General features: G+C 44.2%; 1 protein-coding gene and 1 long non-coding RNA gene across 4 annotated transcripts; one reads left to right on the top strand and one right to left on the bottom strand.

Annotated features, from left to right (window-relative positions):
• Window positions 1-34,957: 34,957 nt before the first annotated feature.
• On the bottom strand, window positions 34,958-53,482 carry LOC120989292. Its single transcript, XR_005776248.1, has 3 exons — window positions 52,850-53,482; window positions 35,185-35,190; window positions 34,958-34,968 (listed from the first exon to the last, which is right to left on the bottom strand). It is a non-coding gene; the product is annotated as an uncharacterized LOC120989292 (long non-coding RNA).
• HEMGN (hemogen) lies at window positions 35,274-71,358 on the top strand. 3 transcript variants are annotated; one of them, XM_040417294.1, is made up of 6 exons: window positions 35,332-35,463; window positions 42,556-42,609; window positions 47,809-47,899; window positions 50,671-51,011; window positions 52,691-52,868; window positions 71,347-71,358. In XM_040417294.1, exons 3-5 carry the CDS (start codon window positions 47,841-47,843, stop codon window positions 52,804-52,806), a joined length of 516 nt encoding a protein of 171 aa, XP_040273228.1. In that variant the 5' UTR covers window positions 35,332-35,463; window positions 42,556-42,609; window positions 47,809-47,840; the 3' UTR covers window positions 52,807-52,868; window positions 71,347-71,358. The 3 variants fall into 3 exon arrangements, with proteins under 3 accessions (XP_040273225.1, XP_040273226.1, XP_040273228.1); XM_040417291.1 differs by lacking the exon at window positions 42,556-42,609 and having other exon boundaries at window positions 35,274-35,463; XM_040417292.1 differs by lacking the exon at window positions 42,556-42,609 and having other exon boundaries at window positions 35,281-35,463; window positions 47,809-47,887.
• Window positions 71,359-72,089: the final 731 nt, after the last annotated feature.

Raw genomic sequence — 72,089 nt, 5'->3', positions numbered from 1 at the left:
ATGGCTTAAACAGAAGAAAATAAGCCTTCTGGAGTGGCCCAGTCAGAGTCCTGACCTCAACCCGATTGAGATGCTGTGGCATGACCTCAAGAAAGCGATTCACACCAGACATCCCAAGAATATTGCTGAACTGAAACAGTTCTGTAAAGAGGAATGGTAAAGAATTACTCCTGACCGCTGTGTACGCCTGATCTGCAACTACAGGAAACGTTTGATTGAAGTTATTGCTGCCAAAGGAGGTTCAACCAGTTATTAAATCCAAGGGTTCACATACTTTTTCCACCTGCACTGTGAATGTTTACATGGTGTGTTCAATAAAAACATGGTAACATTTAATTCTTTGTGTGTTATTTTGTTTAAGCAGACTGTGATTGTCTATTGTTGTGACTTAGATGAAGATCAGATCACATTTTATGACTAATTTGTGCAGAAATCTATATTATTCCAAAGGGTTCACATACTTTTTCTTGCAACTGTATATAAGCTAACTAACTATCTATCTAATGTAATGACACAGCAAAGCACAGAGCACAGCAATGACCCTGAACTGCAAAAAGCTGAAAATGGCTGCTGGGGAGGTTCTTATATAGTAAAGACGTAGGCAATGGGCTAGGGATGTTGCTAAACTCAGACAAAGACATTGCAGCCTTTTCATTGGCCCACAAGCAAGAAGCAGGAAGGGATCATGGGTTCAGATGAAAAAAAATCTAGAATATTCACGAATACGAATATATAGCACTATATTCTAAATCTTCGCGAATTCTCGAAGTGGCGATATTCACATTTTTTTCGGCCCCATTGGGTCGGCATGCGGCTGAAATGCATGTGAACTCTTAACCTGGGTGGCAGACACCTATGATAGAAGTTTAAATATCCTGCATCTAGTATTGGTTTTGAATCAGTTACTCTTGGATGCTGGTTCCAGTGTCGAACTGGCCCACCAGAGTACCAGAGAATCCTCTGGTGGGCCCAGCTTCTGATTACATATTCAGTAATTTGCCACTAGGATCTATATATTTGAATCAAAATCTTTACTATTAGACTTTATTGTTGACATGGGGTTTGGGCCCTAATAATAATTCCCTCTGGTGGGTCCAAGGCACCCCAGTCTGATCCTGGCTGGTTCTTCTATGTTTTGGCTTGTTATACATTTAGTGCTCTATTTATTCACAAACGCTTAGGTAGCAATGTACAATTAATGTTAAAGGGAGTCTGTCACCAAACTTTGACAATATAAACTGCTTACATGGCACTAAAGCACAACTACACAAGATTCCAATGGTATCTTTGTTGTATTCTATATGCAAATGAGGGCTCACAAATGCCCAGGGGTGGGGTTCTTGTTGTAGGTGCCCAGGGTGCTCTGCCTTTTTTTCATATTACCCCTCCCCAGCCTCTTGCTAGTCCTACTGTTTCATTATCCCAAGTACTAGCCAAGATACAGCGCGTGCGCAGTTCACAGTAGGCCCGGGCAGGCGCACTGGGATGGGGATATACTTGCCTCTCTCTCGCTCGGCTTGCCTCTTCCTGCTTGCTTCCGGTTCACCCCCTCATAGCTGGTTTTGCGCATTTTGCCGGCGCATGCGCACAACATGAAGCGATGCCACTGCCCACAATGGGCATTGCAGTGCCCATGCCCGGGCCGGCGGTGAACTGCACAAGCGCAGAATCGCGGCCGGTACTTGGGATGATGAAACGGCCTTACAGGGCGGGACCAGCAAGAGGATGGGGAGGCGTAATATGGCAAAAGAAGGCAGAGCAACCTGGGCACCTACACCACGAACCCTGCCCCTGGGCACTTGTGAGCCCTCATTTGCATTTAGATAAAAACTAAGTTTTTTTTAACTGGTGAAATTCAGACGAATACAACAAAGGTACCATTGGAATCTTGTGTAGTTGTACTAGAGCACCATGTAAGCAGTTTATATTGTCAAATTTTGGTGACAGACTCCCTTTAAGAGTTTTCTTCTAGCAACTTATACATTTCACTTTGCCAGTGTGGCACATAGGTCTGCTAAAACCTGATAAATGTAGAATGACTGTGCTAGAAATTAAAGCACATGACTAAGAGTAGTGAAACTGATAACAAGTTCTCAATCCACCATGGCTTTTCTGGAGACCGTTGATGCAAAGTCAGCGCAACTTTATCTGTAACTAGAGAGAAATTACCATTTTAACACCTAAAATACAATTTAATGTTTAGAATCTATAACTACAGAATAAGTTATTACTAAGGGTACTTTCACAGTAGCGTTTTACTTTTCCGATATATAGTTCCGTCCTAGGGGCTCAATACCGGAAAATAACTGATCAGTTTTATCCCCATGCATTCTGAATGGAGAGCATTCCGTTCAGGATGCATCAGGATGTCTTCAGTTCAGTCATTTTGACTGTTCAGGATGGAGATAATACTGAACACTTGCCTGAATGCCGGCGTTTTTTTTCTCCATAGGAATGTATTAGTGACGGATCCGGCATTAAAAATACCGCAATGCCGGATTCGTCCTTCCAGTCTGCGCATGCGCAGACCTTTAAAAATTTGAAAAAAAAATAGAAACGGATCTGTTTGTCTGTTTGACAAATGGACAGACGGATCCATTCTTGCAATGCATTTGTGAGACGGATCCGCATCCCGATCCGTCTACAAATGCTGTCTGTTTGCATGCAGATTGCCGGGTCCGCCAGGCAGTTCCGGCGACGGAACTGCTTGCCAGATCACTCTGCCGCAAGTGTGAAAGTACCCCAAGATATAATTTTGTGCACTCATACCTTCTGCTTAATATATTGCTTTGCAGGGACGTAACTACCATAGCGGCAGACCAAGAGGGGCCCAGGATCATCCCCTTTTCTACTGGGGGTGAAAACTTGGTCAGGACTCTACTCTCTAAAGAAACCGCTTTTAGCAAATGAGGCAGTGGAAAAATGGTCCAATGGTCAATGAAAGGGGTTTAGGCAGAAACCCTTTTGTCCTGTGTGGGGGGTCTGGTTAGATCCATGCTATGGGGCCCTTACTTCTCTATGTACGCCACTGTTGCTTTGTATTTGACTTTACAGTTTGAATACCAGAAGGATTTAAGTTTGTATAGTGTATTCGGTGTATTTGTTAAAGAGGTGTGCTGTTTTTAAAGATTACATTAATTTATGTAGAGAATAGGATTTTCTAATATACAACTAGTTAAAATTTTGCTTGCAGATCTTTATTATATCCATACAGTAGCCTCTTCATAAAAAAATTTGTACAGCCTATTTTATTCCTGTAAAATGCATCCATAGGAGAGGACTGGATAGGACTAAAAATGTCATCACTCGTGTCTTTTATGTTGCTGTGCATACTATTTGCTCCTGAGGAAGAGGGTGTTTTCTGTAAACCCCCCGAAACGTGTCGAGCCTTGATTTCCATAAAGGGAATCTTCCAGAAGTACCGTTCGTGGTTTCTCTGGTTATTCCTGTGATTCTATATCACGACGGGCGTGCCGATCACATACGTGACGCAAAGGAAGGGAAAAGGGAAGGCCCTGTCCAAGGGAGAGGGAAAGGTGGTGACCCCTAACTCACCTTGAGGCTGGCACCTGACTGCCCTGACGTCCCTAGACGGGTTTCTCACCTGTACGCCGATCACGTGCCTAAACCCTGGCTTTCCCTAAGATGAGCCCTAAGTAGTGAATAGGGCGGTGGGGACACTAGTCCTCACCACTAACACTAAAGGAAAACACCAAGGAGAGAACAGACAATACAGACAAAACATATAATCCCAGGTGGGCGACAACAGCAGAAAATAAAAGCCCAACAGGGATCCGGAGGGTAACGCTCTGGAACGACAACCAAGAATCACAGCTACACAGCTCAGTATAGAAGTCTAGGCAGGAAGCTCTATATCTGGCAGCCAGAGAAGTGGGAGGGAGAATATAAGGAGGTTGGGAGTGTCTCAAGGTTTTGGTTGGTACGCTCAGTCTGTCCATTCGACTGCGGATGGAAAGCTGAGGAAAAGGACAAGTGTACCCCCAAATGGGAACAAAAAGCTTTCCAAAACTTAGAAATAACCATATTACTTACCGGTAATTTCCTTTTCATGAATCCTCCATGATGGCATACCATGAGAGATGACCCGCTGTCACGGCCATGGCTATAAACGTGACTCCTGAACCGCATGCGGTTGTCAGCGGGTTTTCTTTGGTGTTCAATCACAGGTGAGGGCTGTGGTATTTGCCTCACCTGTGGTTGCCGCTGGCAACAGTGTGTATGTGGCAGCGTAGCATGCTGAGCTGTGCCATTGCAGCTCGCTACGTTGTGCATGCGGTTTTGAGTTATGTGTGTATGTGTGCACTTCCTTTTTATGTTTGTGTGCACTGACATCTTCCCTTCACTGTGGTTGCCCGTGGCAACGTTTGGTTGTATGTGTACATGTGGTGGCAGTGTCCCGGCCTTCGGGCTGACTCCCAGGACACTCTTGCCACCCATGTCGTTGCCTGCGGCAACAGCCACAGTGTGTTTGTAGTTTTGACACTTCCCCTTAAGTTATGTTTTCCCTTTTGTGGTATTGGAAGGGTTAACTCCCTTTCTGTGTGTCTGAGTCACGGGGTGTGTCTGATTGTTGGGTGTGGCCTCTTGGCCCTATAAAGCCTCAGTTGTAGGCAGTAGCCAGAGAGGGTGTTTCAGCCATGCTGGCTGTAGACATCCTCCTGGTTACTTACCAACTGCCAGTGGGGGCCAACCTTCTGGTCATAAGCTTTTATATGTCCTTTGGTGTCTGAAGATGTGTTTGCTTTATGTTGTTTTATTGCACCTGTGGTCCTGGGTTCCCGTGTGTTGTATGTTTGTGTGCTGAGTCCTGCTGTCTGTGGGCAGTACACCCACATGGGTTCCAGGCTTGGTTGTCTGTGGCAGGTCAGTGTGATGTTTGTGGCAAGTACCTGCCACTGCCACAGGTTGCACTTGTTCTCCCTTCCTTGCAGCTTGGCCAGTTAGACTCCTGTTCCTCCGTATCCAGAAGGAACAGGATGTCTTACTCTGACTCCTAGCCTAGGGACCGGCGGAGGGCGAGTAGGGATCCGAGGTTCCTGCGCATGGGTCCTCCTACCTTCAAGGTCGGCCCATGCAGGTAGGAGTTAGGGTCAGGTTAGGGACGCTGTTAGGAGGTGACCTGCTCCCTAATCCTGTTCGTCCTGGTCAAGCAGCGACCATCTTCCTTCTGGCACACGGCTGAGGGTTTCCCCCATCCTCAGCCGTGACAGTATGACCAGAAAGGCTCCTCACCTGGTCTTTCCCTCGAAAGAGGGTAAAGCATGCACCGCTATCTGCGGATGGGGTGCATGCGCGTTCTCCGGAGGGAGAGCGTTATGGGGCTTTCACCATTTACGGCGCGGTGAGTGGCATTCCCCGCCATTCCTTGCTCACCGTGTCCGTGTTGGTGTCCCCTTTTGTTTGTCTTTCCCCTTCCCCCCCCCATTGTTTTCTAAGCCTCACCAACCTTCCCCTTTTTTGTTGGGAGGGGCTTTGAGGGGTGGGAGTATGTTCCCTCGAAAGAGGGTGTAGCATGTACCGCCGTCTGCGAAGGGGTACATGCGCGCTCTTCGGAGTGGAGAGCGTTCTGGGGGTTTCGCCTCTGACGGCGCGGTGAGTGGCGTTTCTCCGCCTTCCCTTCACCGTTGCCTCGTTTGGCGTCCCCCTGTTTTTATAGCACTAGGGTGTTTGTTTGGTGTGCGAGTTGCACACCTTCGAAAGAGGGTGCAGCATGCAGTGCCATACCCTTGTGGCCTGCATGCGCGTTCTCCGGAGGGAGAGCGTTCCTGGGGGTTCTCCGTTAACGGCACGGTTGGTGGCTTATTCCCCGCCACCTTACCTTCCGTGTCCGTGTTGGGGATCCCTCGTCCCTCTCCATGTTCCCATCTCTGGTCGTCTGCTGGCACCACTCCGTAAGTGGTCCGGCTGCGTGCTGGTTAGGAGTGTCTGCTGGCAGCGACTGGAGTGGGGACGTGAGTGGAGAGTCCCCTCGTCCACTCTCAGTGGTTCCATTTCCGTGTCGCTGGTGCGGGCTGCAGGCCTTGTCGGACTGGCTGTGTTGTGTGCTGGGAGAGGATGCAGCTGACAGCGACTTTCTGGGAACCATGTCCTGAGAGTGGACGTCCCCTTCTCTCATCCCCTTGTGTGAGTCCCTCACGTGTCTTTTTTTTGGTGGGGGGGCTTTGAGGGGTGGGAGTGTCACGGCCATGGCTATGACCGTGACTCCTGAACCGCATGCGGTTGTCAGCGGTTTTCTTTGGTGTTCAATCACAGGTGAGGGCTGTGGTATTTGCCTCACCTGTGGTTGCCGCTGGCAACAGTGTGTATGTGGCAGCGTAGCATGCTGAGCTGTGCCATTGCAGCTCGCTACGTTGTGCATGCGGTTTTGAGTTATGTGTGTATGTGTGCACTTCCTTTTTATGTTTGTGTGCACTGACATCTTCCCTTCACTGTGGTTGCCCGTGGCAACGTTTGGTTGTATGTGTACATGTGGTGGCAGTGTCCCGGCCTTCGGGCTGACTCCCAGGACACGCTTGCCACCCATGTCGTTGCCTGCGGCAACAGCCACAGTGTGTTTGTAGTTTTGACACTTCCCCTTAAGTTATGTTTTCCCTTTTGTGGTATTGGAAGGGTTAACTCCCTTTCTGTGTGTCTGAGTCACGGGGTGTGTCTGATTGTTGGGTGTGGCCTCTTGGCCCTATAAAGCCTCAGTTGTAGGCAGTAGCCAGAGAGGGTGTTTCAGCCATGCTGGCTGTAGACATCCTCCTGGTTACTTACCAACTGCCAGTGGGGGCCAACCTTCTGGTCATAAGCTTTTATATGTCCTTTGGTGTCTGAAGATGTGTTTGCTTTATGTTGTTTTATTGCACCTGTGGTCCTGGGTTCCCGTGTGTTGTATGTTTGTGTGCTGAGTCCTGCTGTCTGTGGGCAGTACACCCACATGGGTTCCAGGCTTGGTTGTCTGTGGCAGGTCAGTGTGATGTTTGTGGCAAGTACCTGCCACTGCCACAGGTTGCACTTGTTCTCCCTTCCTTGCAGCTTGGCCAGTTAGACTCCTGTTCCTCCGTATCCAGAAGGAACAGGATGTCTTACTCTGACTCCTAGCCTAGGGACCGGCGGAGGGCGAGTAGGGATCCGAGGTTCCTGCGCATGGGTCCTCCTACCTTCAAGGTCGGCCCATGCAGGTAGGAGTTAGGGTCAGGTTAGGGACGCTGTTAGGAGGTGACCTGCTCCCTAATCCTGTTCGTCCTGGTCAAGCAGCGACCATCTTCCTTCTGGCACACGGCTGAGGGTTTCCCCCATCCTCAGCCGTGACACCCGCCTCCAACCAGGTAGGGACAGGAAGTATAAAATAGACCCTCCTCCAGCATATCCTTAGTGTCTTCTGGATCGACAGCCTAGAGAATCTATTCTTCCAATATAACGTGTATATATATATATATATATATATATATATATATTTATTTATTTTTCACACACACATACCTAAGACCTACTTTTTATAACAGTTTTTGTCTTTTTATCTTTTTTTTTTTTTTTTTTTTGGGGGGGGAAATCCCTGCCGTCATGGAGGATTCATGTAAAGGAAATTTTAGTAATATGGTTTTTCCCTTTCATCCTCCATGACGGCATACCATGAGATATATCAGATCAATATTATCCTAGGTAGGGACGATGGCTTCTAAAACTCTCCTACCGAAGGAAAGCTCCTGGTTTGACCGAGTGTCCACCCTATAATGTTTTATAAAGTTGTGAGGGTTGGACCATGTTGCTGCCCTACAGATCTGTTCTATTGAGACTTTTCTGCCCATGAAGTGGAAATCGATCTTGTGGAGTGAGCTTTGAAATTTTTTGGTGGAGAAGCCCTCATAGAATTGTAAGTTTCTAGTATTGCAGACTTAATCCATCTGGCTAAGGAGTCTTTTGTGGCTCTATGGCCTTTACATTTTCCCTGGAACTGTACAAACAAGTAATCTGATTTTCTGAAAACCTTTGTGGCCTCCAAGTAGACTGAGATGGCTCTGCACACATCCAGTTTGTGAAATTTTTCTTCACCTTCAGTTTTTGGATTGGGACAAAAGGAAGGAATCACAATCTCTTCCTGTCTATGAAAATTTGTAACCACTTTAGGAAGGAAGGAAGCATCCAACCTAAACACCATTCTGTCTGGAAATATCATGAGAAACGGCTCCACTATCTTCAGTGCCTGGATCTCACATATCCTGCGAGCTGATGTGATGGCCACTAAAAACAAGACTTTTAGTGTGATATATTTTAAGGACACATCTGACAATGGTTCAAAGGGTGCTATCGTTAACCCTGAAAGGACCAGATTAAGATCCCAAGGAGAGACATAAGGTCTAATAAAGGGTTTCAATCTATCCGCTCCTTTCAAAAACCTGATAATGCAAGGGTGGTCCGCGATTTTAATATCAAAGACCGAGCTCAGTGCTGATACGTGCACCCTTAAAGTATTAGGACGTAAACCAGATTGTAGGAATCCTAATACCGTCTGAATGGAAAAAATCTGGCATGAATTTCTATATCGAGAACACCAAGCACAAAATTTTGACCAGACTCTGGAATAAATCTTTGAGGTCACCACCTTCCTGCTAGCTGCCATTGTATTTATTATATCATCTGAAAGACCCTTGGCTTTTAAAGTTAACCTTTCAGATTCCAGGCAGCCAGGTGTAGCTTTTCTACCCGGGGGTGACAGATTGGACCTTGGACTAGCAGGTTCTTTGTCCAGGGAAGAATCCATGGACTCCCTAATGACAGAACTTTCAGCAGAGGCAACCATGATTTTTTCGGCCATAGTGGGGCTATCAGTATTACATGAGCCCTTTCTTGTCTGATCTTCCTCAATACTCTGGGAATTAACGCTAGGGGATGAAATGCATACGCCAGGCGGAAATCCCACTTTTGTGCTAGTGCATCTACCCCTATGTTCCCGTCGAACGGATTTAAAGAGAACTTCTCGAGTTTTGTATTTTGTGCTGTGGCAAAAAGGTCTACTTGCGGAATCCCCCACATTGAGGTTATTTGTGAAAAGACCTGTTTCTCCAGACTCCACTCTTTTTTAGGGGAACCCGACTTAAGAAGTCTGCTTTTACATTTAAAGATCCCTTGAGATGTACTTCTGATAGGGAATTTACGTGATTTTCTGCCCACAACTTGTTTTTTTCCGCCAATAGGCCCAGACTCTCGCTCCTTGTTCCTCCCTGATGATTTAGGTAGGCTACTACCGTTGTATTGTCGGATCTTATTTATATATCCTTCCCTATCATCTCCTGAGACAGAGCTTTTAATGCTTCCCAAACTGCCCAGAGTTCCCTCTGGTTTGAGGATTGACTCATCTGATCCATGGACTACCGTCCTTGGCAGGTATGGAGGGAGCAGTAAGCTCCCCACCCCCACAGACTTGCGTCGGTGGTGATTGTCTGAATCTGATCAGGAAACCACTCTACTCCTTCTCTTAGGTGGTCCGGGTTTAACCACCACTGGAGGGAGTTTTTTTACCCAAGGAGGAATAGGAATTATTTGATCTAAGGCCTCTTGACTTCTGTTCCAACATCCGAGTAACCACTGCTGCAAGGTGCGAGTGTGGAATTGGGCCCATTTCACTGCAGGGATGCACAATGTTAGGGAGCCTAACAGTCTCATGCTTTCCCTGACAGAACAACTTTCCATTTCTGAGAATCTTGACACTCTTTTTATTGTTTCTGATACTTTCTCGGCCAGGAGAAATGTCTTTTGAAGTATGGAGTCTAGACATACGCCTAAAAAAACTAGTCTTTGTGAAGGGGAGAGTTTTGACTTTTCCCAGTTCACGATCCACCCTAATTGGGACAGAATCTGACATGTTTTCGATATATTTAACTCTAGATCCTTCTCCGAGTTCCCTACTACAAGAAGGTCGTCTAAGTAGGGTATTATTAAGATATTTCTTCTTCTTAAATGTGCCATGACCTCTGTCATCACCTTCGTGAACACTCTCGGCGCGGAGGTGATTCCAAAGGGAAGAACCTGAAATTGAAAGTGACACAACCTTTTTCCCAGAAATACTGCAAACCGCAGATACCTCTGGGCTTCTTTGCATATTGGTACATGGTAATATGCGTCTCTTAGATCTATAGATGCTAAGAAATCGCCTTTCCTCAGTAAGTTTATGGTTAACCTTAGGGTTTCCATCTTGAACCTTTCGTATCTTATGAATTTGTTCAGTTTTTTTAGATTTAGGATCAACCGGAACTTCCCGCTGGGTTTTTTCACCAAAAACACTGTTGAGTAGTATCCCCTCTCTTGTTGAGAATAGGGTACCGGAATAATGGCTCTTTGGGACAGAAGATCCCGGACACCTTACTCGAGAGATTCCTGAAGGAGGGGTGTCCTTTGGATGGGTGTTACCCTGAAAAAAATTTCTGGGGGAAGAAAACGGAATGAAATATCTAGACCTTCTGCTATGATGTTTAACACCCATGTATTTTGGGTGATATTTTCCCAGTTTTCTAGAAAATTTTTTAGCCTCCCCCCCCCACTTGAATCTTGGCGTCATTGCTTAGAAGCTTCCGTATTTTTGGGGGTGAACATGAAACCTCTGTTCCTTCCCATATTTTGATTTTTCCCTTTTGACCACTGTCCTCCTCTATCTGTTCTTTTAGACTGAAACAAACCCCTTTTCTTTGCTTTAGAAAACGGAAATTTACTTTTGTTTGATTCCTTTGGAAAGGATTTTTTTAAATCTGCTGCTTTCTCTAATATAGATTCCAAGTCCTGTCCAAACATTAAACTGCCATGAAAGGGCAAATTACATAATTTTATTTTAGATGCAACATCCCCCGTCCAGGATTTTAACCATAGGGCACTCCTTGCTACTACTGATAGACTAGAAGTTCTGGCGGCTATCCTAACTGACTCCGCTGTTGCATCAGAGAAAAAGTCTACTGCTTTTAATGAAAGGGGAAAGGAATCCTCTAGGGTATCATAAGGTCTCCCTTCCTTAAGAAGGACTTCCAACTGCGGTAACCACTTTTTTTAGAGACCTTGACACTGAAGTTGCAGCTAAATTAGGTTTAAATATGGCCGTAGCGGGGCGTGGCCTGTGAGCGCATGGAGTAAGACTCACCGTTCACTGCTCCTGCTAGTATCCTGCTCTGTTACACTGGTAGCACACTTAGACTGCTTGGAAATACATTACCTGGTGAGAGGAAAGTGTCCGGTGACTGCTGTGTCGCGATTGGGAACCTGGAAATGCCGAGAAAATCGCCTACCTCCTCTGATCAGGAGGACGGTTCCATGGATGGCGACGATCCGGTCTCGGCCGGTCAGCCTCTGCCCAAACCTGCAGGCCCTGCAAATGCTTCAGTGGGCCCTCGTGCCGAATCTGCAAGGGAACCCACCCTGAAAGATATAATGGCTGCCGTGGCAAGTTGCAACAGTACCCTGAAAGTGCTCACAGTACAAGTTGGCAGCCTGCGATCTGATGTGTCTATAATTAGACATGACTTGCACAAGATTTCTGAGCGCACCTCTGAATTGGAAAAGAGGGTGTCCTCATTGGAAGACGTAATTCAGCCTTTGCAAATCGCGTCTAAGACAAATGTGAAAGATATTGCTGCCTTATATGCCAAAGCGGATGACCTAGACAACAGGTCGCGGAGGAATAACCTGCGAATTGTGGGAATGCCAGAGAAGACGGAGGGGGCTAATGCTACTGAATTTGTGGAGAAATGGTTGTTCCAGTTATTCCATGAGAAGGGCCTATCTTCCCTGTATGCGGTTGAGCGGGCGCACAGAGTGCCTACGCGGCCGCTCCCGCCAGGCAGGCCTCCTCGCCCCATACTGGCGAAGATTTTGCATTTTAAAGATCGGGACACTATCCTGCGTCAGTCAAGGGACAATGATGAGATGGACCTGAACGGGGTCAAGGTGTCCATTTTTCCAGATTATTCAAATGAGGTGCAGCGGAGGAGGAGCAGATTTATCGACATCAAGAAAAGGCTTAAAGGGCTACAGGTTCCATATGCCATGCTGTTCCCGGCTAAATTGCGAGTGGTGGCATTGGGATCCACCAGATTTTTGAGGATCCAGATGAAGCGGGACAGTGGCTGGACGTCCACGAGCGGCAACTGAGAAGTAGAGCCCTGGACACTTGAAGGAATTAGTTTGCCGTTTGTGTTTATTCTTTATACATGGGATTACACCCTAATGTCACTTTAATGTTACACCAGTTAAGAAGTGCATTATGTGTTGCTACCGCATGGTAGATCCTGAGGCGGGAGTAGGAGGTTGGGGGGATTGAAATGTGATTCCCAGTTGTGGAGAGGATTCTCTACCTGAGGGAGAGTATTGGAATCAGTAATGATTATTGTTTATCAATGGGCAAGGTGCTTACGGATTGCCCTGTTTTAGAGTTGGATGTTGGTGAGGGGGGGGTTGGGAAATTGTTTACAGTAACCTGATTAATGGGGAGGGGGAGGGTGGGGGGGGGGTTAGGGAGACAGATCTGAGATGGGAAAGGGGCATGAACTCTGAGTGGGTGATGTTTGAGTGGGGTGTGAGATTCAGATATGTCACAATATTTCACCATGACACAGGTGATTAAAGTGTTGAGCTGGAATGTGAGAGGTATGACAGATGCACGGAAACGACAGTGTATATTTCAATATTTGGGACGGTTTCAGCCAGCCATATGTTGCCTCCAGGAAACGCATTCAAAATGATAATGTGCAGTGGCTGAACAAGAACTGGGTGGGTCATGTGGTACATGCAATCCATTTCTCTCATTCCAGGGGTGTAAGTGTGATAGTGCATAAAAGTATTAGATATGAACATATGCAGCAATGTGTGGATGCTGAGGGCAGGTATGTATGTGTTGTGTGCAAGATTGATGGGATCCAGGTGGTGTTGGTGTCAGTGTATGTGCCTTCACCGTTTGCTTCTCCCTTGATACAGGATATTATGACCTTTGTGGCGTACTTCCCTGGACTGCCGTGGCTACTAGTGGGGGACTTCAATTGCACATTGAATGACTCCTTAGATAGATGTTGGGTAGAAGGAGCCAGTGGATCACCGGGGAGTGTAGCTCTAAAGAATATTATGAATGAAACCGGTGTATTTGATATATGGAGAATGCGCAACGTGGATGGGCGGGTGTTTTCATGTTGATCTGCTACACATCATTCATTATCGCGCATAGATCTAGCTTTTGTTAATGATGTTATGCTACCACTGATAAGGGATGTCATCTATCACCCTCGGTCGTTGTCTGACCATTCCTTGGTGCAGATTGACGTGTGCCTGGGCGTGCTTAGACAGGGACCGAGGTTGTGGAAATGTAACCCACATTGGCTAAATGTGCTTGGTGACCTATCCGGGGTTTCTCTGGAGGTCAGGGAGTACTTTACTATCAATGGAGGGACGGCCTCAATACACGGAGTCTGGGATGCCATGAAAGCGTTTTTGAGGGGTGTACTGATTAAAGAAATTAGTAAGCATAAATCTAAATCCAGAGAGGCAGATGTTAAAGCTCATGTACAAGTAGCAGAGGCCGAGAGGATGTTTAGTAGATCCCCTACCCTGGCTAATAGTGAGGCGCTGGCGGTAGCTCAGGAACAGTTGAGGTGTCACTTATTACAGGCCGCAGAGAGGAAACGTAGTTTTTACCGCCAAAGAACCTTTGAGGAGGGGAAGAAAGTAGGTCATCTGCTGTCAGTTGTTTCTCAGGCACAGAGGGGCTCCTCCTGCATACAGGAACTAAGAGATGGAACTGGGAATAGTAGCCAGGACACAAAAGGGATATTAGATATTCTAAAAGGTTTTTATGTGTCTCTATATGCTTCCACTGTCTCTAGCTCTGAGGAGGCCTTGTCCGCCTTTTTGGCGGAGGCACAGCTATCAGTGTTATCAGATGAAGATAGAGAGAGATTAGAAGAGCCAATCTCACTTGAGGAGCTGGAGGCCGCTCTTGGGGAGATGGCGAATGGTAAGGCTCCGGGGGCAGACGGTCTACCAGTAGAGGTATATAAAAAGTTACAGGGGGTACTTCTCCCCGAGTTACTCAAGGTCCTTGAATATTCTATGGAGACGGGTTCGCTACCACATTCTATGCAGGAAGCAATCATTGTAGTTATTCCTAAGCCTGGGAAGGATCCCAATTTTCCCGATTCTTATAGACCAATTTCGCTCTTAACAGCAGATGTGAAGCTCCTGGCGAAGGTGCTGGCGAACAGGTTGTCCAGAGTGATTCTGACTATTGTGCACCCGGATCAAACGGGCTTTATGCCTGGGAAATTGACTGCTATAAATATCCGCAGACTGTATGCTAGCCTGAATGTCCCAGCTGATAATGGAGGGGATAGGGCCTTACTCGCGCTAGACGCCGCCAAGGCGTTTCGACAGTGTTGAATGGAACTACCTATGGGGAACCTTGAGAGTTATGGGCTTTGGTACACGGTTCATTCAGTGGGTGAAGGTGTTGTACTCGAGCCCCAAGGCAAGAATTAGAGCTAATGGGGGGCTGTCAGATAGCTTTGCTTTGGCCAGAGGCACCATACAGGGGTGCCCATTGTCGCCCTTGTTGTTTGCTCTAGCAATTGAGCCACTTGCGGCCCTTATTCGCCTGTCACCTCATATTGTGGGGTTTAGATATGGTGAGATGCAAAATAAAGTGGCTATGTATTTTGATGACACTATGTTATTCTTGGGTGACACTGGGAGCTCTCTGGATGCAGCCATGGCTCTAATAGATAGATTTGGAGGCTTCTCTGGGCCCTGCATAAATTGGCAGAAGTCTGCTTTGATGCCGGTAGATGGACAGGCCCTTTCAGGTGTGCAAGTCAATAGTTTGGTACCCTGGGTAGGGAAATTTAAATATTTAGTGCTGTATATAACACCTAGATTGCTGGATTTTGAAGAACTTAATTTAACCCCCTTGCTAAATACTTTTAGGCTGAAGGTAAGGACATGGTGTAGACTCTTTTTATCGGTAGTGGGTAGAGTAAATCTTTTAAAAATGGTAATGATGCCCCAGTTGCTTTACGTATTGAATAATGCCCCTGTGTGGATTCCTTTGGATAGGTTTAAAAAAATACATTCGATGTTTAGAGATCTTATTTGGAAATACGGCCAAGCTAGGATTAAACTGGAGACGCTGCAATACCCCAAGTCTGAAGGAGGTTTGGCTGTTCCCAATGCCTGGATCTATTTCTTAGCCTTCCAGTGTCAGCACTTTAAGGGCTGGATTAATTTCCAGCTGCCGGATGTGACAGGAAAGATACTGCAACACTGGTTGGGCAGCTGGGATCTTATGGGTATTCTGGAGGGATCAGGAATGCATGTGGGGAGAGAAAGGGTACTGCTTATAGAACTTATGAAAAAAGTTTGGGCGAAGGTGAAATTGATTAGGGGTGTAGGTGGTGTTGGTGAGCTTTCCCCAGTCTGGAACAATAACTTGCTGCCAGAATTCATATCTCTGTCAGGACTCCGGAATTGGGAATCTCACGGAGTAATGAGGATAGGTCAATTGACTGAGACTAATGTATTTAAATTGTTTCAGGGTTTGCAGCAGGAATTTAATATTCCCAAAGTTTGGTTTTATCAGTATTTGCAATTGAGGCACGCCTATGATGTCACGATGAAGAAAGGTTGCATTATAGCAAAAATGGATGTGGTTCACAAACTGGTTCTCCCGATTGCAGGGAAGAGAGGTTTGATATCGCAGGTATATACTCTTTTACTAGATACATTTTTGGTAGGGTTCCCACTTACAAGGATGAGGAAATGGGAGAATGATCTGGGGGACATCTCTAAAGATCAGTGGGAAGATATACTGGAGGTAGTTCCCAGAGTGTCTGTAAGTGAACAGGGCAAGCTGTCACAATTATTCATCATCCACAGAGTATATAAAATTCCGGTATTTTTACGGAAAGTTGGTGTTAGAACTGACGACAAATGTCCAAAGTGTATGGAGGAAGGTGCAGATCTGCTTCATATGCTTTGGTCTTGTCCGGTGATAAGCAGTTTCTGGGATGATGTGTTGACATTGCTTAATCGTAATCTGGAGCTGAGGTTGCAGAAGGATCCCAAGGTTTGTGTGCTGGGATATGTGAAGGGTATTAGAGGGGGAGAGTCTGTTAAGGTGGCAGTAGGGAGGCTGCTGTATGTGGCTAGGAAGTTGGTGGCTCAGAGGTGGATCCAGGGGAGTCCGCCAACATTGGAGGAATTTGTGAGAAAGGTGTATGATATGTTGACTTTAGAAAGGGGGGTGTTTGTTAGGAGAGGATGTCCTCAGAAGTTTGAGAAGTTGTGGAATGAATGGTTGTCTCATACTCATGTTGTAATATAAGATGCTTTTGAGATATTCACGCTCTGATTAGGGGGGGAGGGGGGTTAGGTTGTTTGGGAGGGGGAGGGGGGGGGGGGGGGGGGGTTGGGGCTGAGAGAAAGGTCTGAAGTAGTCAAGTAAATGTGCAATTGCTTTTTCCTATATGCATATATTGTACAATGATTGGTGGAGATATACTCATTATATTGTTATATGCTATTGTTTTATCCCAATTTTGCATTTGTGATTTGAAAAAATGAAGACATATACTGTCATGTAATAAGTCAATTTTATTTGAACAATAAAAACGATTTGATTGAAAAAAGAAATATGGCCGTAGCAGCCTCCCAGACTTTCTTTAGAGTGGAATCGACTTTCTTATCCATGGGATCTTTTAATGATCCCATATCTTCAAAGGGAAGAGAATTGGATCCCTTAACCAATTTTGAAAGGAAAACGTCGACTTTAGGGCAAGAAGTTAACACCGTTTCATCCTCCTCCTTAAAGGGGAATCTACGTCTCATGGTTCTCGAAATAAAATTTTTCCTATCAGGAGATTTCCATTCTTTTTTAATCATATCTAACATATTTTTATGAACTGGAAAGACCCATTTTTTCCTGTGCTCGAGTCCCCCATACATTTCGTCTTGAACCGACCTATGAATTTTTTCATCGCACAAATCCATAGTCGTCCTAATTGCTTTTATCAACTCGTTTGTATCTTCTGAAGAAAATAAAAAACTTCTGAATTCTGTGTCTGAGCCTGAGGAATCAATGGAATCATCACTGTCTGAGTCTAAATCCTGATCTGGGTTTGAGGAAACCGATTCGTAATTTTTACCCCGTGACTTAGTTTTATGTACTGTCGGGTTAGGGTTAGATGTGGACTGTTCTGCAAAAACTGACCGCATCTCCTCTCTAATCACATCCCTTATTTCATCTCTAATAGATGGAACTAAATCTCTGGCCATGTTAGCCGTGCAAGTTTTACAGAGTTTTTTAGACCCCCTCTGACAGTTTTGTCAAACAACTCACACACTTTTTAGTATTAAGAGAGGATTTTGTTTTTTTAACCCCCTCTTTTTCACTCTACAGGCATACATGAAAGAGAGGGAGAGGGGGAGAGAGAGAGAGACAATAAGGGAGGAAGACATTAGTAAGGTAGTACAATGCCATAGTCTACCCCCCCCCCCCCCTGTATGTGACTTACTGCGGCTGCACCCCCAGAAGTCTCCATCTGTCCTGTTGCTATGTCCGACATTTTGTTGCTCTGCATCTCTCTTTTTTAAATCTCTCCTTACCTTCAGACCTCAGATCAGTGGACGACCTCCGTCTTGATCTGCCGTGCCAAATTAAGCTCCGCCCCTTACGGCCGTCACGCAAACCGGAAGTCCCTGTGGAACGCATCGGCACTTCCTGAGACGTCATCACTAAGCACCAGAGGAAGCGCTGTGCTGAGGAGCGTCTTGCTGAGACCGGAGGAACAAAGTAAGTGTCCGGTCAGCACATGGCCCCTCCAAGCCAGCGCAAGCAAGGAGGTAAGGAGCAGGCTATTTACTTACACTTTCCAGCACCAATACAACTCCAATATAGGAGGTTGGTGCTACCTGCCCCCTCATGTGCAATAAGGCATTCCTCGACTTTTCCCCACATCTGCCTGCCTACACAGAAGTGGACCCACAGCAAATGCCATGAGTGCTGACCCATCTCCCACCTGGAGGGACAGGAAGACACTGAGGATATGCTGGAGGAGGGTCTATTTTATACTTCCTGTCCCTACCTGGTTGGAGGCGGGTTATCTCTCATGGTATGCAGTCATGGAGGATGAAAGGGAAAAAACTGGGTTCTCCGATCCGAAACAACATCGGAAGGGACCCCGTGAAGCTTCACGATTTCACTAATGAACACCTGAGCAAGAGTCTTAGCATTAGGTAGTGCGGGTAACGCAATAAAGTGTACCATTTTGCTAAACCTGTCTACTACTACCAATATAACTGTTTTACCCGCAGACAAAGGTAAGTCAGTGATTAAATCCATTGATAGATGTGTCCATGGCCTATTGGGAATGACAAGTGGCAATAAAGACCCTGCTGGACGTGTATGAGAGACTTTCGCGCGTGCACAAGTAGAACAAATAGACACAAAATCCATTACATCCTGACGAGACAATAGCTCCAAGGTGTCTTTACTACTCGGGTGCCCAGCAAGTGCCGAATTATGATGTTCCTTTAATAATTCGAGACGCAGGTTTAACGGTACAAACAATTTTTCTGAGGGGCAAGAGACCGGGCGTCCCCCTGGGCCTCTAACACCTTTCCCTCCAGAACAGAGTGTACAGCAGAGACAACCACTCCTCTTTGTAAAATGGGTACCGGTCACCCACATTACACCCTCCAGGGAAACTACGAGATAATGCATCTGCCTTGGTATTTTTTGCCCCAGGACGATAGGTGATAAAAATGTTAAACCTGGTAAAAAAATAACGACCACCTAGCTTGTCTAGGGGTGAGACGCTTAGCTGATTCGAGGTACAGAAGGTTTTTGTGGTCTGTAATCACCGTGACGGGGTGGATTGCCCCCTCTAAAAAGTGACGCCATTCTTCAAACGCTAGTTTAATAGCTATTAATTCCCTATTGCCAATATCATAGTTCTTCTCCGCTGCAGATAGTTTTTTAGAAAAGAAAGTGCAAGGACGCCATTTGCCAGGAGACGAACCCTGAGACAGTACAGCCCCCACTCCCTCCTCTGACGCATCTACTTCAACAATAAAAGGCTGGGAGACATCAGGTTGGATTAGTACAGGTGCCGAGGTAAACCTCTTTTTTAGAGAGGAAAATGCAATTTTAGCGGCGTCAGACCATTTAGTAAAATCAGTCCCCTTCCTAGTCATGTCAGTAAGGTGTTTGACAATCACAGAATAATTTTTAATGAACTTTCTATAGAAATTTGCGAAACCCAAGAACCGTTGCAGTGCTTTAAGGTTCTCAGGAAGATCCCAATCTAAAATTGTCTGGACCTTCCTAGGATCCATACGGAAACCTGAAGCAGATAAAAGATATCCCAGGAACTGTATCTCCTAAACGGCAAAGACACACTTTTCAATTTTCGCATATAATTTATTCGTCCGTAGGACCTACAGTACCTGTCTGACATGTACCTCATGTGTTTTTAGATCAGACGAATAAATTTAAATATCATCTAGGTATATCACCGATAAGATGACTAAAAATATCATTAACGAAATGTTGGAAGACTGCAGGAGCATTGGTCAGACCGAAAGGCATGACTAGATTTTCATTATGCCCCTCAGGGGTGTTAAAAGCTGTCTTCCACTCATCCCCTTCCTTGATACGAATCAGATTGTAGGTCCCCCTAAGATCAAGTTTGGAGAACCACCTAGCACCCGCAATCTGATTAAACAGGTCAGGAATGAGAGGAAGAGGGTATGGGTCTCGGATGGTTATCCGGTTTAGTTTGCGGAAATCTAGGCAAGGACGCAGGCCCCCATCTTTCTTTTTAACAAAGAAAAACCCTGCAGCCACGGGTGATGAAGAGGGTCTGATGTGTCCCTTAGCCAGACTCTGAGAGATATAATCTTTCATGGCTTGTCTCTCGGGACCCGAAAGATTATATAACCTGGTCTTGGGTAATTTGGCACCGGTAATCAGGTTAATCGGGCAATCATAGGGACGGTGAGGTGGTAACTTCTGACAACCCTTTTCAGAGAAAACGTCCTCAAAGTCCGAAACAAATGTAGGTAGAGTAGCTATGGAGGCGACTAAGCAATTGCTATTTAAGCAATTTTCTCTGCAATGCTCACTCCACTCCAATATCTTCCTGACCTGCCAATCCACCACTGGATTTTGCGCTACCAACCAGGGAAGACCCAATACCACAGGAGAGGGAAGGCCCTCCAGAACATAACATGAAAGACACTCGTTATGGTGGTCCCCTACCCGAAGGTGTAAGTTATGGACAATGTGAGTGAGGTTTCTCTGAGACAGAGGAGCAGAATCAATAGCGAATATGGGAATAGGTCTCTGTAGCGTACAGAGAGATAAACCCATAGTGCGGGCAAACCACCATAACGCCAACCAATAACCATTAACACCAAAAACAAGAACCGCTAGCAACACAAATTGAGATGTTCGTATGAAGGAAACGTATACCCCCCGGCTGACAGCCTGGGGTTAGTAGTTTTTCGACGGTCTTTTGTTTTTGAGTAAGGAAGGACAGACATTAATGAAATGACCCCTCCCCCCACAGAAAAAACAAACCCCACGCCTACGGCGAGCCTCAGGAGGACGGACCTGACGAGTAGTTCCTCCTAGCTGCATAGGCTCGTCTAGGTCCGTACAGACTAACTGCTGCTTGGGAGGGGTTACCAATTGCTCAGGATTTTTCAATCTGTCCCTAAGACGTCTATCTGATAGAAAGGGACATAACAGCATCAAGGGAAAAGGGGTCTCATACAGCGCAAGCGGATCCTTAACCCTTTTGGATAACCCAGAGCAGAACTGACTCCTGAGAGCCGGGTCATTCCACTGGGTATCCGTAGCCCACCTACGGAACTCTGAGCAATACTCCTCTGCTGGCCGATCTCCCTGTAGGAGTCTCCGTAACTTCGACTCAGCCAGGGCGACTCGGTCAGGGTCATCATATATGAGACCCAAGGCCCCAAAAAATTCATCCACTGACCGGAGAGCCTCGGAATCAGTGTGTAAAGAGAACGCCCAGGATTGCGGGTCCCCCTGAAGCAGGGAAATAACAATCCCCACCCGCTGTCTTCATTACCAGAGGAGTAAGGGCGCAGCTTAAAATATAACTTACAGGCCTCACGGAACATCACAAATTTGTCCCTTCCCCCAGAAAATCTGTCAGGAAGAACAACCTTGGGTTCCGCAGCAACCTGGTTACCCATAGCAACCGCTGGGCTTGAGGTCTGCTGCAATTGCTGCTGTTGCTGGAGGACGCCTTCAATCCTGCCACCTCCAAAGACAGGCCTTGAAGTTGCTTTGTCAAAGCAGCAATAGGATCCATACTGGATTCTAAATTGGCAGAAAGTAAAAGTTTTTTTTATTTTTTTTCTCTTTCTACCAACACAAAATAAGGGCCAGATATAATATCACGACCGGCGTGCCGATCACATACGTGACGCAAAGGAAGGGAAAAGGGAAGGCCCTGTCCAAAGGAGAGGGAAAGGTGGTGACCCCTAACTCACCTTGAGGCTGGCACCTGACTGCCCTGACATCACTAGATGTGACCCGTACGCCGATCACGTGCCTAAACCCTGACTTTCCCTAAGATGATCCCTAAGTAGAGAATAGGGCGGTGGGGACACTAGTCCTCCCCACTAACACTAAAGGAAAACACCAAGGAGAGGACAGACAAAACATATAATCCCAGGTGGGCGACAACAGCGGACAACAAAAGCCCAACAGGGATCCGGAGGGTAACGCTCTAGAACGACAACCAGGAATTACAGCTACACAAGTAATCACAGCTACTACAAAAAGGATTGCAAGGCAAACATAGAAAGCTACCATTAAGAAACCGCACGATCTTTAGACATAGAGCGCGCAGCCACCCGCTGCGACTTCCTGACCCCCGGTATAACGGAGTCAGACGTGGCTCTTGACACCGTCGTGACATTCTACAAGCGATCCTGGCAGGGGAGTTTAGCATATGGGTGTCTTGAACTATCTCCCTTAATGAAGTGAGTTATCCAATGCACATCTGCATATTTACCTATATTGATGTTTTTAACTGTCTTTGAGTGTTCAGATATACACTGGTTTGCAGGATTTCTTCAGGTCATTATACACTGACCCAGCTTCTTATTTAAGATTACTTCACACTAAGCTCTATTTTACACTTTCTATTTTATACTATATAATTTTTATACTTTATATTTGATATTTGATATAAGTGTTGAATAATTCTTAATTTTTTCGGATCTATAGCACTATCTGATCCGATTTTAATCTGTGGATTGGTGCCCACACGGTGGTTGGGTTCTCTTTCTTTTTCTCTCATCACTCATGTGAGCCGTCATGTGGCCCTCACAAGTATCATGTCACCTGGCTTTCAGTTAACTGCCCATGTATCTAACAGGTGAATAGCATATTGAGGAGCAGAACATATACAATGTATTCAGTATTACTACCTGCAGTGGCATCTCATAATGTCTGTCAGTGTTTGTGTAGAAGCAGATCTGTGTGTGTTGTATTTGTTTTTTTACGCTAACTTTTATTAGCAACATGGCAACATCACCTAGAGACAGGCAGCCGTTTTACAAATCACCTACAAACAGGCAGCCATGTAAAAACACACTATTTACTTATTTTATGAATGTTTCCTGTGTGCTGACCCAGGACATGCATGTCATACTGTTATTTACTGAATGTCAGGGATTATCTGATGTAAATGAGTGTCATATGACTGATGCCATGTTTCACTTAGGCCATGTATACATTACACAGGACTGATACATAGGCAATACCATTCTACTGCAAATAGGGGCCAATCGCTTGATATAAGATAGATATGCATCCAGAATTTTAAATACATGTACAGTGCCTTGCAAAAGTATTCACCCCCTTGACTTTTTTCGTGTTTTGTTAAAATTACAGCCTTAAATTCAATGTTTTGTTAATCTGAATTTTATGTGATGGATCAAAACACAATAGTCTAAGTTGGTGAAGTGAAATGAGAAAAATATATAAATAAAACTATTGTTTAAAAATAGAAAACATAAAATTGGCATGTGTGTATGTATTTACCCCCTTTGTTAGGAAGCGCAAAAAAAAATCTGGTGCAACCAATTACATTCAGAAGTCACATAATTAGTGAAATGATGTCCACCTGTGTGCAATCTAAGTGTCACATGATCTGTAATTACATATACACACCTTTTTTGAAAGGCCCCAGAGGCTGCAACACCTAAGTAAGAGGCATCACTAACCAAACACTGCCATAAAGACCAAGGAACTCTCCAAACAAGTAAGGGACAATGTTGTTGAGAAGTACAAGTCAGGGTTAGGTTATAAAAAAATATCCAAATCTTTGATGATCCCCAGGAGCACCATTAAATCTACAGGGAGTGCAGAATTATTAGGCAAATGAGTATTTTGACCACATCTTACTCCAAGCTGTATAGGCTCGAAAGCCTACTACCAATTAAGCATATTAGGTGATGTGCATCTCTGTAATGAGAAGGGGTGTGGTCTAATGACATCAACACCCTATATCAGGTGTGCATAATTATTAGGCAACTTCCTTTCCTTTGGCAAAATGGGTCAAAAGAAGGACTTGACAGGCTCAGAAAAGTCAAAAATAGTGAGATATGTTGCAGAGGGATGCAGCACTCTTAAAATTGCAAAGCTTCTGAAGCGTGATCATCGAACAATCAAGCGTTTCATTCAAAATAGTCAACAGGGTCGCAAGAAGCGTGTGGAAAAACCAAGGCGCAAAATAACTGCCCATGAACTGAGAAAAGTCAAGCGTGCAGCTGCCAAGATGCCACTTGCCACCAGTTTGGCCATATTTCAGAGCTGCAACATCACTGGAGTGCCCAAAAGCACAAGGTGTGCAATACTCAGAGACATGGCCAAGGTAAGAAAGGCTGAAAGACGACCACCACTGAACAAGACACACAAGCTGAAACGTCAAGACTGGGCCAAGAAATATCTCAAGACTGATTTTTCGAAGGTTTTATGGACTGATGAAATGAGAGTGAGTCTTGATGGGCCAGATGGATGGACCCGTGGCTGGATTGGTAAAGGGCAGAGAGCTCCAGTCCGACTCAGACGCCAGCAAGGTGGAGGTGGAGTACTGGTTTGGGCTGGTATCATCAAAGATGAGCTTGTGGGGCCTTTTCGGGTTGAGGATGGAGTCAAGCTCAACTCCCAGTCCTACTGCCAGTTTCTGGAAGACACCTTCTTCAAGCAGTGGTACAGGAAGAAGTCTGCATCCTTCAAGAAAAACATGATTTTCATGCAGGACAATGCTCCATCACACGCGTCCAAGTACTCCGCAGCGTGGCTGGCAAGAAAGGGTATAAAAGAAGAAAATCTAATGACATGGCCTCCTTGTTCACCTGATCTGAACCCCATTGAGAACCTGTGGTCCATCATCAAATGTGAGATTTACAAGGAGGGAAAACAGTACACCTCTCTGAACAGTGTCTGGGAGGCTGTGGTTGCTGCTGCACGCAATGTTGATGGTGAACAGATCAAAACACTGACAGAATCCATGGATGGCAGGCTTTTGAGTGTCCTTGCAAAGAAAGGTGGCTATATTGGTCACTGAATTGTTTTTGTTTTGTTTTTGAATGTCAGAAATGTATATTTGTGAATGTTGAGATGTTATATTGGTTTCACTGGTAAAAATAAATAATTGAAATGGGTATATATTTGTTTTTTGTTAAGTTGCCTAATAATTATGCACAGTAATAGTCACCTGCACACACAGATATCCCCCTAAAATAGCTAAAACTAAAAACAAACTAAAAACTACTTCCAAAAATATTCAGCTTTGATATTAATGAGTTTTTTGGGTTCATTGAGAACATGGTTGTTGTTCAATAATAAAATTAATCCTCAAAAATACAACTTGCCTAATAATTCTGCACTCCCTGTATCATAACCAAATGGAAAGAACTTGGCACAACAGCAAACCTGCCAAGAGACGGCTGCCCACCAAAACTCACAGACCGGGCAAGGAGGGCATTAATCAGAGAGGCAGCACAGAGACCTAAGGTAACCCTGGAGGAGACTGGAGTATCTGTACATAGGACAACAATAAGCCGTACGCTCCAGAGATGGGCTTTATGGCAGAGTGGCCAGAAAAAAGCCATTACTTTCAGTTAAAAACAAAAAGGCATGTTGGAGGAAGGTGCTCTGGTCTGATGAGACTAAAATTTAACTTTTCGGCCATCAAAGAAAACACTGTGGAGCAAACCCAACACATCACATCACCCAAAGAACATCATCCCCACAGTGAAACATGGTGGTGGCGGCATCATGCTGTGGGATGTTTTTCAGCAGCCGGAACTGGGAAACTGGTCAGAGTTGAGGGAAAGATGGATGGTGCTAAATACAGGGATATTCTTGAGCAAAACCTGTACCACTCTGTGCATGATTTGAGGCTAGGACGGAGGTTCACCTTTCAGCAGAACAATGACCCCAAACACACTGCTACAGCAACACTTGAGTTTTAAGGGGAAACATGTAAATGTGTTGGAATGGCCTAGTCAAAGCCCAGATCTCAATCTAATAGAAAATCTGTGGTCAGACTTAAAGATTGCTGTTCACAAGCGCAAACCATCCAACTTGAAGGAGCTGGAGCAGTTTTCCAAGGAGGAATGGGCAAAAACCCCAGTAGTAAGATGTGGCAAGCTCATAGAGATGGCTACTTTCACACTGCCGTTTCTGGGTCCGCCTGTGAGATCCGTTTCAAGGCTCTTACAAGCGGCCCAAAACGGATTAGTTCAGCCCCAATGCATTCTGAATGGATAAGGATCCGCTCAGAATGCATCAGTTTGCCTCCGTTCAGCCTCTATTTCGCTCTGGAGGCGGACACCAAAACGCTGCTTACAGCGTTTTGATGTCCGTCTGACGAAACTGAGCCAAACAGATCCGTCCTGACTTACAATGTAAGTCAATGGGGACGGATCCGTTTTTACTGACACAATATGGTGCAATTGAAAACGGATCCGCCTCCCATTGACTTTCAATGTAAGGCCTCATGCACACGACAGTGTTTTTTCACTGTCAGTGATTTGGCTTCAGTGGTCCGTGTCCGATTTTGCTTCAGTTGTGTTTCCTTGTGTCTTCCTTTTTTTTATCTGACAGGGGAAAAAAAAGGAAGGTTAATGAAAAGTGTAATTTTATTGCACCAAGGTCTTGTAGAAAAAAACGGACGCGGACACGGATGACATACCAGTTGTGCATCCGTTTTTTTTGCCGGACCCATTGACTTGAATGGGTCCGTCCTCCGTTTTCCACTGACAAGAATAGGACAGGTTATATTTTTTTGACGGACTGGAATTACGGACGCGGAGAAAAAACGGAGGACTATTAGTTTTTTTTCACAGCTCCATGGAAATGAATGGGACCTCCGCTAAACTGTGAAAAATGACGGAACGGACACGGATGCACACAACAGTCGTGTGCATGAGGCCTAAGTCAAAATGGATCAGTTTGCATTATCATGACTTCAATTGTGAGCACCCGAGCACAATTGAAGTCAATGGGAGAACCCGAGGATTAAACCAGGCACCCCCTGCTCTGAAGAGGGGAGGGTGTCTGGTTCATAGGAAAAGGTCAGAAATTGATGGAAACTCCACCGAAATGGTTCGGGAACAGCATGGGGAGGATGTCTGAATGCATCTTGGACTCCCAGGTCGCTGCTGGGAACAATGTTGTCCAAGTAGTACGCCACTTTTACAGACTGACAATAATACGTACAAAACTGAAGATAAAATCGGTTTTAGACGGAGGAAAAATTGTTAGGAAACATTCTTTCCTGTATATTTACTTGTATATAAAGTGCAAGTGCTGCCAAAAATTACAAGGAAGAGGCACTCTGATACAACCTGTATATCACATAATGGAGGGCCTCATTCACATTGTGGTACAATTGTTCAGGTAGTGGGACTCCTACACTCATAAAGCCTATGCACTAAGTGAAAGGGCTTCCAAAAATTACAAGGAACTGGCACTCCAATACACCCTTTATTACACATAAAGGAGGGCATCATACACACCCTTGAAAAATTATGATTGACGGCCTGCTGGTGACCCTCAAAAACATTAGGAGCAAGGGCCTGCTGGTGACCCTCTAAAACATTATGGGCGAGGGCCTGCTGCAGAGCTGACTCTCTAAAACATTATTTGCGAGTGGCTGCTGCTGATCTGAGCATCGAAAAAATTATGGGTGAGTGCCTGCTGCTGAGCTGGCCATTGAAAAAATGATGGGCGAGTGCCTGCTGCTTAGCTAACCATTGAAAGAATTATGGGCGAGGGCCTGCTGGTGAGCTGACCCTGTAAAACATTATGGTTGAGGGACTGCTGGTGAGCTGACCCTCAAAAACATTATATGCGAGGGCCTGCTGGTGAGCTGACCCTCTAAAAGATTGTAAGATTGAAAAAAAATTCAAATGAAGTCAAATGTCCCCCAGAGGTAATGTATGACCTTATGAGGGACACAAAGTGTAAACAAATAAATAAATAAATAAAGTGTTTTATAAAAAAAATGTTTACATGTAAAAATTTTTTACATGTGAAACTTTATTTTTATTTTTTATAAAACACTTTTTTTTTTTATTTTACACTTTGTGTCCCCCATCAGGTCATACATGACCTCTGAGGGACATTTGACTTCATTTTTATGGGAATATAAAAAATAGGAAAAAATTAATAAAATAGACATATCTGGTATTGCCGCGTCCGTGACGGCCGGCTCTATAAATATATCACATGATACACCCTGCCTGATAAACAACAAAAAAAATCCAAAATAAAAACTGTCAAAAAAAGCCATTTTTGTCACCTTACATTACAAAAAGTGCAACATGAAGTGATCAAAAAGGCGTATGTCCCACAAAATGGTACAAATAAAGCAGTCACTTCATTCCACAAAAAATTAGCCCCTACATAAGAAAATCGCTCAAAAAATAAAAAAAACTATAGCTCTCAGAACATGGAGACATTAAAACATCATTTTTTGTTTCAAAAATGCTATTATTGTGTTAAAGTAAAAAAAAAAAAAAAAAAGTAGACATATTAGGTATCGCCGCATCAGTAACAACCATCTCTATGAAAATATCACATGACCCAACCCCTCAGGTGAACGCCGTAAAAAACAAAAATAGAAACAGTGCCACAAAAAAGCCATTTTTTTTAACCTTACATCACAAAAAGTGTAAAAGCAAGCGAACAAAAAGTCATATGCACTCCAAAATAGTGCCAATAAAACATTCATCTCATCCCGCACAAAATGAGCCCCTACCTAAGACAATCGCCCAAAAAATAAAAAAAACTATGACTCTTTTTCTTTCAAAAATGATATTATTATGTAAAACTTAAATAAAAAAAGTATACATATTAAGTATGGCCACGTCCGTAACGACCAGCTCTATAAAAATATCACATGACCTAACCCCACAGGTGAACACCGTCAAAAAAATAAAATAAAAACTGTGCTAAAAAAAAAACACTTTTACACCTTTCACATCCAGTTTATCCCAGGTGACGTTTCCTCTGATGTAGATCTTCTCTGTCATCATCTTCTCCCTTCAGTCCGGACACTTCTCTCAGCTGCCTTGTCTCTGCAGAGTGTGACGCACAGACATCTTAGCTTCCTTACTTTTCTGTACCCCGCAATATTAGCCTGAAGAAAAATGAGTGCCCCCCATAGTAACAGTACTCCTCATAGTCCCACCAATAGTACTTCCCTTCTAGAATGCTCTCATTAGTAATACTGCCCCCTACTGGACCCAACAATGATAATGCTCCCCAAGAGTGCCTCCATTAGTAGAAGAGCCCTCCAGTATTAATAATACCCTCACAGAGCCCCCAGTAGAAATAAGTCCCCCTATTATTCCCCCAGTTGTAATAAAGCTCTCTACAGACCCCTCAGTAGTAATAAGGCCCCCATAGTGCTCTTAGTAGAAATAATGCGTGTGCCTCCTATAGAACCCCCAGTAGTAATAGGAACGCCTAATGTCCCCTGGATTTAAAATGCCCCCTAGTGCCCCCAGTATATATACTGCCACCTACTGTTATAATGCTCGCCCTGAAGTGCCCCAAGTATTTATAATGCTGCCTGCAGTGCCCCCTGTAGTTATATCGCCCCCTACTGTTATAATGCTCGCCCTGAAGTGTCCTCAATATTTATAATGCCACCTGTAGTGCCCCCTGTAGTTATATTCCTCCGTTTAGTGTCCTCAGAAATTATAATTCCTCAGCACCTCCGCCATACAGTCCCATGTAAATAATATTTTTTCCCTCCTCCGCCATAGAGTCTCGTGTAAATACCATCACACCATCTCTCCAGCCCCCTCCAATATACAGTCCCATGTAAATAACATCCCTCTCTATCTACAGCCCCGTCCAAAATACAGTCCCATGTAAATAACATCACCTCCTCAATATTCAGTCCCATATAAATAACATCACTCCCTCCCCCAAACACCTTCAACATACAGTCCCATGTAAATAAAATCCCCCCTCCCCAGCCACCTCCAACATGCAGTCCTATGTAAATAACATTACCCCTTAACATTCAATCTCCTGTAAATAATATCACTCCCTCCCACAGCTGCCTTCAACATGCAGTCCCATATAATTAACATTACCCCTCAACATGCAGATCCATGTAAATAACATCACCCTACCCCAGCCACTTCCAAATTTCAGTCCCATGTAATTAACATCACTCCACCTCACTGTCCCATGTAAATAACTTCCCTCCCTTCAGCCCTAACATACAGTCCCAGTTAAATAACTACAACTCCCAACATTGCTCTGCCTCTCACACAGAGTAATCTTCACTTACCTCTCCTCATGTAGCAGACCTCACCTCAGCCTCTTCCAGTGGCGTCCCCCGGGTGCCCCCCCCCCCCCCCCCGCTGATTCTCTAATCGCTGCTGCCTGCTGCGCTGGCCGCCCGTACTACTGACTCAGTGTCAGTGATTAAAGTTAAAGTACACACCACTGACAGAGAAGAGAACACACAGATAGATACATACAGTCAGTCCGTCGTCTGAGAGTCACATGACAGATGGGGTGGTGCTGTGGTGGGGGCGGCGTTCGGACCCAGCGGACTCGTGCAGGGCGGGCGCAGGCTGGGAGTGTGGCAGCCGCAGAGACGAGTTGACGACTTGACGTCACGGTCGTCAACACTTAAAGCTGCGCTGCTGCATGCCTGCTCGCCCGCGCGAACGGACTTTGCAAATTGCTGCCGCCTGCCAGTGAGTGCCTTGCCTTCATGTTCTGAGTTCTCTCTGCTCCTGCTAAAAAGTTTTTAAAAAAGTATGTACCCCTATACCCCCACTACCTAGTACCTCGCCTACCTGCCCTCCCTCCTGCTTGGTTTGCGCCCAGCCCCTCCTCAACCTATCCCTGATGATACGGTTACCCCTATAACTTAGGGTATAATTGGTACATTATACAGGGGTAATATAACTAAGGGCCCCTGTATAATGTCCCCACTCCCCTGATAGCACTGAGTCCTCCTCAAATATATTACCCTTGTATAATGTACCCTGATACTCCTTAGTTATAATATTACCCATAATGTCCCCTGATACCCCTCAGTTATATAACTGAGGGTAATCAGGGTACATTATACAGGGGGTAATATAACCAAGGGGTATCAGGGTACATTATACAGGGGGTAATATAACTTATATTACCACCGTATAATGCCTGATAGGCCTCCTGAGTTATATTACCCTTGTATAATTATGTACCCGGATACCCCTTAGTTATATGATCTCGGCGGGGTCATATAACTAAGGGGTATCAGGGTACATTATTATACATGGGTAATATAACTCAGGAGGCCTATCGGGCATTATACGGTGGTAATATAGCTTACATTACCCCTGTATAATGTACCATGATAGCCCTCCTCAGTTATATTACCCTTGTATAATTATGTACCCGGATACCCCTTAGTTAAATGATCTTGGCGGGGTCATATAACTAAGGGGTATCAGGGTACATTATTATACAGGGGTAATATAACTCAGGAGGCCTATCGGGCATTATACGGTGGTAATATAGCTTACATTACCCCTGTATAATGTCCCATGATAGCCCTCCTTGGTTATATTACCCTTGTATAATTATGTACCCGGATACCCCTTAGTTATATGATCTCGGCGGGGTCATATAACTAAGGGGTATCAGGGTACATTATTATACATGGGTAATATAACTCAGGAGGCCTATCGGGCATTATACGGTGGTAATATAGCTTACATTACCCCTGTATAATGTCCCATGATAGCCCTCCTCAGTTATATTACCCTTGTATAATGTCCCCTGATACCCCTTAGTTATAATATTACCCATAATGTCCCATGATACCCCTCAGTTATATAACTGAGGGTAATCAGGGTACATTATACAGGGGGTAATATAACCAAGGGGTATCAGGGTACATTATTCAGGGGGTAATATAACTTATATTACCACCGTATAATGCCTGATAGGCCTCCTGAGTTACTTATATTACCCTTGTATAATTATGTACCCGGATACCCCTTAGTTATATGATCCCGGCGGGGTCATATAACTAAGGGGTATCAGGGTACATTATTATACAGGGGTAATATAACTCAGGAGGTCTATCAGGCATTATACGGTGGTAATATAGCTTACATTACCCCTGTATAATGTCCCATGATAGCCCTCCTCAGTTATATTACCCTTGTATAATGTACCCTGATACCCCTCAGTTATATTACCCCTGTGTAATGTACCCTGATATCCCTTAGTTATACACTCACCTAAAGAATTATTAGGAACACCTGTTCTATTTCTCATTAATGCAATTATCTAGTCAACCAATCACATGGCAGTTGCTTCAATGCATTTAGGGGGGTGGTCCTGGTCAAGACAATCTCCTGAACTCCAAACTGAATGTCAGAATGGGAAAGAAAGGTGATTTAAGAAATTTTAAGCATGGCATGGTTGTTGGTGCCAGACGGGCCGGTCTGAGTATTTCACAATCTGCTCAGTTACTGGGATTTTCACGCACAACCATTTCTAGGGTTTACAAAGAATGGTGTGAAAAGGGAAAAACATCCAGTATGCGGCAGTCCTGTGGGCAAAAATGCCTTGTGGATGCTAGAGGTCAGAGGAGAATGGGCCAACTGATTCAAGCTGATAGAAGAGCAACGTTGACTGAAATAACCACTCGTTACAACCGAGGTATGCAGCAAAGCATTTGTGAAGCCACAACTCGCACAACCTTGAGGCGAATGGGCTACAACAGCAGAAGACCCCACCGGGTACCACTCATCTCCACTACAAATAGGAAAAAGTGGCTACAATTTGCACGAGCTCACCAAAATTGGACTGTTGAAGACTGGAAAAATGTTGCCTGGTCTGATGAGTCTCGATTTCTGTTGAGACATTCAAATGGTAGAGTCCGAATTTGGCGTAAACAGAATGAGAACATGTATCCATCATGCCTTGTTACCACTGTGCAGGCTGGTGGTGGTGGTGTAATGGTGTGGGGGATGTTTTCTGGGCACACTTTAGGCCCCTTAGTGCCAATTGGGCATCTTTTAAATGCCACGGGCTACCAGTGCATTGTTTCTGATCATGTCCATCCCTTCATGACCACCATGTACCCCTCCTCAGGTGGCTACTTCCAGCAGGATAATGCACCATGTCACAAAGCTCGAATCATTTCAAATTGGTTTCTTGAACATGACAATGAGTTCACTGTACTAAAATGGCCCCCAGAGTCACCAGATCTCAACCCAATAGAGCATCTTTGGGATGTGGTGGAACAGGAGCTTCGTGCCCTGGATGTGCATCCCTCAAATCTCCATCAACTGCAAGATGCTATCCTATCAATATGGGCCAACATTTCTAAAGAATGCTATCAGCACCTTGTTGAATCAATGCCACGTAGAATTAAGGCAGTTCTGAAGGCAAAAGGGGGTCCAACACCGTATTAGTATGGTGTTCCTAATAATTCTTTAGGTGAGTGTATAATATAACTAAGGGCTATCAGGGTGCATTATACAGGGGTAACATAACTAAGGAGTTCTATCCTATCAGGGACATAATACAGGGGTAATGTAAGCTATATTAACCCTTTATAATGTCTGATAGCCCTCCTCAGTTATATTACACCCAATGTACCCTGATACCCCTTAATTATATTACCCCGGCGCCGGGGGCGTAGCTACAGGGGAAGCGGCTGCTTTAGTATTTTTCAGTAGTATGATTAGCTGGTGAAAATTATTAGTGCCCCCCCACTTTTGACTGTGTATCTTCTGTGCCCCCCCCCCCTATATATTGATCCTAGAGTCGCCACTGGCCTCTTCCCAAGGCTTCACTGCTGAGCCGTCCTCTCCTGCACTGGTCACATGATGGTGACATCATCCCAGGTCCTTTTCAGCTACTGCATTTAGAATTGATCACATGACCTGTAAGGTCATCACAGGTCCTTCAGCTCTTGCAGTGCATTAGATTGAATTGTATTGCCATCCTGAGGACAGCAATACAGTTATATCTAACAGGCAGGCAGGACATTCGGGGCCTGGGAAAAAACATCAGGGGCCCAGGCCCCGAATCTTTTCACCTAGCAACTCTACTGCGGCAGGGGCCCTGCCCATAGGTATGAATTGAGGGCAGCCACACATGCACAGTGCGACGTGCGGGACTTTGCCGGCTCCATTCTAAGTATAGGATCAGACATTTGGGGCATATCCTAGCAATATGCCCCAAATGTCTGAGATGGTGTAACCCCTTTAAAGGGGTTGTCCCACGAAAATTATTGTACAGTTTTCAAACCAGCACCAGGGTCTGAATACTTTTGTAATTGCATGTAATTAAAAATGTTGTATATCCAGTGAGTTATCGCATCAATAAAATGTAATTGTATAGTGCCACTTGCTGTTTTTTTTCCTTTCCTTATTTCTTTGCCGCACATGCTCATTTTCATCCTTTAACTGCCTCCTGAGTATTGAGTTCCGTCATAGGGGCTCAATACTGGAAAAAAAACGCTTCAGTTTTGTCCCCATTCATTGTCAATGGGGACAAAACTGAACTGAACAGAACGGAATGCTCCAAAATGCATTCCGTTTAGTTTAGTTGTGTTCCCATACCGGAGAGCAAACCGCAACATGTTGTATTTTGCTTTCAGCCCTGGGAAAAACGGATCTGTCATGACCCCCAATGCAAGTCAATGGGGACGGATCCATTTTCTGTGCCACAATCTGCCACAATAGAAAACGGATCCGTCCTCCATTGACTTTCAATGGTGTTCAAAATTGATCCGTTTTGACAACCATCAGTAACGGAAGCGTTTTTGCTGGACCCTGCCGAGTCCAGCAAAAACGCTAGTGTGAAAGTAGCCTAAGGCTCTAAGTAGACCAAGAGATTTTCGAGCCAATTATCGGGAACAAGCATTCATAAGAGTGCTTGTTCCTCATAACTGGCCTCTATAATAGTGCCACCCACACTCATCAGGATGAAAGATGCACGAATATCGGGCAGCACATCACCCTGTGTAATCAGGGATATGCTGACATATGTTGAATGTGGTAGCAATCATTCCTCATACATTCACTTTGCATCAGCCTGTGTAATAGGCTGTGTTTATCATATATTGGCTTTTGTCCTTCCCGAATATCTAGCAGTCTGATAAGGCCCTAACTGAGTATTTATGAGCTGAGCTCTCATTTCTTATAGTTAGTGTTGTATCATCAGGTAAGTATTGGTGTAGAAAGTATATGGAGACTTGGGCCTCCATCATCCACCTCTACCTCGACTTACCTGGTGACACAGCAACAATGGTTATATCTATAATTTAATTTTTATTCGATGCCGAGTGTCAGTTAAGTGAGTGCCTCTTCCAATGACACTGGTTGCACTGCCTTCCTTTAAAGCTGCCCAATGCTATTTAAAAATATAACTGATATATGACACTAAAATCTTACACTCAGATAATGAGTATGTTTAGAGTTTAGTAATCGTTAATGTAAACCTTTGACAGTACTTTTTAAAACTACTCAAAAACCCTCATATATCACATTTGTAAAGATAATTTCCATCATATTTAACCAGCATGTTGAACTATGGGCCAATAACCCAACCAGCCAGACACACACCTATTCAGCCTGTGATAAGGAATCATTATTGACCTTCTGTAATGGCCAGGACTGATAAGACACTTTGGGCGGGAAGGAAAGTTTGCAATTGACACTCCTTTTTTTCAAAATGCAATCTTATTTTGAAGTAACTGTGCAAAGCAATAAGGAACTCGCCTAGAGCAGCAGCCTCAATAGCAATGGGGGACTTTGAAAGGGACCATCATTATTCTGAGCTTTCTGGAACTTCTGCCCCAGAAAATGGGCATCATGAACAAAAGCAACAGAGTCCAGGTAAGATATGGTGCAGAATATATGCCATGCATGTGGCTTATGTGTTTGTATGGGTATGTGTTATTTCAGAAGACACCAAGGATGGTGTCACACACAGCTTATTGTGGTCGTTTGTGAATGCAGGTTTTTGAGCCAACAGAGGTTAAACAAGAATGAGAACTCTAAAGGAAGGGCTTAGACTTCTCCCTCCTGCCAGATCAACTTTAGGCTTTGGCTCAAAAAACTGCATTGAAAACTGCCACAAACAACTGTGTGTGACACCACCTTTTGGGAATGTGCACAGGACTGAAATACAGGTTGAAAAATCTGATTTATTTACTGTGGAATCCGTGGCAAGCTTGATGCAGATTTGCATCTACAACTGCTCAGGGTCTGCATTTGTATTAGCCCCATTTAATGGGACAGATCCATGTATGGTGAACCTGCGGCAGTTTATGCATGGAAACTGCATCAAGAAGTGACATGTGGTTTTCAAGTCCACGCAGAAAAAATCCATAGGAACTGCAATACGGATTCACACTGGAAACAAAGGGGCGCAGATTTCAAATAGAAACTCAAACACATATTAATAAATATGCATTTGGCAATAAATTAGTAAGAAACACTTATTTGTTGTACCATTAGTGTAAGTGAAATGCATATATATGCATTCTGGGTTTATATCATACCATGTATCTAATTTGTAATGGTATATTAGATATGCAGGACATTTTAAAATAGTAGTATATCATTTACCATAAGTGATATTAGAGTGTCTAACCCTTACACAACCCATGGCATAACAGTACATCAGGAGGGCTCGAGAAATATATTGAGCAGGGTCATCAGTTGATCCTGTTCCATACCGGAAAGGGGGGGGGGTCTGTTGGGACATGGATTGGATATAACTCTGATCCTGGTCACTTAACCTCTCATGTGCAGCAGTCAATAGTGACTTCAGCACCTGAATGGTTAGACATAGAAATGGGGCTCCCTCTGCCCTCGATGGGAGTCTCTGCTACGAAACTGCAGTTATCCTGTTTATAACATGGGGCCTCATGAAGGCTCCCAGGCCTGTCATAGAGAGCTGACTGTATAGCTGTGCCTGCAGCAAGGCCTGACACGCAGCTTGTAGAAAACCTATAGACAGCAATAGTATTCTATTGCAGTCTATGGGATAAGCGATCAGAAACTCACATATTTAAGTGCCCTAAAGGCACCAACAATTACAGTGAAAAGAGAACAGAAAAAAGTGTGTTTAAAAAAATTAAGAGAACACACAAAAATATGAAAAAATTCAAATCACCCCCTTTTCCAATTTTACACATAAAAATAAAAAATAAAAAAAACATAATAGGTATCATCATGTCCAAAAATGCCCAAACTATTAAAATATAAACATGTTTTTCATGCGTGGTGAATGCCAATAGTAGCAATAAAAATGACAGTTCTCCAAGCAAAAAACAAACACTCACGTAGCTCTCTAGACGAAAATATTAAAAATTTATGGGTCTATATGGTGATGCAAAAAATTATCATCTCATTCAAATTATTATCCATTAATCTCCCAAGTTACAATAGCACATAACTCTTTGGAAAACCAGTAATTGGTTTCAAAGCCTCAAAATGTCATCACAAGACAAGAGAAAATGATTTAAGATTTAAGAATAAATAAGCAGATAAGACAGATAAAGCAAATGCTTACATAGAAGAGTCAGGAATAGTTGCTGTAAAGCTGTAAAGAAAAGAATGCAAATGAGCTCTTAGTAAGCTCTGCCTCTAATGCCACCAGATGTAAGCATCTATCCTATAAGTCAATGTTCAACCCTTTAAATAAGCCTTGAGACATGACTTGGATAATAAATAAGCCAGCACCTCATCTGCAGACAGCTGTTTCAGGGTGATTGCCCCTCATCAGTGTAGAGAAGAGAGTACCGGCTTAACTGGGTGAGAGGCCCACGTCATTATTTGGGGGGTACTATCTCTCCTTAGGGAGAGCGCCTTAATCAGCGTGAGGAGGCTTATAGGCCATGCATGCTCCTCTGTCTGCAGATGAGGTGCTGGCTTATTTATTTTTCACGTCATGTCTCAAGGCCTAATTAAAGGGTTGAACATTGATAGGATAGCTGCCTTACATTTAGAGGAATTAGAGGCAGAGCTTGTTAAGAGCTCATTTGCATCCCTTTCTTCCCAGAATTCCAGAGGAGCATGTATAGCCTATAAGTCTACTCACACCGATTTAAGGCCCTCTCCCCAGGGAGAGATAATACCCCCCAAATGGAAGCTGTAAATCACTTTCTATGATGAGAATAGGAGCTTCTTCAGGAGCCTGTAGAGCACACAGGGCACCAGTATAATAAAATTGAGTCATCCTCACCTGACATTTAAAGGAGCAGTTCATCCTGGGAGAGACAGAGGGCAGTACAGGACATGTAGTACTGTACTATACTGTAAAGAGTAACCGCTACACAGCCAGTACAGATGTTTTACCAGAGAAATGGCCAGGATAATTGGTTGAATCTGAATCTGAGGCATTGTATGTTGAGTCTAGTGTCAACTTATGATGTTCAAGCTGTAGCAAATACAGTTGATCTATGACAGTGCATACAAACTCTACCAGTAGGTGGTGCTATTACAAACATAACCTCGATCATACCACCAATATGGCCAGCTTTCCAGAATTTCTCTTACTAATGAAATGCTGGTTGTTACACTGGGAAATAGCTGCAACAATGTGACTTTATGGCTTTTCATGTGATAATCATTGTTTATGTCCGTTGCTGCACATGTATATTTGTGCCTTATACCCAATTGAACTATAAAAAACTGAAACCAGTCATACACTCTTTATTTGTGCTTGTGTTCTTTTCAGCTCATTGTTATAGCTGTGGCTTCCTAAGGCTGCATTTACATGCTCCTAGGAGTAGCCAATTGTCAGGAAGGAAGCGTTCCTTTCCGACAGTCGGCTGCTCATCAGTGGAGGTGAAGAACTGCATTTCCATGCAGCGATCACCTCCACTGTATGAGGACGAGGGATGGCTATTGAGATCGTTCCTCCTCATACAATGCATTGTTTCTGGGCAGCAGATCAGTGTTTAGGCAGCACTATCTGCTGCCCAGAAACGATTATTTAGGTGCCTGCATGAACGACAGGATCACCCCATGAATGAGCGTTTTGCTTGTCCATCTGGTGATGTTTCTGTAAACGCCAATGTGCCTGTGTAAAGGTGCCGCCGGTCACCAGATGAACGAGCAAAATGCTTGTTCATCTGGTGATTACCAGGTGATTCACCTAAGTTATCGCCCTTTTATTGCCCCGTCTAAATCCACCTTAACACATTTATTGAAACGATATACATACAGTCCGGTTATATCTATATCATTGGCAGTGCACTCCAACACAAGATCCATGACAACAAAGTGTGGATTTGTTTGCCGCTAGCCTGTATACAGTATCTAAGAAGATAAGGGACATGGACACCAGTGGATGCCAGCAGCACGAATCGACCCTGCAGATAAGATTCTGTATGGTTTACATTTCTCAATGTACATGGAAATTTCAGTGCACAGCAAAAGGTGTTCTAGGAGATAGAATGGGCGTGTGACTGAACAAACTCACGTTTTTAACTAGTAGTCGGTGGAGGCTTTATCTATAAGGATACGTGCAACAACAATGCAGTAAAGTGTATAATTTGTGGGTGTACTTTGATAACGATGACCCCAAAACTACTGTATGTTACCATGCACAGTGCACATTCTTCAATACGTGATGAATGTGCAGTTGTTTCTTACTCCTGTTGCCAGGCATAATTAAATGGCTATCTGTCTTTGAATTATTATTTTTTATTAAGGGTCATTTACACGCGCTGATAGAGCACGCAGTTATCGGGAAGGAACCGTTCCTTCCAAATAACTGCCTGCTCATCGGTGGAGGTAAAGAGCTGCGTTTATTTGCAGCAATCTCCTCCACTTTACGGGGACGAGCTTTGGCTACTACTCGTACAGATTCTGTGCAGCACATTGCTGTTCACACAGCACATTCTACCAGAAACGATGATTTAGGCCCCCTTCACACGTCCGCAATTCTGTTCCGCATTTTGCAGAACGGAATTGCGGACCCATTCATTTCTATGGGGACAGACTGTGTCCCGCTTGGATCCGGAATTGCGGATCTGCACTCCTGGGTCCGCACTTCCGTTCCGCAAAAATATAGAACATGTCCTATTCTAAAGGCATTTTCTATATAGTTCTGGCAATGTGCGGATCCGCAAAATGCGGAAAGCACATTGTTAGTGTCCGTGTTTTGCGGATCCGCGCATCCGTGGATCCGCAAAACACATACGGATGTCTGAATGGAGCCTCAGGGTACGTCAATGTGGTCAGGCTTCTGCCTGCAGTTTCGGTAGCCAATATAAGGGGTGGATCGTAATAGGAGATTACGTATACAGGACAGATACGACTTCTCTACTTTTTATTCAGTCCAGGTTTTGACTTCCTAAACTGCATGCAGAAATCTGGCTGTGTGGCCATACCCTTAATGTGCTGCATGAAAGATCATTTCACTTACTGAACCAGCGTTTTGTTAGTTCATCAGTTGAACGGCAGCACATTTACATGGGCAGATTATCAGGAACGAGCTTTTATGGTAACCATTGTTCCAGATCATGTACGCGCCAATTGTGCGGTGTAAATCCACCATTACACTTTTAGAGCACCCCCCTTCCCATTCAGGCCTTGCATTAATTAGGCTAGGTCTATTTGTTGCGCGACAATTTTTATAATGGCAGTCTATGGTGTCGCACTGCAACATGCGACATGCTGCGACTGCGACGCAACAGTCGCAGAAAATCCATTCGAGATGGATTTTTCTGCGACTGTCGAGTCGCAGTCGCAGCATGTCGCATGTTGCAGTGCGACACCATGGACTGCCATTATAAAAATTGTCGCGCGATATTGGTGCAACAAAATGTTGCGCGACAAATGTTGCAGTGTAGTTGTGCCCTATCTGTCGTCGCGTAGACCTAGCTTTAGCCAGAGCAGAGTGTAGCTACATCTCTCTCTCTCTCTCAAGAGGACCCAACCCATTGTAGCCGTTTGATCTCAATGGACATTATGCAATGTTTAATTCCTTTGACTCCACATGATCCACATGATCAGCTTATTTTAGGGAAACCCATATAACAAAAAGAAATAGTCTGAAGCAGACAACCCTTTTTAATAGCCTAAAAAATGTGCTAGTGCACAATGTGCAGAGACTGACACACCAACAAAGTAAAAATAGCTGCTAGATACCCCACACGGTGCTGAAAGCAAAAGTCATCATCTATTCTCTTATCATTGATCTCTATGTGTCAAGTCCACATAGGCAAAGCCTTTAAACCGGCTGCAGTTCTAGATTAGACGATCAGCACTGGCATTACATCACTATCTTTTAGATATATTTAGATTGAACATTTAAAGGGAATGTGTCATCAGAAAATGACCTATTTAAAAAAAAAAAAAATTTTTGTAATAACAAATTAATGGTGATTATCCCATGTCACTATCTACGGCATATTAAAAAAAAAAAACTAAAAAACTAAAATCCTGCAAGGAAGCAAGCTGTTTAGGAGGCTACGGCACTCCAACCTCCTTAGAGCAACCAAGCACAGCACTTTACATTGTATAGTGGCCATACTGAGTATTGCACCACAGGCCCATTCACTTGAATGGGTTGAGCCGCAAATAGGCTATGTGACCAGTGAATGTGATTGGCCTAGGATGAGGCTGCGGTGCTTCAAACAGGAGGGAGTCGGACCCCTACTGATCAGATATTGATGGCCTATCCTGAGGATAGGTCATCAATATTGAACTCCCAGAACATCCCTTTAAATACCCTTTTACTCAAGTTCCATTTTTTGTATGTGAGGGAAGAAGGTTTCTGGCACAGGTTTCCGTTATACTGTACCAAACAGCAATGCCTCTACTCTATATCAGATACACCACTATGCCTAATAAAAAAAATGTCTGAAGTCTTTATTACTATTACAAGAGTGTTTTATGAATATGCTTGTTTAATGATATACACACATTTGGATGTTTAATATAGTACTAAATCTTTTTCGTATTTCATATATCCTTTAATGATAATTTTGCCTCCTCATTTTCAAATCCAGTAGAAAATTTTGTCTAAAAAATGTAAAATAACAACAAAATTTAAAATCTCATTCTTGCTGGTCTTCTTTCATCATTTTTTTCATCTAAACCCCAGCCAATTATGTGGACATACATAGTCTGGTCTTCATAGCATTACAAGTCCACTGTGAAATAGCAGGATGGTTATAGATGGATAGCTTATTTTAAAAAACAATGCCTGTATAGTATTCATTAACCAAAAGCAAACAATGATTTAAAGGGAACCTGTCACCAGGATTTTGTGTATAGAGCTGAGGACATGGGTTGCTAGATGGCCGCTAGCACATCCCCAATACCCAGTCCCCATAGCTCTGTGTGCTTTTATTGTGTAAAAAAAACAATTTGATACATATGCAAATTAACCTGAGATGAGTCCTGTCCCTGAGATGAGTCCTGTCCCTGAGATGAGTCCTGTCCCTGAGATGAGTCCTGTACGTGAGATGAGTCAGGGACAGGACTCATCTCAGGTTAATTTGCTTATGTATCAAATAGTTTTTTTTACACAATAAAAGCACACAGAGCTATGGGGACTGGGTATTGCGGATGTGCTAGCGGCCATCTAGCAACCCATGTCCTCAGCTCTATAAACAAAATCCCGGTGACAGGTTCCCTTTAAAAGAAAGGCTTAATAAGACCAATACTGGAACAACGTAATAAATACAAAATGTTCCATATAAACAGCTTAGTCATACTTGGTTAATGTAATACCAAAATAGAGGACTCTACTTTATAAATTGAATGTTAATGTTATCAGCGGCTGCACATACGTGGGGCACTGACATGGAGAGATGATTGGGCTCCTAGTTGTTAAAAACATTATTGCCCATTAAAGACTGTTTATAATATTTAATATTATAATACATTGTCAAGAAGCAAGACCACGGCATGGAGATTTTTGTGCTATTTTACATTTTTTAATGTGTGGACCTTTTCTTACAGGGGTTGAAAATGAGGATGTTTGCATGTTTTGGCAACTGTGAACCTTACAAAAAGGTAAGGATTGCTTTTGTAGAAGTACATGGCCATGATGGTATGATTATACACTGCCTGTCCAAAAAAAAAATCGCCACCAAAAAAAATAAGGTCACACACTCTAATATTTTGTTGGACCGCCTTTTGCTTTGATTTGCACAGATTCACTGTGGCATTGTTTCGATAAGCTTCTGCAATGTCACAAGATTTATTTCCATCCAGCGTTACATACATTTTTCACCAAGATCTTGCATTGATGATGGTAGAGTCTGACCGCTGCGCAAAGCCTTCTCCAGCACATCCCAAAGATTCTCAATGGGGTTAAGGTCTGGACACTGTGGGGGCCAATCCATGTGTGAAAATTATGTCTCATGCTCCCTGAACCACTCTGACAATTTGAGCACGATGAATCCTGGAATTGTCATCTTGGAATATGCCCGTGCCATCAGGGAAGAAAAAATCCATTGATGGAATAACCTGGTCACTCAGTATGTTCAGGTAGTCAGCTGACCTCATTCTTGGAGCACATACTGTTTCTGAACCTAAACCTGACCAACTGCAGCAACTCCAGATCATAGCACTGCCCCCACAGGCTTGTACAGTAGGCACTAGGCATGATGGGTGCATCACTTCATCTGCCTCTCTTCTTACCCTGATGTGCCCATCACTCTGGAACAGGGTAAATCTGGACTCATCAGACGACATGACCTTCTTCCATTGCTCCAGAGTCCAATCTTTAGGCTCCCTAGCAAATTGAAGCCTTTTTTCTGGTTTGCCTAATTTATTAGTGGTTTTCTTATGGCTACACAGCTGTTCAGTCCCAATCCCTTGAGTTCCCTTAGCATTGTGCGTGTGGAACTGCTCTTACTTTCACTATTAAACATAGCCCTGAGTTCTGCTGTTGTTTTTCTTCGATTTGATTTCACCAAACGTTTAAAGGGGTTATCCCACTTTGCATTTTCATACTTACCTGCTGCCTGCGCGCCGTTCACTTCCTGGATTCTGGCTGGGGGCAGGCTTCATCTTGATTGAAGTCTTCTCCCGGCCGGGCCGCGCGCTGGACTGAACGCGCACGCCGCCGCGCATGCGCCATGGTGACTTATTCCTGGCCAGTATAGTACAGAGCCGGCGTGCGCGTTAGCGGCTCTGTACTATTCTGGCCAGGAAGAAGTCACCATCGCGCATGCGCGGCGGCGTGCGCGTTCAGGACAGCGAGCGGCCCGGCCAGGAGAAAAGAAAAAGTCTTCTGCGCAAGCGCGGCCACCGGGATTCCGGAGAAGAGCGGTGGCCGTAACCAGGGGAGACCGAATGACAACAATGAGGTAAGTGGGGATTAATTTTCTCGTAAACGGTGGGAATGGGTTAATCAAATATATTTACAAAAATTATCACTGTCAAATCATTAACAGATTTAACAGTGATCATTATGATGGGATAACCCCTTAAAGTGATCGCCGATCACGATCATTCAGGATTTTTTTCCCGCCACATTTATTCCTCGAATACGATGGGTCCCCACTATCCTTCCAGTTTTTAATAATGCATTGGACAGTTCTAAACCCAATTTTAGTAGTTTCTGCAATCTCCTTAGATGTTTTCTCTGCTTGATGCATGCCAATGATTTGACCCTTCTCAAACAGACTAAGGCCCCTTTCACACGGGCGAGTATTCCGCACGGATGCAATGCGTGAGTTGAACGCATTGCACCCTCACTGAATCCTGACCCATTCATTTCTATGGGGCTGTGCACACGAGCGGTGATGTTCACGCATCACTTGTGCGTTGCGTGAAAATCGCAGCATGCTCCTCTTTGTGCGTTTTTCACGTAACGCAGGCCCCATAGAAATGAATGGGGTTGCGTGAAAATCGCTAGCATCCGCAAGCAAGTGCGGATGCGGTGCGATTTTCACGCACGGTTGCTAGGTGACGATCGGGATGGGGACCCGATCATTATAATTTCCTCTTATAACATGGTTATAAGGGAAAATAATAGCATTCTGAATACAGAATGCATAGTAAAATAGGGCTGGAGGGGTTAAAAAAAATAAATAAATAATTTAACTCACCTTAATCCACTTGTTCGCGCAGCCGGCAACTCTTCTGTCTTTAACTGTGAGCAATAGGACCTTTGATGACATCACTACGCTCATCACATGATCCATCACCATGGTGATGGATCATGTGATGGACCATGTGATGAACGCAGTGACGTCATCAAAGGTCCTATTGCTCACAGTTAAAGGGATTCTGTCACCAGTTTTTTACCCCCCCATTTAAAAATATGGTTATGTTCATGGAGCTCTAGCGATTCCTAATGTGGTCTTATAACCGAAATCTGTAGGCTCATTTTGTCTAAAAAACATTATAACTAACCTGTCATTCATCTCACAAAGGTGCCCAAGGGGATGCTCATGTCTTCCAGATGCCGCCCGCACCCGCCGCCGTTCGTGCCCAGCTCCTCCTTTGCTGTCATCAGCGCCACCTCAGAATCCTTTGCTACGCCTCCGGCTCTCCCTCACTCCCCCCTCCTTCTTCTCTAACATCCCGCGCGTGCGCACAGGCCTGTGCCTGATGCGCACTTGCGGACTTCTCAGTTCGGCTTCATGGAGCTAGGTGCGCATGCACCGGCACTTCGCTCAACCTCCCGATGACCTGAACACTGGCGCCAGCCTGTCAGAGGCCTGTGCGCACGCGGGATGTTAGAGAAGAAGGAGGGGGGAGTGAGGGAGAGCCGGAGGCGTAGCAAAGGATTCTGAGGCGGCGCTGATGACGGCAAAGGAGGAGCTGGGCACGAGCGGCGGGTGCGGGCGGCATCTGGAAGACATGAGCATCCCCTTGGGCACCTTTGTGAGATGAATGACAGGTTAGTTATAACGTTTTTTAGACAAAATGAGCCTACAGATTTCGGTTATAAGACCACATTAGGAATCGCTAGAGCTCCATGAACATAACAATATTTTTAAATGGGGGGGTAAAAAACTGGTGACAGAATCCCTTTAAAGACAGAAGAGATGCCGGCTGCGCGAACAAGTGGATTAAGGTGAGTTAAATTTTTATTTTATTTTTTTTAACCCCTCCAGCCCTATTGTACTATGCATTCTGTATTCAGAATGCTATTAATTTCCCTTATAACCATGGTATAAGGGGAAATAATACAATCTACACTACAACTAACCCAAACCTGAACTTCTGCAAAGAAGTTCGAGCCTGGGTACCACAGTCGGTTTTTTATCACGCGCGTGCAAAACACATTGCACTCGTGCGATAAAAACTGAACATCGGAACGCAATCGCAGTCAAAACTGACTGCAATTGCGTTCCTACTCGCGCGGGTTTGCCGCAATGCATCGGGACGCATCCGGACCTAATCCGGACACGCCCGTGTGAAAGAGGCCTAACATCTTTTCCACGACCACGAGATGTGTATTTCGACATGGTTGTTTAAGAAATGAGAAGCAACTCATTACACCAGTTGGGGTTAAATAACTTATTGCCAGCTAAAAGATAATCGCCCATGCAGTAATTATCCAATAGGAGGCTCATAACTATTTGCTTAGTTAAATCCAGGTGGTGACTTTTTTTGGGACAGGCAGTGTATATACACATAACTCCAGCAAGGCCATGGGCTGGATTACTTTACAAAGAATACACTTTTATACTCCTCCTTGAATTGTGAGTTTTCTTATTATTATTGACATTTCATTCATGCATCATACATTGTACAGATTACAGATCAGACTAAAAACTGACTTCTCTGTTATTCTCCTATAATTTTAAGCCCAATTTACAACTCCTAATTTACAATACCTCAAAAACAGTAGTTTCCAAAAATGATCACAAGTAGATAGCACAGATATATGAATAAGGCTACTTTCACACTGGCGTTTTGGCTTTCCGTTTGTGAGATCCGTTCAGGGCTCTCACAAGCGGCCCAAAACGGATCAGTTTTGCCTTAATGCATTCTGAATGGATAAGGATCCGCCCAGAATGCATCAGTTTGGCTCCGTTCCGCCTCCATTCCGCTCTGGAGGCGGACACCAAAACGCTGTTTTCAGCGTTTTGGTGTCCGCCTGACGATGCGGAGGCAAACGGATCCGTCCTGACTTACAATGTAAGTCAATGGGGACGGATCTGTATTCACTGACGCAATATGGCACAATAGAAAACGGATCCGTCCCCCACTGACTTTCAATAATGTTCAAGACGTTTTGGCAATGTTAAAGATAATACAAACTGATCCGGTCTGAACGGATGCATGCGGTTGTATTATCGGTGCGGATCCGTCTGTGCAGATCCATGACGGATCCGCATCAAAGGCGAGTGTGAAAGTAGCCTAACTTGGAATGAACAAGTACAAAAAGTACATGTCAATGGACAGCTCATGATATAAGCACCTCCCAAGTCAACTATAGTTCCAACCAGTTGATGTTGACGATCACATATCTTAATGTAACCCTCCGGTTGAAACTAAATTCACATTCAGGCAGGAATGAAAAGAGCATTTACCTGGTGCCTTCCTTTTCATATTTGCTGCTAAAGATCTGCCTATTTTCAAGCTCCTCTTCTGCCATTGAAGATGGCTGCACCACTTCTCAGACTACCTGATACCTACCGTGCATCTTGTAGTGAAAGCTATTTCCCGCTGCCCTCAGATTGACCAGTATTGCTCACGTGAACAGTGTTGACCAATCCAAGAGCAGAGCTGGACAAGCAGGAACTGCATTGGACTACCAAATAATCAGGTAGTCTCAGAAGTGGTGCAGCTATCTTGGATGACAGAAGAGGAGCCTGGGAATCAACGGATCTGCAGCTGAAAAGGAGAGCCGGACAATCATTTTAATACCTGAAGTTCATAACAAATGATGCAGTTGTGACCTATGCTATAGTGGTCCGGCGTTCTGCCTCTCTCCCTCTAGTGCAGGGTTTCTCAAGTCCGATCCTCGGGACCCACCTACCGGTCAGGATTTGAGAATATCCCACAGAATGAATACCTGTGGTAAGTCCTGAGGCATGGAGACTAATTATATCACCTGCTCAATACTAAGGAAATCCTGAAAACATGACTGGTAGGTGGGTCCCGAGGACCGGAGTTGAGAAACCCTGCTCTAGTGCAAAGCAATTTCATCTCACAAACTGTCATAGTGATAAAAGCACTAGGGCTACATTCAGCAAAATTATGTTACTGGTACATAAAATCAAATATTCTTTCTACTTTTTTCAGTGCCCATAACAAGACGTTTAAGAGATCGAGAAATGTTGAAAAGGAAGAAAGAAGAGGCTCAAGAAAAACACACTTACCAGTGGGTTTTTGGGTAAATTTTCAGGGGAAATTCTTAATACTTGATGCTTTAAAGGGACACTGACAGGCCCTATAAACATATTTAGTTATTCCTATGCAGTCATAGATCTATTAAAGTGTATTCCAATGATATAAGAGTACCCCCTGTCCGCATTGTAAAGCATGTAAAAACAACTTTATATTCATCTGTCAATCACATTCCTTTGTGCCCATGGGGCGTTTTTTCTCCGACCTTTGTGCCCAGCCGCGCCCCAACTGTCGATTCCTACCGCCGCCCAGCTCATTATTATTCACTGCGCTGGGCGGCTCTTACATTCCCCGATCCTTTCAGATCCCGCGCAATGAGGGTGGAGAGAAGAGTTTCTTGGCCGGCGCATTAACTATCAGAATTTCGGATGACATCAGCACTCTGAAGCGCTGGATACGAGTGCCTTGGAGGAGAGATCCGGCGCAGGCGCAGCAGGAGACAGAGCAGCTGCATAGAAGAAAACGGGACGCAGGCGCATTCAATTTCAGGCTTGGGAGGGTGCTACAGGTATGCGCAGATGGTCCGATTGAGGCCGATGCCCATAAGTCTCTATCGGGCATGCGCGGGATCTGACAGGATCGGGGAATGTAAGAGCCGCCCAGCGCAGTGAATAATAATGAGCTGGGCGGCGGTAGGAATCGACAGTTGGGGCGCGGCTGGGCACAAAGGTAGGAGAAAAAAAGCCCCATGGGCAAAGAGGAATGTGATTGACAGATGAATATAAAGTTGTTTTTACATGCTTTACAATGCGGACAGGGGGTACTCTTATATCATTGGAATACACTTTAATAGATCTATGACTGCATAGGAATAACTAAATATGTTTATAGGGCCTGTCAGTGTCCCTTTAAATTAATATTGAAGCTGCTATTTTTCATAGTGGTGAAGATATCAAGTGGGTAGTCTTATCTAGATAGACCCTTTTTACATGAATGCAGGCACATCGATGAGAAGCCTAGCTTCAGAGAACCAGTTGATCGCTCCATCTGGCTGTACATGAATGAACAGATATCTGGCCAACCATGCAATACATGGATCAGCTGGATCTGCACTCATTGTTAGAGTATTGGGACACTCTTTTATGATGTTTATATGTACTATTAAATGTGCTCTAAATGCATAATATAGTATATGTTGCATTCAGTCCACAGGCATGGATTTTAAGGATTATAGCTACAGTCAATGGCCATGATTCTGTATCTCAGTATATTCATGCATAAGAAAGCTTGTGGAAATACAGACTTTGTTTTGGTTACTGCAAATCAGGATGGAATTCTTGAAGCTGTACATTGAGATTGTAAATATATAACTATCAGTAATCCTAGCCATTTAACCCCTAGATGCTATGGTCAATAGCAACTGCTGCATCTGAGTGGTTAAAAAGAGAGAGAGTGCAGCCTCTATCCTCCAAATGTCCTCCTGCAACGTAATTGTGGAGTTCTGGCCTTCTGTCATGGCAGCGGGAGACCTTGTGAAGGCCCCCTATACCAGCCATGTTAAGACTCCTATAGCATCCAGCCTCTGGCAGGATGTAATAGAATGCAGGTAAATTCACCATTCACTTCTGTACATGTGATCTCATGTTCAAGTCCCCTAAAAAAAGGTAAAGAAGTTTAGTGTATAATGAACTTTATACTATAGGGTCATTGCCAGAATTTGTTTTTTTGATCATCTGACCTCTGAAAAAATGGAATAAAAATCAACAAAAGTTGAATGTACTCCATAATTATACCAATAACAACTACAACTCACCCTTCAAAACAATAAGCTCTCACATTCCTCAGTGAATGGAAAGGCAAAAAAATGATGCGTGTTAGAATATGGCACCACAATGCAATTTTAGTTTTTTTTTTTGTTGTTGTAGTAAAACAAAAGAAAAACCATAAACCTTGTATATTGCTGTAATAGTACCAACCAGCAGAATAAGATCATCTCATTTTTACCACCCAGTGGTAAGAAAACAGAGGCTGAATTGTGTTTAGTTTTTTTTTTTTTCACTTAAAATCTTTATTTTTTTTACAGTTTTAACTTATACCTCAGAAAACAAGCACTCATAGGTCAACAATAAAATAATAAAATATATGACCTTTGAAAGATGTCAAGGAAAAATTGGCCAATTGTTTTCGGAAGTCAGCCTGGTCCTGAAGGGGCCTTTGAGGGTTATTTACTAAAGGATGGTGTTTCACAAACCATTGGTTTAAGATGCAGCCAATTTCTTAAGCAGCACAATCCTCTTAATAATTTAGTTGCATCTGTGATATCTATGGCACAAATTATAGTAAATGCTTCAGTTTGCAGTGGCCCATCCATTCCGTCCCTTCCATTAAGCTTTGCACACTTTTGAAGAAAGTAGTGAGAATGGCATAAAAACTGAAAAAGTTGCACATTTTTGTGTAAAATGTTGATTACTAAAAATAGTTTAGTACATGACCTCCTTGTTTCTGCACATGGATAGATGACATTCTATAGTACAATGCTACCACTAGAAGGAGCAAACTGAATACGAAGTTATGCATCTTGTATCAAAGTCTTTAAGGCTGTATAAATCCATAAACAAAATTTACTCTGTGTTGTATATTGGGTAACATTTCATATTAGCCATGATTAGAAATTATTTAATACCAAGTAATACATTTTCTAAGAATAGATAAAGTAGCCGTTATTATGACATTATGTATTTCCATTTTAGCCTGAGATTTTTTTGCAAAAATGATTAAAAACAATATATATTTTAGAAATACTTTTGATTTTTTTAGGGAACAGAGCAGCAGCAAACGACAAAGGAAGACCAAAGGAACTGGACATGGGAGAAGAAAGCAAGTCAAGGAACCTGAGCCAGAACCTGAACCAGAACATGAGTCGGATGAAGTCCAACATGCTCCACAACAAGAAGAGCAACACCATGAAACTGAGGGTGAAAAAAAAATTGAGTTATTATCTGATGTACCACAAGAGCATTTTGAGCCAGAACAAGAAACTCTGCTGCATCATGAAGATTTGCCAACTGCGACTGAAGGAGAGACTGCTGATGTGACTCTTCTAATACATGAAGATGCTGATGGACACTTACCACAAGAGGCTTCCCCTTTGCTAGAAGGTAATACTTTGGTGGATAAACACCTTTCTCTAACAAGAATGAGTGCTCCGGCTCCTGCCGTTTCAGTAGCTCCCATTGCGGTGTAGCACAACAAGCTATGCTGTTTCTGAGTTGAGGAATCTGCACATCTTGTTGTGCTACACTGTTTCCGTAGTTCTTGTGCTCCGCAATGGTACTGAAACATGGAGCATCGGAGCACTCTGCAGTTTCCCGGCCGGCTGGTGGTCGTGACTGTGTCTGAACTCACTTTAGTAACAGCAAGATGACACAACCCCTTTAAGACAGGAATACTGGATTGTGTGCACTATTAGGGACAATGTGTGATGACTATATGACAAGTTAGCATTACCGTATATGCCGGCGTATAAGACGACTTTCTAACACAAAAAATTTCTAACACTAAAAATTATTTTCGGGGGTCGTCTTATACGCCGGGTATACTCAGATCCGATGGTATATTCTAACCCCCAGGCGTTCCCATGGTGACGGGGACGCTTGCCTGGGTGTTAGAATATACAGGGCCCCACCGCTCACTACATTTATTAACTGTAATCTGTAACTTTAACTTTAAATGAGCGCTCATGTCTTTACTATTGTACCTTACTCTCAGCTCTGCTAACAGGCAGTGCGGGCGGCGTTCACTCACTGACGTCTGACGTTACGTGCCTGCTTTTTCCACTAGGCGGCGCAGGCGCGTGACGTCAGTGAGTGAGCGCCGCCCGCACTGCCTATTACCAGAGCTGAGAGTAAGGTACAATAGTAAAGACATGAGCGCTCATTTAAAGTTAAAGTTTACAGATTACAGTTAATAAATGTATACTCCTCTGGGCGTTGGGGAGGGGGATCTGTGGATGGCACTGTCATGGGAGGGAGATCTGTGGATGGCAGTGTTTAGGGGGGGATCTGTGGATGGCACTATTTGGAGGGGGGTCTGTGGATGGCACTGTTATGGGGAGGGGGATCTGTGGATGGCACTGTCATGGGGGGATCTGTGGATGACACTGTTATGGGGAGGGGGATCTGTGGATGGCACTGTCATGGGGGGATCTGTGGATGGCACTGTTATGGGGAGGGAGATCTGTGGATGGCACTGTCATGGGGGTGATCTGTGGATGACACTGTTATGGGTAGGGAGATCTGTGGATGGCACTGTTTAGGGGGGGATCTGTGGATGGCACTGTTTAGGGGGGATCTGTGGATGGCACTGTCATGGGGTGGATCTGTGGATGACACATATAGCATAAGATGCTATATAATGTCATCCATAGATCCCCCCCATAGCAGTGTCATCCACTGATCCCCCTCCCCATAACAGTGCCATCCACAGATCCCAGTCAGTTCCCTGGACTGGAGAAGATCGTCTTGAAGACAGGGAGGGCTGGGCATTCAGGGGTAGTCTTATACGGCGAGTATAGCCCGAACCCTATATTTTAAATGGAAAAGTTGGGGGTCGTCTTATACGCCCAGTCGTCTTATACGCCGACATATACGGTATATAAGTAACGGGAAATAAATGAACACAATATACAGTGGTCACCAAGAAGTTCAGGAATATTGTAATGATGAATTAATACTTAAATAGGAGTCTTCTAGATCTATATGTGATATTACAAGATTCATCATGCACATGTCTTAAGCTTTACTAGTCCCATGTATTACTACCTACTTTTTATTTGCAGATAAAGAAGAGGTAGCAGAGTCTGATCCAGTACCAGTTACAGAAGCACCGGAGGTTCTTGCCTTTCCTTTCGAACAAGAACAAGTCGAGCATCAGTACTACACACCACTGCTTTAACTTCTTACTATTATCCAGTTTCCTATATTATAAAAATGTTAACTGAGGGATTTAATTTTTTTGTCCATATAGTACAGAATAGGCCATTATTAAAGAATAAGAAAGAGTCTCTTGTGTTTGACTTGTGTATACCTATTTTATTTGATGTGTGATTTGTGGATTGGCAGCCATCTTGATTTCTTCTCCCCTCAGATATGGTTTTCCTAAAGAATCCTATATTTGCCATCATGCCTGGCTTTGCAGAGACAGATTGGACCTGTGTCTGACCACACTGCACGGATTTGTGTCTTCTGAGGGCAGCCATGATAGATTAGTGACACAGAGCTGCTGTCCCCTCACACTGCAGGGTCTCCATATTCTCCTATGTGATGCAGCTTCAGCCTGTCTTCCCTCTCTGCCCTGTCATCTATCTCCTGTCAGCTCCTACATGCAGGAGACCAGTGTGAAGCTACATGCCATAGAACTACACTGTAAGTCAGCACACACACATAATACAGACAGTGTGAGTCAGTAGGTTTATATAACTGCGGCTAATCAAGATGTACACTTACCTACTACATATCTCACTCCTGGTCCTTTAGTTAGGGGAAACATTATATATAAAACAGAATACAGGGATATACAGAGGAACATGGATTATGGGGAGGGGCCTGAGAACTGCCAGGAGGGGTATGATTGGTGATGATGTCATCTGCTAGTTTACAGGAAGTCAGCCACAGGGAAGAGACTGAGTTCCTGTTTACACATTAGGCTGCGTTAGGTGCGGATCCGTCTGGTATCTGCACAGAGTGCACCGATATTGCAAATGCTTGTATCCGTTCAGAACGGATCAGTTTGCATTATTCTTTTAAAAAAAGTCTAAGTCAAAACGGATTTTCAATTGCACCATATTGTGTCATTGAAAACGGATCCGTCCTGGCACATAATGTAAGTCAATGGGGACGGATCCGTTTTCAATGACACAATATGGTGCAATTGAAAATTGATCCGTCCCCCATTGACTTTCAATGTAAGTCAGGACGGATCCGTTTTGACTTAGACTTTTTTTTAAAAGAATAATGCAAACTGATCCGTTCTGAACGGATACAAGCATTTGCAATATCGGTGCACTCTGTGCAGATACCAGACGGATCCGTTTGGCCCCGCATCGTCAGGCGGACACCAAAACGCTGCTTGCTGCTTCCCGAGCGGAATGGAGGCGGAACGGAGCCAAACTGATGCATTCTGAACGGATCCTTATCCATTCAGAATGCATTGGGGCTGAACTGATCCGTTTTGGGCGGACCCAGAAACGGCAGTGTGAAAATAGCCTTAGAGCAAGGTGTCAGACTTGAGATCACATGACCAGGTTCCCCTTATTAAAAGGTTCAAAATGTATCTATGTTAAGGTGTAAAAAATTACACTGCTAGAATATTGGTGGTGAGTTAGTAATATCTGTAAAATAAAATAAAAAAATTGGTGTGCTTCTTTACAGGATCCGTGAAGTCTGTAATCTGTAAAATACCACTTCCTGTGACTTACATTTAGAACATAGATTTATGTTTATATGAAACATTTATTGTACAATTATTTTTTTCTTTTCTTATTTTTTCTTTTCTGAGTAAAATATGTACTTCACATTTATAAAATGAGATAAATAACCAGTTCCAAAAAAAGAAAATAATGTAATTATTTACATTAAAACCAATATATTCTTATGTCCTTTCAATTTTCCATTTATTCCAAAATTCTAACAGACATTTAAAGTGTTTCTACTCGAACAATTGCCTAAGGCTACTTTCACACTAGCGTTTTAATTTTACGGTATTGAGATCCGTCATAGGGGCTCAATACCGGAAAAAAACGCTTCAGTTTTGTCCCCATTCATTGTCAATGGGAACAAAACTGAAATGAACAGAACGGAATGCTCCAAAATGCATTCCGTTTCATTTAGTTGCGTTCCCATACCGGAGAGCAAACCGCAACATGTTGTAGTTTGCTTTCCATCCTGGGATGCGGAGCAAGACGGATCCGGCACGGCCCCCAATGCAAGTCAATGGGGACGGATCCGTTTTTTCTGCCACAATAGAAAACGGATCCGTTCTTCATTGACTTTCAATGGAGTTCATGACGGATCTGTCTTGGGTATGTTAAAGATAATACAACCGGATCCATTCATAATGGATGCAGATGGTTGTATTATCAGTAACGGAAGCGTTTTTGGTGAACCCTGCCGGATCCAGCAAAAACGCTAGTGTGAAAGTAGCCTCATTTACGTGTAGGGGTTCTGTATGTAGTCCTTTTTAAAGGGGTTGTCCGGGCTTTTTATATTGATGACATACCCTTAAGATAGATCATCAATATCAGCTGTACGAGGAGACGGAGCAGTGCACACGTGCTGTTTCCCTTCTCTCCTGCTCACTGCTGTATGTCTATGGAACAGCAGAAGCAGACAGAAAGAGACAAGGGAGACGGCATGTACACACTACGCGTGCCGTCTCCTCAAACAGCTGATCGATGGGGGTGCCGGGTGTCAGACCGATCTGATATTGATGACCTATCTTGAGGATAGGTTATCAATAGAAAAAGCCCGGACAACCCCTTTAAAAAGGACTACATACAGAACCCGTACACGTAAATGAGGCTACTTTCACACTAGCGTTGACACTTCAGAATTCATCCTGCCGTTTTCAGGGGCGGACTGCCCCCTTCATCAGGACAATAGGTCTGTACGGTACAGACCTATTGTCCTGATGAAGGGGGCAGTCCGCCCCTGAAACGCGTAGACTTATACAAATAAAGACCCGCTTTATTTTACCTACTTGAGTCCTGTCTTCTGCAGCAGCGCCGCTTTATATAAGGTTCATTTTTTACCTCTATCTACTATTCTTGTTTCACTGATCTTGAGAGTTGACAGCAACAGATTCCAAATGCAAATAGCACACTTGAAATGAACTCTGAACCTTTTATCTGCTCATTGTAATTGGGATAATGAGGGAATAACACACACCTGGCCATGGAACAGCCGAGGAGCCAATTGTCCCATTACTTTTGGTCCCTTAACAAGTGGGAGGCACATATGCAAACTGTTGTAATTCCTACACCGTTCACCTGATTTGGATGTAAATACCCTCAAATTAAAGCTGACAGTCTGCAGTTAAAGCACATCTTGTTCGTTTCATTTCAAATCCATTGTGGTGGTGTATAGAGCCTAAAATGTTAGAATTGTGTCGATGTCCCAATATTTATAGACCTGACTGTATATATATTGTGACACAGTAAAGGGAGTTGTATGGGGAGGCAGGTATTGACACTTGTGGCCCGTTGCTAATGACGATCCCCAGCAAAAATGCATACAGTGGAGGATGCCCGCAGCGAACCACAAGTACCACAATAGACATCCTACACAAGATAGCAATTATGTGGATGTGATAATCAATATAACAATATAACAAAATAATAGCAAAGACAGGTGCATATATAGAGATGCCTGAACTCCAATTTAAATGTGCCTGTTTTCCATCCACAGGCTACATTTAGGTTCACCTGTGAGGCCTGGGACATACCAGCCAGTCTTGAGTGGGACTCGCAGACTCCTCCCTCCTCCCATTGCTAGCATGGTTACATGCTGGAGGTAACTGGTGAGTTGTTTGTGAGTCGGCCTCATGCTCCTGTAATTTGCCCACTGGCTCCTGGTATTGCCCACATGGCACAGGTAGGTGAGTGTTAGGTCCCGAGCAACTTGAGAAACCTTGGCGCGGTGCTCGGGCTCAGACATGTCCTCCTAGTAGGAGATGTTGGCTAATCTCTCAATTTTAAAATCAGTTTGAGGGTTTAGTAAGACCGCAGAGTGCTCCTGTCTTTGCTATTATTTTGTTATATTGTTATATTGATTATCACATCCACATAATTTCTATCTTGGGTAGGATGTCTATTTTGGTACTTGTGGTTCGCTGCGGGCATCTTCCAGTGTATGCATTTTTGCTGGGGATCGTATATATATGCACAACTGCATGTGCGTTTGAGCACTTCCTGCCTGTTTAATACCACGCCATTCTTTTCAGTTTGTAGATTTCCAAATCTGCAGCAAAATCCATGACAAATCTGAATGTAAATCTGCCCACCTGGACTTACCATTGTGTATATATATTTTTATTTTATGTGACTGGGGAGCTCATTTGTATTCCAGCCGAAGAGGCTCAGATTTCTACCTTAACAGCTAATCCACGGTTTATGGCCTTTGTTCACAGAGTGGTCACATATACACAAAAATTTTAATTCTATTGCTACAAAGGGTAAATAAGAATAAAACAATTCCTGAAGGCAATGAAGTTGGGAGACTAAAGTGGATGGAATGTGATCAACAATTGCATTTGCTCCAAACAGGGATTAAATTAAGAAGTCAAATGAAAATTCGGTTTTATCCATGATGAATTGCAACTATTAAGATAACACAAAACATGGCATTACTTGAAGACAGTGAATAACACAACTATGTAGTATACTAGAAAACCATCTAGAACTATAACTGATCCCCAACTCAACTTCCCAAAGCTGACAAGTGCACGGATGGACAGCATATCTGTCAAAAGTCTGCCAGTACTTCTACAGCTAAAGAAGGAGCAGCTATTTGAAGAGAATAGCTATTTCCCTCCATGAATGGCAGAGGGGCAAAATCGGAAAATGTTACCCGATTTGACTTCCATAGCCCCTGGATACATTTTGCACAAAGTCCCCCTGAATCATGGAAGTTCAGCCCAGAGCCCTTCTTTCAAGCTAGGGATCCAAGACTTGCAGGGATGGTAGAAGGGGACTTGGGCTCCAAGAGGAGACCTCCAGCCTGTCTGTACCATCTTTCCTCCATGAATGGCAGAGGGGCAAAATCGGAAAATGTTACCCGATTTGACTTCCATAGCCCCTGGATACATTTTGCACAAAGTCCCCCTGAATCATGGAAGTTCAGCCCGGCGGGTCAAAGTCGGACCTTGTTACCCGATTTGACTTCCATAACCCCCGGATACATTTTGCTGGGCTGAACTTCCATGATTCAGGGGGACTTTGTGCAAAATGTATCCAGGGGCTATGGAAGTCAAATCGGGTAACATTTTCCGATTTTGCCCCTCGGCCATTCATGGAGGGAAGATGGTACAGACAGGCTGGAGGTCTCCTCTTGGAGCCCAAGTCACCTTCTACCATCCCTGCAAGTCTTGGATCCCTAGCTTGAAAGAAGGGCTCTGGGCTGAACTTCCATGATTCAGGGGGACTTTGTGCAAAATGTATCCAGGGGTTATGGAAGTCAAATCGGGTAACATTTTCCGATTTTGCCCCTCTGCCATTCATGGGGGGAAGATGGTACAGACAGGCTGGAGGTCTCCTCTTGGAGCCCAAGTCCCCTTCTACCATCCCTGCAAGTCTTGGATCCCTAGCTTGAAAGAAGGGCTCTGGGCTGAACTTCCATGATTCAGGGGGACTTTGTGCAAAATGTATCCAGGGGTTATGGAAGTCAAATCGGGTAACATTTTCAGATTTTGCCCCTCTGCCATTCATGGAGGGAAGGTGGTACAGACAAGCTGGAGGTCTCCTCTCGGAGCCCAAGTCCCCTTCTACCATCCCTGCAAGTCTGGGATCCCTAGCTCCAAGGGAAGCCGCTGGGCTGAACTTCCATGAATGAGGGGGACTTTGTGAAAAATGTATCCAGGGGTTATGGAAGTCAAATCGGGTAACATTTTCCGATTTTGCCCTTCTGTCATTCATGGAGGGAAGATGGTACAGACAGGCTGGAGGTCTCCTCTTGGAGCCCAAGTCCCCTTCTACCATCCCTGCAAGTCTGGGATCCCTACCTTGAAAGGGGGCCGCTGGGCTGAACTTCCATGATTCAGGGGGACTTTGTGCAAAATGTATCCGGGGGTTATGGAAGTCAAATCGGGTAACATTTTCCGATTTTGCCCCTCTGCCATTCATGGAGGGAAGATGGTACAGACAGGCTGGAGGTCTCCTCTTGGAGCCCAAGTCCCCTTCTACCATCCCTGCGAGTCTTGGATCCCTAGCTTGAAAGAAGGACTCTGGGCTGAACTTCCATGATTCAGGGGGACTTTGTGAAAAATGTATCCAGGGGTTATGGAAGTCAAATCGGGTAACATTTTCCGATTTTGCCCCTCTGCCATTCATGGAGGGAAGATGGTACAGACAAGCTGGAGGTGTCCTCTTGGAGCCCAAGTCCCCTTCTACCATCCCTGCAAGTCTGGGATCCCTACCTTGAAAGGGGGCCGCTGGGCTGAACTTCCATGATTCAGGGGGACTTTGTGAAAAATGTATCCGGGGGTTATGGAAGTCAAATCGGGTAACAAGGTCCGACTTTGACCCGCCGGGCTGAACTTCCATAAGGATGTCCGTTTGGCCGTTTTGAGAAAGAGAACCAGCTATGAGATCAAACCTGGCTGTCTCTTACCGACAGCAGTTCCAGAGGCTGGGCATGACGGCTCGAGACCCCTGGGTCTCAGTGTCATGTGACACGAGAGGGGGCCCCCCTTTCCAACACCTCCCGGAAGAAGGTAGAGAGACCCTGGGGGGTGGACAGGGTGATTTGATCCCACCATCAGTTCCATGACATCCGAGGTGTCGGCTGGGAGGCAAGACTTCCACAGATTCAGGGGGGATTTTTGGAAATGTCTGCCCAGGAAAGGAGCACCGTAGGCGGGTAAGAATTTCTGATTTCCCCCCTCTGCCATTCCCAGAGGGAAGGTGGTACAGACAAGCTGGAGGTCTCCTCTCGGAGCCCAAGTCCCCTTCTACCATCCCTGCAAGTCTGGGATCCCTAGCTCCAAGGGAAGCCGCCGGGCTGAACTTCCATGGATGAGGGGGACTTTGTGAAAAATGTATCCAGGGGTTATGGAAGTCAAATCGGGTAACATTTTCCGATTTTGTCCCTCTGCCATTCATGGAGGGAAGGTGGTACAGACAAGCTGGAGGTCTCCTCTCGGAGCCCAAGTCCCCTTCTACCATCCCTGCAAGTCTGGGATCCCTACCTTGAAAGGGGGCCGCTGGGCTGAACTTCCATGATTCAGGGGGACTTTGTGCAAAATGTATCCGGGGGTTATGGAAGTCAAATCGGGTAACATTTTCCGATTTTGCCCCTCTGCCATCCATGGAGGGAAGATGGTACAGACAAGCTGGAGGTGTCCTCTTGGAGCCCAAGTCCCCTTCTACCATCCCTGCAAGTCTGGGATCCCTACCTTGAAAGGGGGCCGCTGGGCTGAACTTCCATGATTCAGTGGGACTTTGTGCAAAATGTATCCGGGGGTTATGGAAGTCAAATCGGGTAACAAGGTCCGACTTTGACCCGCCGGGCTGAACTTCCATAAGGATGTCCGTTTGGCCGTTTTGAGAAAGAGAACCAGCTATGAGATCAAACCTGGCTGTCTCTTACCGACAGCAGTTCCAGAGGCTGGGCATGACGGCTCGAGACCCCTGGGTCTCAGCGTCATGTGACACGAGAGGGGGCCCCCCTTTCCAACACCTCCCGGAAGAAGGTAGAGAGACCCTGGGGGGTGGACAGGGTGATTTGATCCCACCATCAGTTCCATGACATCCGAGGTGTCGGCTGGGAGGCAAGACTTCCACAGATTCAGGGGGGATTTTTGGAAATGTCTGCCCAGGAAAGGAGCACCGTAGGCGGGTAAGAATTTCTGATTTCCCCCCTCTGCCATTCCCAGAGGGAAGGTGGTACAGACAAGCTGGAGGTCTCCTCTCGGAGCCCAAGTCCCCTTCTACCATCCCTGCAAGTCTGGGATCCCTAGCTCCAAGGGAAGCCGCCGGGCTGAACTTCCATGGATGAGGGGGACTTTGTGAAAAATGTATCCAGGGGTTATGGAAGTCAAATCGGGTAACATTTTCCGATTTTGCCCCTCTGCCATTCATGGAGGGAAGATGGTACAGACAGGCTGGAGGTCTCCTCTTGGAGCCCAAGTCCCCTTCTACCATCCCTGCAAGTCTGGGATCCCTAGCTCCAAGGGAAGCCGCCGGGCTGAACTTCCATGGATGAGGGGGACTTTGTGAAAAATGTATCCAGGGGTTATGGAAGTCAAATCCGGTAACATTTTCCGATTTTGTCCCTCTGCCATTCATGGACGGAAGGTGGTACAGACAAGCTGGAGGTGTCCTCTTGGAGCCCAAGTCCCCCTCTACCATCCCTGCAAGTCTTGGATCCCTAGCTTGAAAGGGGACCGCTGGGCTGAACTTCCATGATTCAGGGGGACTTTGTGAAAAATGTATCCAGGGGTTATGGAAGTCAAATCGGGTAACAAGGTCTGACTTTGACCCGCCGGGCTGAACTTCCATAAGTGTGTCCGTTTGGCCGTTTTGAGAAAGAGAACCAGCTATGAGATCAAACCTGGCTGTCTCTTACCGACAGCAGTTCCAGAGCCTGGGCAGGACGGCTCGACACCCCTGGGTCTCAGCGTCATGTGACACGAGAGGGGGCCCCCCTTTCCAACACCTCCCGGAAGAAGGTAGAAAAACCCTGGGGGGTGTGCAGGGTGTTTTGATCCCACCATCAGTTCCATGACATCCGAGGTGTCGGCTGGGAGGCAAGACTTCCACAGATTCAGGGGGTTTTTTGGAAATGTCTACCCAGGAAAGGAGCACCGTAGGCGGGTAAGAATTTCTGATTTCCCCCCCTCTGCCATTCCCGGAGGGAAGGTGGTACAGACAAGCTGGAGGGGTTGTCCCCCCGGCAGTCCCACGGGGCCCGGGCACGAGACCCCCTCTCCTCCCGCCGGCAAGAGAAGGTAGAAAGATACAATTTGTTGGTTTAAGCGAGAGAACCAGCTATGAGATCGAACCTGGCCGTCTCATACCGACAGCAGTTCCAGAGCCTGGGCATGACGGCTCGACACCCCTGGGTCTCAGCGTCATGTGACACGAAAGGGGGCCCCCCTTTCCAACACCTCCCGGAAGAGAACACAACGCTATTTGAAGAGAACACAACGCTCTTGCAAGCACTCCATTCTCTTCACTGTTTATCTGCTCACCATCGAGATTGCAGCGGCAAGCAGGAGTAATTACTTCTCCTCTGTCGCATTCAATTGAATGGGAAGGAGTGTAAGTGTAACTACTGCCATGGGCCAGAAGAGCAGTAATTACAAGTGCTGCTGCAATCTCGAACGAGTGATGCAGCCTCTTTAAACAGCTGATTGGTGGGGGTGCCGGGAGTCGGATCCCCACCAATCTGATATTGATGACCTTTCCTAAGGATAGTCCATCAATATGAAAATCCGAAAAATTTAATGGTTCCTGTTTAGAACCTACTCCCTGTGTGCTCTTTACTTATTTACAGATACCACTCCAAATGTAACCTTTTCTTGCACGTGACAGTGTTTTCTTATCTGTTCTTAACCCCTATTTTCACTCTTGCTTTCAAATCTTATTTTGTGCTTCATCCTCCCTCTGGCATTCAAGTATTTTCCCAAAAGTGCTGTTAATGTGCTATTTAATACACTTGCTCAGATAATGTTAGGGAATCAGGACCGATGACTTTATACATAGAAACATAGAATGTGTCGGCAGATAAGAACCATTTGGCCCATCTAGTCTGCCCAATATACTGAATACTATGAATAGCCCCTGGCCCTATCTTATATGAAGGATGGCCGTATGCTTATCCCATGCATGCTTAAACTCCTTCACTGTATTTGCAGCTACCACTTCTGCAGGAAGGCTATTCCATGCATCCACTACTCAGTAAAGTAATACTTCCTGATATTACTTTTAAACCTTTGCCCCTCTAATTTAAAACTATGTCCTCTTGTAGCAGTTTTTCTTCTTTTAAATATTCTTTCCTCTTTTACCTTGTTGATTCCCTTTATGTATTTAAAAGTTTCTATCATATCCCCTCTGTCTCGTCTTTCTTCCAAGCTATACATGTTAAGGTCCTTTAATCTTTCCTGGTAAGTTTTATCCTGCAATCCATGTACTAGTTTAGTAGCTCTTCTCTGAACTCTCTCCAAAGTATCAATATCCTTCTGGAGATATGGTCTCCAGTACTGAGCACAATACTCCAAATGAGGTCTCACTAGTGCTCTGTAGAGCGGCATGAGCACCTCCCTCTTTCTACTGGTAATGCCTCTCCCTATACACCCAAGCATTCTGCTAGCATTTCCTGCTGCTCTATGACATTGTCTGCCTACCTTTAAGTCTTCTGAAATAATGACCCCTAAATACTTTCCTCAGATACTGAGGTTAGGACTGTATCACTGATTTTATATTGTGCTCTTGGGTTTTTACGCCCCAGGTGCATTATCTTGCACTTATCAACATTAAATTTTAGTTGCCAGATTTTTGACCATTCCTCTTGTTTTCCTAAATCGTTTTCCATTTGGTGTATCCCTCCAGGAACATCAACCCTGTTACAAATCTTTGTGTTATCAGCAAAAACCAACCTTACCATCGAGGCCTTCTGCAATTTCACTGATAAAGATATTAAACAATATGGGTCCCAGAACAGATCCCTGAGGTACCCCACTGGCAAGGGTGTACATGGAAATCATTGGGCCCCATAGCAAGAATCTGAATTGGGCCCCCTAACTCTGCCCACTACCCATCCCTGGCCCACCCACTTACTGCCCTGGCTCCTCCCCTGCCACACCCCATTTGCTAATAGAAAAATACAATGTAGATATAACTATAAAAAGTTATGGGGGTTTAAGTTTTTATTTATTTTTACATTATTTAGACATAAACAACCTATAAATATGTGGTATCCTACTTACCAAGAGAATGAAGGTCACAGGTCAGTTTTGCAGCAAAAGGAACACAGTAGGAACAAAACCCGTAAAATGGTAGAGGAATTGCGTTTTTTTTTCCAATTCCAACCCATTTGGAATCTTTTACCCGCTTCCCACTACATTGTATACTATATTAAAGTACAACTTGTCCCGCATAAAATAAGCCCTCATATGGATATGTGAATGGAAAAAAAAAAAAAATGATGGCTCAAGGAAGATAGGGAAGAAAAATGAAAATGCAAAAACGAAAAAACCTCCGGTATCCTAAGGGTTAAAGGAATTATCCAACCCCTTTTATGCCCCCCAAAATGCCTGGGCACCATATACAGATAATACTTATGTCCGACGGGGGTGGGTACAGTCAATAGCAGGCTGCAACGGAAATGAGTCTCCCTAGCATCACCCGCGATGCTAAGGAGATTCGTTCCCATCATGGTCTGCTATTCACTGCCCCCCCACATCGCTGGATGTGTTCATCCATGTGATGGGGGATGCAAAGACGGCCGCATGCTTGAGCCTGCTGCGCTGCTCCTGCTGCTAGCGATACACTGGCCAATCAGCAGGAGCTTTGCACTGCTAAATGCTGATTGGCCAGTGAGCAGTCAGTGCATCAGTGCCTGGGCCTGGACAAGTCAGAGGAAGGTCGCGGCCGCGGGACATGTGCTCCGGGCCCCTCCGTGCCACGGGCCCCATAGCAGCTGCGTGGTCTGCCTATATTGGCAGTACGCCACTGCCCACTGGTATCAAGACCATGGTCTGAATATACTCCATTGACTACAACCCTCTGTTGTCTGTCCCTCAGCCACTGCCTAATCCATTCAACAATATGGGAGTCAAAGCCCAAAGACTGCAATTTATTGATAAGCCTTCTATGTGGGACAGTATCAAAAGCCTTACTAAAGTCTAGATAAGCGATGTCTACTGCACCTCCGCCATCTATTATTTTAGTCACCCAATCAAAAAAATCAATAAGATTAGTTTGACATGATCTCCCTTAAGTAAACCCATGCTGTTTTTCATCTTTCAATCCATGGGATTTTAGATGTTCCACAATCCTCTCCTTAAGTATGGTTTCCATTAATTTCCCCACTATTGATGTCAGGCTTACTGGCCTATAGTTGCCCGTTTCCTCCCTACTACCTTTCTTGTGAATGGGCACAACATTTGCTAATTTCCAATCTTCTGGGACGACTCCTGTTACCAGTGATTGGTTAAATAAATCTGTTAATGGTTTTGCTAGTTCACTGCTAAGCTCTTTTAATAGCTTTGGGTGTATCCCATCAGGCCCCTGTGACTTATTTGTATTAATTTTAGATGGCTGACTTAGAACCTCTTCCTCTGTAAAGACACATGCATCAAAAGATTCATTAGTCTTCCTTCCTAACTGAGGTCCTTTTCCTTCATTTTCCTTTGTAAAAACTGAACAGAAGTATTCATAGAGGCAGTCAGCTAGTTCTTTATCTTCTTCCATATACCTTCCTTCTTTTGTTTTTAATTTGTTAATTCCTTGTTTTAGTTTCCTTTTTTCATATATGTATCTGAAGAATGTCTTATTGCCTTTTTCACTGACTGAGCTAATTTCTCTTCTGCCTGTGCTTTAGAAGCTCTTATAACTTGTTTGGCCTCTCTCTGCCTAATCTTATAAATTTTCCGGTCATCCTCGTTTTTTTATTTTTTATAATTACTAAATGCTATCTTTTTGTTTTTAATGATTTTGGCCACTTCTGCTGAGTACTACAGTGGTCTCTTCCTTTTTTTGCTTTTACTGACAAGCCTAATGCAATTATCTGTTGCCTTCAATAGTGCCACTTTTAAGTAGTCCCATTTCTCCTGGACTCCATTGAAACTGTTCCAATCTGATAGGGACTCGTATACCACTGATCAAATTTTAGAAAAGTCAGTTTTTCTCAAATCTAAAACTTTTGTTTTTGTGTGGTGTGACTCAGTCACTGTACTTATAGTAAACCACACTGACTGGTGATCACTAGATCCCAAGCTTTCCCCTACAGTAATATCAGATACCAAATTCCCATTTGTGAATACTAAATCTAAAATGTCCTCCTTCCGGGTTGGCTCCTCAACTACTTGCTGTAGAGATAATCCCAGTAGGGAATTTAGAATATCTGTACTCCTGGCAGAACTAGCTTTTTTGGTTTTCCAGTTTACATCAGGAAGATTAAAGTCTCCCATAATGATAACTTCCACTTTCAATGACATTTTAGCTATTTCCTCAACTAGTAGATCATCTAATTCTTTGACTTGGCTAGGTGGTCTATATATCACACCTACACGAGTTACCTTATGATTATCAAGCTGCAAGGAAACCCAAACTGACTCTAAATTGATCTCGCTAACTTGTATTAAATTAGATTTTATGCTATCTTTCACATACAGGGCCACCCCTCCCCCTTGCTTGCCTTCTCTGTCTTTCCTATATAGAGAGAACCCTGGTATTGTTATATCCCAGTCATTACTCCCATTGAACCATGTCTAGTAACATCCACTAAATCTATATTCTCAGATGCCATTATAGACTCAAGTTCATTGATCTTATTCCCTAAACTGCGAGCATTTGTAGACAAGACTCTGAGCTTGTAATTTCTTAACCTCTGTGCTACTGGCATCTTCTGGCATTGTTCGGGGGGCAGTCAGACTGCTGGATTATCACCCATTTGCCCCCCTTTCCTAGTTTAAATGCTCCTTAGCAAATACTTGGAACTGTTCACTGAGGACATTCGTTCCCTTGAGAGAAAGATGCAAACCATCTTTCTTGTACAGTTCTTTTTCATTCCAATGAGAGCTAACATGAGACACAAAGCCAAACCCTTGGTTCAGACACCATTCACCAAGCCATACATTGAATTCCTTAATGCGCATCTTCCTGTCATGCTGAAGGTTATGCACAGACAAAACTGCAGAGAATGAAACAGTTGATGCAACCTCCCGTATATCATTTCCAAGTGTGTGGAAAGCTTCCTTCACCTTTGAAACCTCATTGCAAGCCAGATTATTTGTCCCAAGATGGATAATAACATCCACCTCCCTTTCCTGCTTTGCTTGCCTAACAATATTAAGGATACGTCGTCTATTCCTACTAGCGGTAGCACTAGAGAAACTTCTCACAAAACCATTTTCCTCAAACTTCACACCTCTTATGATAGAATCGCCCACCAACAGCTGCTTACTATCAGTCCTCACCTTCTCCTTTTTGTCTTTGGCTGCAGTCTTGCATACTTTAGGCATGGGAGATGATTGTTCCTCACCCACTGTGCCTGAGCCATCATCCATGTTGCTCTTGCGCTCTGAAAGTGCTGCAAATGAATTATGGAGAGCCACAGACTGTGGGACTTGTCTTCTAGCCACAACTCTCAGTCTACCAGAACCTGCAGTAACCCATCTTCCATTTCTAGGGGGACTCTTTGGCAGTGGCATTGCAACGCTCCCAGCCTGAGTTTGTGCCATAAGTTCTACCCTCTTGATTAGTACAGTCTCTCAGGGCTCCAGATGGCGACCAAAATGGTCACCAATGCAACTTAGAATTGCAAAATGGCGACAAGACTTTGTAGTCTTGTCGCTATTTGCGCCTAGCCCCTCCGCTGCTCTGCCGCTTTAAGAAGAAAGGTCTTGCATCCAGCAGACACACAGCAATCCAATAACAAAACTCTGTACAGTACAGCCCTGTGCCCCCCATAACGCTGGGCTTTATGTCTCCTCACACTAGTAGATGAAACTGATTTCATATCTGATTTACGCAATTCTGTCACAGGGCCTGGTGCACTTTATGTCTGTGTGCTAAATAAAAAGAAAGGAATGCACTGTTGCCAGCACGACCAATCATCGTAGTGTAGTGCAGGGTTTCAAATCGTGACAGTGAATGGGGTCGCATTGCAACCCTATAGTTGTGAGAATTATTGGGGCTGTCATGACAATGTGCAGGTCCCAAAATTACCCCTCTCACTAGTAGCAATGCTGCATTGCTACACTGTGATCTCTGGCCATGTGATGTTTGTCACAGCCAAAGGCCCCTTGCAGACTAGCGTTCCTCCTGCAGCGAGTCCGCAACGTAGCTCCCGGTCTGACCTCCCAGTGCTGCCGGGGGTCACATAGCATTATATTGATTTATGATGCTATGTAACCCTTACAGTTCTGGAATGCATTGGATAACACTGAAATAATGCTGTCCGTGTTATCCAATACATTCCAGAACTGTAAGGGTTACATAGCATCATAAATCAAATATAATGCTATGTGATTCCCGTCAGTGCTGGAAGGTCAGGCCGGGTGCTGTGTTGCGGACTCGCTGCAGGAGTAAAGCTCGTCTGCAAGGGACCAAAGTCACCATGTAGCCCCAGGCTTATCTAACCTGTGGTTATGTAATAAATGGCCATTTGGGACAACCACTTTACACCCCTTTTTTATTTTTTGCACTTAGTCCATCCTTTTTGTATGCACAGTACGGCTGATGTGCAGGAGAGGTCCAACGGCGCTCCTCATTAAAATATGTCTGTTACCTGCCAGGCTTCAGGTGGAGTCTCGACAGAACAGCAGGGTTAGGGCATGCAGCATGCAGCATCGCAGACATGGTGAGCGGGAGAGGTCGCAATTAGGTAACAAAGTTTTATGCAAATCGACTTCGGATGTTTCATTCGAAGTCGATTCGCTCATCCCTAGTTGCAATAACGACTGTACAAGTGTCATGGACGCCTGTACAAACAATTTTTCTCCCTAAAAAATGTCTAATGCGTATGAATACGCACGCTAATTTAACTGCCATTCATGGAACAGGGGAGCGCGCGCCACTGCCGACTGCTCATAAAGTGCCAGGGACAGCATGGCGGGAACGGAGCCTCTGCTGAGTAAAGACCATGCGCCCAGGTGATGTCACACCAGAGGTGCTGCTGGGCGCTCGATGTGGAGGTTTATGAATGGAAAAACTAATATCCAAGAGGCTAAAGAAAACCCCATTTGTGACCCTTATGTTACAACAAAAATTTGGTGACTAAAAAATTTCATTTGGCTCCTAAATTTTTCAGATTAGGAGCCGATGGCTCCTTGATGTTTTTTTTTTTGTCTGGAGCACTGTCTCTTCATAGACTTAAAGGCAGTCATAGGTCTACACTGTATAACACACAGCACTACACTGTGCATGTGCTAATTTCTAATGCTGTGCACGGTGTTATTTAAAGGGCATCTATCAGCAGAATTGCACCTATAAAACTGGCTGACCTGTTACATGAGGACTTGGCAGCTGAAGACAACTATGTTGGTCCCATGTTCATATGTGCCCGCATTGCTAAGAAAAATAAGGTTTTAAAATATAGAAATGAGCCTTTTGGATCAACTGAGGCGTTGCCCGTACTCCTAGAGGCTTTTCTCTCTGTGCAACTGCCACGCCTTCTACACTAACATGGCCAGGTAGTGAAAACGTTAACACACCTGGTCCTGTCAGTCACAGTGCAGTGGGTGCGGCAATTGCAGAGAGAGCAGAGCCTCTAGGTGTAATGGCAATGACCAGGTTGCTTCTAGTTGCTCATTTGCATATATAAAAAAATAATTTTTCTCAGCAATAGTTTCATAAGTACAAATCTAATAACAGATGCCCTTTAAAGGAGGCTGCTGATGGACGAATCTGGTCCCTCCATCAGCCTCCATTTTTCAGATGGGAATGCTGTTCAGTCAAGAGACTGTACTGAACAAAGGAAAGGGACTTAGGAACACATAGGAACACACTAGTGCATTTGAAAGGACATAGCACTGAAAACTGGTCAAAACAGGGATCTGTCTTCTTTAGTGACTATTAAGGTGGCCATACACATTAGATGAATGTTGTGTGAACCTGCTGAACTCATTATTTCAGGGGGACTAGCTGGTGCTGGTGTTGCTCCGATTTTCTCCCAATAGCAGATGCTGGGGGAAATAATAACTGGCCATGTTGGATTTTAGCATACTCAATCCTCCTGCCTTATTCCCATCTCCATGGTTAGGGCACATTCATTAACAGGGTGAGTATTGTGTTGATGAATCTGGAATATAGGGAGTTGCTACACCCCTTTGTGGTCTTCTAAAATACCTCGTTAAGGCTTGAAAGCATTGCTAGCCCTGTACTGCCAGGTAATACCAGAATATTACATAGTATTAGTGTTTCCTTAATCTGTTAATCATTGATTTGTAGAACAGGCTTTAACAAAGCAAACCTACTATTAACTTTGCCAAACAAAATTAACAGATTATTGCAAATCAATGATGTCCTGTCAACAAAGCCACTCCCAACAGTATCAATTACATCAGAGGTGTAACAGTTCTCCTAGTGATACAGAAGCTTGTCAGTGGCAGTTCTACAACATAATGTGCACCACTCAACATCTGAATGAACAACTGAGGACATAGAAACGTTCTGTCTTCTGTGGATCCATTTTTGTCTGTGAAAATGCTGCCAATATTGGATATAAATAAGGCGTTATCTAAAGGAGATTTTTATCTATTAAGAACTCTTGTGGTATCAGGTGTTGATGTTAATCTACAAGACAAGGAAGGCAGAACTGCTCTGATAAACTGCTGTCTACATGATGGAGAGACCTGGGCACTGGGATCAGCAAGACTTCTGCTGACACATGGCGCAAAGATAAGTTTATGTGACAAGGTGGGTCGAAATGCCCTGATGTATGCAGTCATGTACAACAGAGAAAGTCTTGTCACGTTGTTCCTCAACGCATTAGACTGTGAGTTAACTCATACTGATAAATGGAAACACACAGTGCTCTGGTATGCCGTCTTAACTGGAAATAGCAAAATTACAACAATGCTGAATGAAATTTTTAGTAAGTACAGTTTGGAGACAGAAGATAGGTCAAGTATCTTGAGAACCAAAGACAACTCTGCTGTTCATCAAGAACAGAACAAGTCACGACAGCGTTCAAAGACAAAAGTCAATACAATACATTATACGCCACCTTACAAAACTATATCAGCTGACATTTGGGAAAAAAGGGCAAAATTCCACAATGCCACCAAAGGCAAGTTACTGCAAACTACTTCCAAACTACATTGTAGTTTAAAGACCCAAGAAAAATCATCTCTCAACAAGGAGAGCTTGACAAGTGGAAGTAATTCAATTCAGGACAACTCACAGGATACCAACTGGAGGCAAGACATGCAAAGGCTAACTGCAACTCTTGAGATGCAACTCAGTTCGTCCTACTGCAGAAAAGCCAGGCTCTTACCACCAAGCATAAAGAGATACCCAAAAATCTGCAAGAGTGAAAGGGATAGATTTAGTGAAGATGAGCTGAGAGGAAAAAGGAGCAGGAGGTTATCAGTTGACGTCCTGGATGTTTTGCAAAGCAAAAAGTCTACAAAAGGCATGTTCAGAAGGAGATGTAGTGTAGCTGTAATTCCTTTAATCAGATTTCAATCTTACAAATCATCTCTTTCAAATGAGCAATCGCGACAAAAGATGAAAAGCATACTGCCTTAGGCCTCTTTTACACGAGCATGACGGATTAGGTCAGGATGCGTTCAGGGAAACTTGCACCATTTTTCAAGCAAGTTCAGTCAGTTTTGTTTGCGATTGTGTTCAGTTGTTCAGTTTTTTCCGCGCGGGTGCAATGTGTTTTGATGCGTTTTTCATGCGCGTGATAAAAAACTGAAGGTTTACAAACAACATCTCTTAGCAACCATCAGTAAAAAACACATTGCATCTGCACTTGCTTCCGGATGCAATGCGTTTTTCACTGAAGCACCATTCACTTCTATGGGGCCAGGGCTGCGTGAAAAACGCAGAATATAGAACATGCTGTGTTTTTCACGCAACGCAGAACTGATGCGTAAAAAAAACCTCATGTACACAGACCCATTGAAATAAATGGGTTAGGATACAGTGCGGGTACTATGCGTTCATATCACATGTTTACATGTGCCAATGATCGTGGAATATTCACAGGAAGGGGAATTCCAGTAGACAAAAAAAATTGGATGGCCATGAAAACCCCCAAAACTGGCTTAAAACTCATCCCCTTTATCCCCCATTGCTGCCATTCCGATGGTGCTCTGGTCCCCGCTGCACAACAATTCCAGCTACTGTCTCAATATAACAGGAAATGACTGAGAATGCCACTCAGCCGTGTTGAGACAGGAGTAGCAACTGGAGTGCAGCGGGGACCCAAAGACTTTCAGAATGGCAGCAGCAGGAATCGGGGAGGTGAGTATAAGGCAGTTTATTGTTTTACTCACTTCATGGCCATCCAAGATATTTTTTTTTTTACTTTAACAGTTGCTAGTTTTGAAGGTGCCAATTTAGTTACATTATAAAGTATGTTAAATTAAATCATTTCAGTAGATCAGCAAGATTAAAAGGAATTAATATAAATCAGATGTTTCTGTATGAACATGTATTGTTATAGTATATAGTATTTCATAAATCCAGGATCATTAGTTTTACATAAAACTGCAGATGTTGATTTAACAGAGTTGTTTAGTTTGGACAATCACTATTCACATGAAAGGTCCCTCGATGATAAGCTGAC

The sequence above is a fragment of the Bufo bufo genome, chromosome 2, assembly GCF_905171765.1.
Source record: "Bufo bufo chromosome 2, aBufBuf1.1, whole genome shotgun sequence".
NCBI lineage: Eukaryota > Metazoa > Chordata > Amphibia > Anura > Bufonidae > Bufo > Bufo bufo.
The sequence above is the reverse complement of the archived record's forward strand: the minus strand, read 5'-3'. Positions and strand labels throughout refer to the sequence as shown.

Coding starts and splice junctions, on each gene's coding strand:
- HEMGN (XM_040417291.1), top strand. CDS start 35,370: ATGGGGGACTTTGAAAGGGACCATCATTATTCTGAGCTTTCTGGAACT. Junction 47,900..50,670: donor ACTTACCAGTGGGTTTTTGG/GTAAATTTTCAG, acceptor TGATTTTTTTAG/GGAACAGAGCAGCAGCAAAC. Junction 51,012..52,690: donor GGCTTCCCCTTTGCTAGAAG/GTAATACTTTGG, acceptor TTTTATTTGCAG/ATAAAGAAGAGGTAGCAGAG.